The sequence below is a fragment of the Prunus avium genome, chromosome 6 (genome assembly GCF_965620075.1).
Source record: "Prunus avium chromosome 6, drPruAviu1.hap1.1, whole genome shotgun sequence".
Classification (NCBI taxonomy): domain Eukaryota; kingdom Viridiplantae; phylum Streptophyta; class Magnoliopsida; order Rosales; family Rosaceae; genus Prunus; species Prunus avium.
The window spans coordinates 23,919,810-23,991,898 of record NC_142289.1 but is presented as its reverse complement, the minus strand read 5'-3'; the positions used below and the strand labels follow the sequence as shown (position 1 = coordinate 23,991,898).

General features: G+C 36.8%; 2 protein-coding genes and 1 pseudogene across 7 annotated transcripts in view; all 3 read right to left on the bottom strand.

Annotated features, from left to right (window-relative positions):
- Positions 1–26,356: 26,356 nt before the first annotated feature.
- LOC110749915 (Transducin/WD40 repeat-like superfamily protein) lies at positions 26,357–30,962 on the bottom strand. Its single transcript, XM_088254161.1, has 8 exons — positions 30,477–30,962; positions 29,051–30,100; positions 28,858–28,948; positions 28,592–28,749; positions 28,443–28,494; positions 28,269–28,348; positions 28,045–28,138; positions 26,357–27,254 (listed from the first exon to the last, which is right to left on the bottom strand). The coding sequence occupies exons 2-8, from the start codon at positions 30,032–30,034 to the stop codon at positions 26,731–26,733; spliced, it is 1,983 nt and encodes a 660-aa protein (XP_088110287.1). The 5' UTR covers positions 30,035–30,100; positions 30,477–30,962; the 3' UTR covers positions 26,357–26,730.
- A 14,413-nt stretch (positions 30,963–45,375) lies between these two features.
- CMPG2 (CYS, MET, PRO, and GLY protein 2) lies at positions 45,376–46,866 on the bottom strand. Its single transcript, XM_088254176.1, has one exon. It carries the CDS (start codon positions 46,731–46,733, stop codon positions 45,459–45,461), a length of 1,275 nt encoding a protein of 424 aa, XP_088110302.1. The 5' UTR covers positions 46,734–46,866; the 3' UTR covers positions 45,376–45,458.
- Positions 46,867–67,389: 20,523 nt separating this feature from the next.
- LOC110747306 (pre-mRNA-splicing factor ATP-dependent RNA helicase DEAH1 pseudogene) overlaps positions 67,390–72,089 on the bottom strand; it is a 6,932-nt pseudogene continuing 2,232 nt past the window's right edge. The window contains exons 1-4 of one of the 5 annotated variants that reach the window (XR_015836541.1): positions 69,657–72,089; positions 68,103–69,546; positions 67,825–68,018; positions 67,390–67,705 (exon numbers count right to left, since the gene is read on the bottom strand). The exon at positions 69,657–72,089 is cut by the window's right edge and continues 2,232 nt beyond it. The product of XR_015836541.1 is annotated as a pre-mRNA-splicing factor ATP-dependent RNA helicase DEAH1 pseudogene, transcript variant X5 (transcript). Of the gene's footprint in view, positions 68,022–68,102; positions 69,547–69,656 lie in introns of all 5 variants that reach the window. The other 4 variants (XR_015836540.1, XR_015836538.1, XR_015836539.1 and 1 more) reach the window with 4 other exon arrangements.

The following is a 72,089-nucleotide window of genomic DNA, read 5'->3' as shown; positions in this document are numbered from 1 at the left end:
CAAGCATCCAACCAGCACATACTGAGGTCAGCATGACCAGCAACTTCAAGGGCTTACAACTTGGGCTTCTCTTAATCAAATTAGGACTTTAAGCACTCAAAATTGAAGTTCAGAATGTCTTCTTTCCAGCCATATATTATTTGGGCCAATCCAAGGTCGGAGGAGGAAGTTAAGGCCAAAACAAATTGCTAACTCATTTTGCGCGCTGATAAAATCCATCCTGAGTATGGCTCTGTGTGTGCTAGGTAACAGACTCCATATTTATCCAATGGGGCTAAATTTTGGATATGTTATAGTACACACCCATTGGAACAACTTTCATGAAGAATGCGGCCTCATCCGAGCTATGTAGGTTGCTGAAACAAAGCTTGCAATATGACCTACGGAACTGGACTGGCAGGGGGCTGTAGCCATAATGAATTTGTCTTTAAGCTCTTCATCAATTCATCCAAATTAGGCATTAACATGCTTGAATTGAATGAATTATGTTCTCCAAAGCCATCATTGTTACCTAAAGCTCAATTAACTGAAAGATAAACACAAAAAGGATTAAAAGCACAAGTTTAACTCAAAAACATAACCAAATCATAAGCTAGAAGGGTAAGAAATAATATACAATTATGAACCGATCAAATACCCCCAAACCTAGATTTTGCTAGTCCTCGAGCAAAACAACACAAAACAAAGTTAAAAACAAAACTAGAAGTTAACTAAACCACTTTCGTAGGTAACTCGATTGCATTTAGCATATGCAACAAGCCTTTAAACCTCTAGGCATCCCTAGTAGGAGGAGTTGTGTCTCCTGAGGGTTTAACAGATACGATACCCACAAACGTTTTTCTAACTCTACAAAACAAAATGGTTAGAAAACTTAAAAGATTGTTAGTCTTTAAGCAAAACCAAAACCAAAAACAAACACAAAAACACAAAGAACTTAAAACAATTTTTCCGAACATTTTCTGAAGAGAAATGACTCATGCACATGACTTAAACGTTTTAACAATAAAAGCTCAATTTTTAGACATTATTTACAAAGCGGCAAAGTTCTAAACACAATATGCTAAAAGTGTAGTAGTGTGATAGCCAAATGCAACAAATTCCCCAATCTTAGTTTTCACACAATTTCAAAAATCATACAAAGCACAAGTTCAACTTCAAATCTCACCAAAGTTGTCCTCTCACAAATGAATCACTCAGAAGAGGGCTATAATGCACACTCAGTTATAAACATGAGAATAGAGTTAAACCATAAGGGACTTAACTCGCAATAGAAATATGAAGAACTTACATTAATATGATCTCAAGAAGGATGTCAAACACTTAAAAGTAGAAAAATGAATGCAATTCAACCACATGACATTTAAGATCAATTTAGGTCTTTAACATGGGTTGTAATGGGGCCAAGGGTGTAAGGTGAGTAAGAAATGAAGGATATGGATAATACAAAGTCCAAGGAACTCGCAATGCAAGAGCATAAAATAATTGTTTACAAGACTTCGAATCATCACGATTAGATTTTTTTTCTTTTACCTGATCAAAACTCCTTATACCCTTCATTTACATTGATTCACTCCTTTCCTGAACAACCACCAATTTATTTTGAAGGCCCAAAAATGAAACCCAAAAATGAAATTTCATTCAACCACCACTTAATCACAACTTTTCTCTTTTCTTTCACCAATTGTGTGAATTTTTTTTTTTCTTCGAAATTCCCAAACTTAGTATGAAAAACACATCCCAATTAAAGCTCATGAGTTCCTTAGAAAGGTAAATATTTGTTTTTCAGGCTAAGGCGAGGAAATATAATTGGTAAATGAAAGAAAAGGTTTACATGTAGGCTAAAAATGGTTAACAATGGAAAATCATGCTTAAGCATGCATAAGGTTAGCTTGAAAGGCACAAACGATCCAAAGAAGGCCTTAATATCATTTCTTTAAATGTCATGAAGTCAAATTGCACAAGAATGAATGACTTTTAAGTGTTCAACCAAATCAATAAATAATGAGATCAAACAACAACTTTGATGACAAGAAAATAAGAGTATGTATATAACACTCATGAATTGAAGTACAAGGCTCAAAAGCTCACTTTATATGGTTATATAAGTCTAATTTGTGCTTGATACAATTCTTTGGGTCATGCAAATCCTTTAATTGGAAAATTATGAAACAAATGGCAAGTGTAAAGAAGGTTTCAAACATATCATGCTAGAACAATGCCAATTTTTTTTTTTTTTTTTAATAAAGAAAAAAAAACACTAAAATAAAATGAAATCCAATTTTTATTTAAGTCATGCAAACATTTATCACTATCTCATCATAAGTGTTCGGAAAGTGACTCAAAACAAAAACAAAACAAAACAATACTTAAAATAAAAACAAGCAAAAAAATAAATAAAATTGTTTTTTTTTTCAATTATTATTATTTTTAATTTTAAGAAAAACCAAATTTACTTGCTAAACTCCAATACCCCCAAACCTAGAAATGAACATTGTCCTCAATGTTTAAAAATTAGCCACAACCAATGTCATAACAACAAATGAAGGGTATTAAAGCAAATAAAAATCACAAAACATACAAAAATAAAATAAAACAATTACAAAATAAAAATTACAAAATAAACAATCAAATAAAATAAAATAAAATAAATAAATAAATAAAACACGAAACAGTAAAACACTCAAAAAAGTAAGCCCTAACAGATAGTCTTACACAAACTGAAACCCAAACAATTGAAAGCCCAACCCAAAATGAAATTAACCCAACAACGGTAAAACCCGACCCAACATGAAATCTGAAGCCCACACGTTTAAATTTAATTTTTTTCTTAAAAAGATAAAACGTGAATTATGAGCGCAAAGCGGGATTTCTAAAAAGAGGGAATGTGGTCCCTGATGTCGTTTCATGGATAGTCACGGGCAGAAAGCAGGAGCCACGTGTCGACGCATAGAGGCGCCGCAGATCCACAAGCGAAAATTACGGGCTCATGGAAAGGCGCGACAACTTTGCTGAACGCGTCCGTTCAGACAAAGCAAGTCGTGACAAATGTGTTGGAAACGGTTGGAAAGTGAGAAGGTTGTGGGACTCGAGGAACGCTGGATATTCAGAAAACGCTTAGACGCTGCAACGGCTAGGGTTTGTTTGTCAAAGACTACATCTATAAGAAGGAAAAAGAAGGGAAAAAAACAAAAAACAAAAAACACACAAACTCAGAAACACAAAAGAGAAAAGAAGCAAGAAAAAGAAAAAAAAAGTGAGAAATCAAATGGCTTCTTCCTACCCCTTTTCGTTAGATCTCAACCTAGCTCCACCGACTCAGACACGAGGCCAGGCAGTAGCACCAGTATGGATGCCCTACTTTGCCTCCGCACGGGGGCCTGTGACTGTCAATGACTCAATACTCCTGGACAACGATGTTGCCATTGGAGTTTGCAGAAATTTAGTGACTCCCAAAGATATACGTGTGTTCGGGACAAGGGATGACAACCGGGTCACGAGTGATGCCCTGGCACTGAGCGTGCAGAGTACAGCATGTGTCGCAAGTTTGGGTCATCGCCTACTTGCGAAGTCCCATGAGGTAGAGGTGCTTAAAGCTCAGTTGGCGGCGGAGCGAAGTATGGTTGAAGACTGTCAGAGTGCTATAAAAAGCTTGAAAAGGGAGAGGTCAAGGATTGTGGAGGTGAATCGACACCAGCTAGAAGTATTGCGAGACGAGAATAAAAATCTATCAAAGATGGTAGAGTTGTACTCTCGCGACATGAGAAAGCAACTGGAGGACCTAGACCGACCGGGTAAACGCAAGCAAGCAGATCGCGAGAGTAGTTACGCTCAAGCTAAGATTGCGATCTTTGGGAGCTCAAGTGATGAGCCCCAAGAGGCTGTGCGTGAAGCCCTGGAAGAGGACAGCCAGAGGGCCAAACTCAAAGCTCCTATGGTCGAGACACCGAGCGCCAAGAAGAAATGATTTCAGTTTTTATTTATTATTTAATTTTAAAGTGTATGTGTGTTTTTTTTTTCTTTAATTGGGAAATAAAAACGTTAGCTATCTCAAAGAAACGATTGACCCTAAATGTAAAGAACGACAATCAAACAAAAACACGAAGACCCAAACAAGATTTTTTTATTTTTTTTATTTTTTATTTTTAGTTAAGTAAATACACAAATAACTGCTTCTTCTTTTAAGAGAAAAACTTAAGGATGACCAGTTAAGGGCCTCAGAAAACACAGCCAGGGGTTCCGGGAAGGTTGGAGGGGTCACAATGGTCCCGCTTAAAACCCTAACTTCTTAGACACCGAAGGTGTCGCCTTAAAGAACTCCTAGACACTGTATAGACTGCGGTTGCTCACTGGAGTTACCAAAAATTTAGCTCCTTCAAAGAATATCCTATGAGTTTTAAATTATACTACCTAATTAAATAAAAAACAAAATAAATAAATAAATAAATAAACTGAAATAAACACGCAATTCAAACAAGAATTTAAATGAAGAGTTGGGATTCTTGCACCAGGTGTCCAAGACGCATCTTTAATTTTGTCTCTTCTTCCAACTACATTATTAAGAAACCAGTCAAACAAGAAGAAAATAATTGAAAATAAAATAAAATAAAATAAAAACTGAAAAAGCAAAAACACAAACATCAGAAAACAGGGAGGCAAAAGTAAGTGAAAGTGTAGACATGCTCCCTTTTAAAAAAAAACGTGCTCGCAATTTGCGCCAGAAATGAAGGGATCCGAGAGAAAAGAGCACAGGATAGCACCCTCGAGATCCGAAGTGCTTTCGGCTCCCTCATCTGCATAAGTCTATTTAAACTCATCTCGGTGAAGTAGAAGAGCACCCCGCATTTCTTCCTGCAAATTTAGAGAAAACATCAAAAAATCCAAAAACAAAACAATGGCATCCTCATGCACTCACCTTGATGATCTTAGCCTTGAACTGTCCCTTGCACCACCGAATGCGCAGATAAGGGCTCCTCAAAACCATGTCTTCCCAAACTCCACATATCATCACGGTACGGCCTCAAACTTTGCTGAGGTAATACCGAACTTTTCTGAGGCAATGCCGAACAGAGCAGCGCTGCTTGGAGGCATGATTGGCAGCAAGCTCACACCGACAGATCATCTGCATGTGGCACAGAGGTCTGACAAAGCAGCGGTGGAGGAGTCCAATAATTTAACTGTTCTCCATGCGGTCTCGGCTACCAATTTGGGTATGCGATTGCTGGCGAGAACACGGGAGTGTGCCGCGATGAGCGAGGAAATAGCTTCCTTGAAGGCTATGGTGGCGGACTTGCAGAAGCGGCTCTACTGTGCCAATCAGCACGTGGAAGCACTGCAGAGAAAAAATGAGGACCATGTGGAGCTGCTGCAGATTCTGCAAGTAAGAGACAATAGAGGCATGCCATGAAGATGAAGATGAAGATGAAGAAGTTGTTTTTATTTTTAATTTACTTGAATGTTTTTTTGTTTTTTGTTTTTTTTGTTTTTTTTTGTTTTACTTTTTTTTTTCTTTGTTTGTAATGCAGTGTTTGAGTGAAATAAAAATAATATGTTTTTAACACTCAGAAATAAACTAACTAACCACACCACGTAAATAAATACATAAACTAACTTAACAAAACAAAAAAAAGAAAACAAAGAAGTTCCAAATTGATTTTTTTTTAAAATTTATTATTATTTACAACTAACTGACCACACAAAGAAAAATAAATAAATAAATAAAAAAGAAGTTCCAAATTGCAATTTACAAGGATAAAAAAAATAAAAACTCAAATTTCAATTTTTTTAAATTTTTTTTTTTGTATTTTTTTTTTTTTATAAAACACACAAATATACAAGCAACTCATGGATGACCAGTTAAGGCCTCAGAAAACACAGCCAGGGGATCCGGGAAGGTTGGAGGGGTCACAAAGGTCCCACTTAAAACCCAAACTTCTTAGACACCGAAGGTGTCGCCTAAAGAACTCCTAGACACTGTATTGACGGAGACGCTCACTGGAGTTACCACGAGTCAGCTAATATAAAAAATCTTTTTAATTTTTTTTTAATAAAAGAAATAGAAAATTAAAATTACTAAAATAATAACAAAACAACTAAAGAGAAAAGATTGGAATACTCCCCCTTGAAGCGATTAGGTCGAGCATGATGCATTTGGAGGTCGCGACTTCTCCCACTACTCCACACTCCCTATCTTTATGATTGAAGTTACCATCTCTCTCCATTTTTATTAAGCTGACATTACTTGCTAAAACAAACACAGAAAACTTGAAACAGAATTAAAGGATTAGGAAATAAAAACTAAAATTGAAAGGAAAATCAACACACGTCCAATTTCATGCTTCAAAGTAACAAGTAGCAAAGTAAACAAACTAGCTTATGAAGTTCGTTCTTTCTCGAATATGATTATCCATATGGTGTGTGGTTTTAATCAAGTATTCAGAAAAAGCATTTAGCTATGGTGTTTAGTCTAAACACAAATTCCGAACCCATTAAGAACAAGAAGAACAATAGAGAACCAAGTAGAATTTAAACATGGTGTTTGTCTTCAATATCTACCCATTCATTCACTAATCAGTCCAAGAGTCATATGGTGTTTATGTAAACTTGAACAAGATATTTAATTAAGAGCAAGTGAATGAAACCATAAACTAGAAATAATCAACATGCTACTTGAACCTTTTTTTTGTGTTGTGTAAGCTGGGACTCAAACCCAGTTCTCTTGCTTGTCAGGCAATTGTCCTTGTCCGTTGGACTACAAACACAACTTATCAATTAACATCATTAACTTTAAAACATGAAACTGTCCAGTTAAGAAAAAGATAAAAATAAATAAAAAGTAGGAAAACCAAATAGAATCAAACAATGTTACCGATCCCCGGCAACGGCGCCAAAAACTTATTGCGTAGATTCAGCTGCACCAAAATGGGTTCAACTGCATCCTCAACTTGTGATACTCGCAAGTGCACGAACCGTTGATAGTTTAGCGTATGTAAGTGCGAGGTCGATTCCACAGGGATTGGTGATTGAATGATCCAATTCAGTTTTCCTACACAAAACATAAATAAAAACAAAAGAAACAAAACAAGAAGAAAGAATGTACATTACAAGAAAAATAAATTACAACTACGAAAACATTAAGGAAATTAAGAGAACTTTGAGGAAGAGAAGAAAGTGTTGAGAACTTTGAGAGGGAGAAGAAAGTATTGAGAACTTGGAGGATTTTGGAAGAACATGTGTTTGAGAGCTTTGAGGATTTTGGAAAGGTTGAGACATGTGTTTGAGAGATTTGGAGACTTTTGGAAGAGAGGAGAGATGTGTTTGAGAAAGAGAAGGGAGGAGTGTTTGGGAACATTGAGAATTTGATGAAGGAATGGGAGAAGTGTTTGGAGAGTGTTTGAGAATATGTAGGCTTTTTGGAGAAGAAAGGAAAGTGGTGTTTGGGAACTTTGTGGATTTTGGAAACTTGGAAAATTTGAGAACGTAGAGACGGGAGGAGAAAGTGTTTGAGAAGTTTGGAGAATGTTTATGAACTTGGAGAATTTGAGAACTTAGGGAAGGGAGAGAAGGGTGTTTGAGAAGTTTAGAGAATTTGATGAAGGAATGGGAGAAGTGTTTGAGAACATGGGGAATTTGGAAGAGAATGGGAATTGTGTTTGGGAACTTTGTGGATTTTGGAAGAGAGAGTGTTTGGAAAATTGGAGAACTTTGAGAACTTTGGAAGGGAAGAGACATGTGTTTGAGGAATTGGAGAATGCTTGGAAGAGAATAGAGAAGTGTTTGGGAAGTGTTTGAAGATTTAGTAAAATGATCATATTACAACAATTGAGAACTACAAAGGGAAATTAAGAGAATTTGAGGGAGATAAGGGAAGGGAGCTCTAGAGAAGTGCTTGAGAGCTCCCCCCCTTGGGGTGTTATTACAAGCTTAGAGAACTTCCCTATTTATAGGCCTAGGGGAAGTGAAAATCAGAATTCAATAAGACTAATGCATACAACACTTGAATTATAAAATCTGAAATGGTTGATGCACTTGTATTAGAAAATCTGAAATGGGTGATGCACTTGTATTAGAAAATCTTGAATTGGTTGATGCACTTCACCACTAAATCCCACCAGCAGCCCTAGCTCATCTTCATGTCACCATGACCAAGCTTCCAACCAGAAATGATAGCTCATACCTAGCTCACCATGACCAAGCATCCAACCAGCACATACTGAGGTCAGCATGACCAGCAACTTCAAGGGCTTACAACTTGGGCTTCTCTTAATCAAATTAGGACTTTAAGCACTCAAAATTGAAGTTCAGAATGTCTTCTTTCCAGCCATATATTATTTGGGCCAATCCAAGGTCGGAGGAGGAAGTTAAGGCCAAAACAAATTGCTAACTCATTTTGCGCGCTGATAAAATCCATCCTGAGTATGGCTCTGTGTTTGCTAGGTAACAGACTCCATATTTATCCAATGGGGCTAAATTTTGGATATGTTATAGTACACACCCATTGGAACAACTTTCATGAAGAATGCGGCCTCATCCGAGCTATGTAGGTTGCTGAAACAAAGCTTGCAATATGACCTACGGAACTGGACTGGCAGGGGGCTGTAGCCATAATGAATTTGTCTTTAAGCTCTTCATCAATTCATCCAAATTAGGCATTAACATGCTTGAATTGAATGAATTATGTTCTCCAAAGCCATCATTGTTACCTAAAGCTCAATTAACTGAAAGATAAACACAAAAAGGATTAAAAGCACAAGTTTAACTCAAAAACATAACCAAATCATAAGCTAGAAGGGTAAGAAATAATATACAATTATGAACCGATCAAATACCCCCAAACCTAGATTTTGCTAGTCCTCGAGCAAAACAACACAAAACAAAGTTAAAAACAAAACTAGAAGTTAACTAAACCACTTTCGTAGGTAACTCGATTGCATTTAGCATATGCAACAAGCCTTTAAACCTCTAGGCATCCCTAGTAGGAGGAGTTGTGTCTCCTGAGGGTTTAACAGATACGATACCCACAAACGTTTTTCTAACTCTACAAAACAAAATGGTTAGAAAACTTAAAAGATTGTTAGTCTTTAAGCAAAACCAAAACCAAAAACAAACACAAAAACACAAAGAACTTAAAACAATTTTTCCGAACATTTTCTGAAGAGAAATGACTCATGCACATGACTTAAACGTTTTAACAATAAAAGCTCAATTTTTAGACATTATTTACAAAGCGGCAAAGTTCTAAACACAATATGCTAAAAGTGTAGTAGTGTGATAGCCAAATGCAACAAATTCCCCAATCTTAGTTTTCACACAATTTCAAAAATCATACAAAGCACAAGTTCAACTTCAAATCTCACCAAAGTTGTCCTCTCACAAATGAATCACTCAGAAGAGGGCTATAATGCACACTCAGTTATAAACATGAGAATAGAGTTAAACCATAAGGGACTTAACTCGCAATAGAAATATGAAGAACTTACATTAATATGATCTCAAGAAGGATGTCAAACACTTAAAAGTAGAAAAATGAATGCAATTCAACCACATGACATTTAAGATCAATTTAGGTCTTTAACATGGGTTGTAATGGGGCCAAGGGTGTAAGGTGAGTAAGAAATGAAGGATATGGATAATACAAAGTCCAAGGAACTCGCAATGCAAGAGCATAAAATAATTGTTTACAAGACTTCGAATCATCACGATTAGATTTTTTTTCTTTTACCTGATCAAAACTCCTTATACCCTTCATTTACATTGATTCACTCCTTTCCTGAACAACCACCAATTTATTTTGAAGGCCCAAAAATGAAACCCAAAAATGAAATTTCATTCAACCACCACTTAATCACAACTTTTCTCTTTTCTTTCACCAATTGTGTGAATTTTTTTTTTTCTTCGAAATTCCCAAACTTAGTATGAAAAACACATCCCAATTAAAGCTCATGAGTTCCTTAGAAAGGTAAATATTTGTTTTTCAGGCTAAGGCGAGGAAATATAATTGGTAAATGAAAGAAAAGGTTTACATGTAGGCTAAAAATGGTTAACAATGGAAAATCATGCTTAAGCATGCATAAGGTTAGCTTGAAAGGCACAAACGATCCAAAGAAGGCCTTAATATCATTTCTTTAAATGTCATGAAGTCAAATTGCACAAGAATGAATGACTTTTAAGTGTTCAACCAAATCAATAAATAATGAGATCAAACAACAACTTTGATGACAAGAAAATAAGAGTATGTATATAACACTCATGAATTGAAGTACAAGGCTCAAAAGCTCACTTTATATGGTTATATAAGTCTAATTTGTGCTTGATACAATTCTTTGGGTCATGCAAATCCTTTAATTGGAAAATTATGAAACAAATGGCAAGTGTAAAGAAGGTTTCAAACATATCATGCTAGAACAATGCCAATTTTTTTTTTTTTTTTTAATAAAGAAAAAAAAACACTAAAATAAAATGAAATCCAATTTTTATTTAAGTCATGCAAACATTTATCACTATCTCATCATAAGTGTTCGGAAAGTGACTCAAAACAAAAACAAAACAAAACAATACTTAAAATAAAAACAAGCAAAAAAATAAATAAAATTGTTTTTTTTTTCAATTATTATTATTTTTAATTTTAAGAAAAACCAAATTTACTTGCTAAACTCCAATACCCCCAAACCTAGAAATGAACATTGTCCTCAATGTTTAAAAATTAGCCACAACCAATGTCATAACAACAAATGAAGGGTATTAAAGCAAATAAAAATCACAAAACATACAAAAATAAAATAAAACAATTACAAAATAAAAATTACAAAATAAACAATCAAATAAAATAAAATAAAATAAATAAATAAATAAAACACGAAACAGTAAAACACTCAAAACAGTAAGCCCTAACAGATAGTCTTACACAAACTGAAACCCAAACAATTGAAAGCCCAACCCAAAATGAAATTAACCCAACAACGGTAAAACCCGACCCAACATGAAATCTGAAGCCCACACGTTTAAATTTAATTTTTTTCTTAAAAAGATAAAACGTGAATTATGAGCGCAAAGCGGGATTTCTAAAAAGAGGGAATGTGGTCCCTGATGTCGTTTCATGGATAGTCACGGGCAGAAAGCAGGAGCCACGTGTCGACGCATAGAGGCGCCGCAGATCCACAAGCGAAAATTACGGGCTCATGGAAAGGCGCGACAACTTTGCTGAACGCGTCCGTTCAGACAAAGCAAGTCGTGACAAATGTGTTGGAAACGGTTGGAAAGTGAGAAGGTTGTGGGACTCGAGGAACGCTGGATATTCAGAAAACGCTTAGACGCTGCAACGGCTAGGGTTTGTTTGTCAAAGACTACATCTATAAGAAGGAAAAAGAAGGGAAAAAAACAAAAAACAAAAAACACACAAACTCAGAAACACAAAAGAGAAAAGAAGCAAGAAAAAGAAAAAAAAAGTGAGAAATCAAATGGCTTCTTCCTACCCCTTTTCGTTAGATCTCAACCTAGCTCCACCGACTCAGACACGAGGCCAAGCAGTAGCACCAGTATGGATGCCCTACTTTGCCTCCGCACGGGGGCCTGTGACTGTCAATGACTCAATACTCCTGGACAACGATGTTGCCATTGGAGTTTGCAGAAATTTAGTGACTCCCAAAGATATACGTGTGTTCGGGACAAGGGATGACAACCGGGTCACGAGTGATGCCCTGGCACTGAGCGTGCAGAGTACAGCATGTGTCGCAAGTTTGGGTCATCGCCTACTTGCGAAGTCCCATGAGGTAGAGGTGCTTAAAGCTCAGTTGGCGGCGGAGCGAAGTATGGTTGAAGACTGTCAGAGTGCTATAAAAAGCTTGAAAAGGGAGAGGTCAAGGATTGTGGAGGTGAATCGACACCAGCTAGAAGTATTGCGAGACGAGAATAAAAATCTATCAAAGATGGTAGAGTTGTACTCTCGCGACATGAGAAAGCAACTGGAGGACCTAGACCGACCGGGTAAACGCAAGCAAGCAGATCGCGAGAGTAGTTACGCTCAAGCTAAGATTGCGATCTTTGGGAGCTCAAGTGATGAGCCCCAAGAGGCTGTGCGTGAAGCCCTGGAAGAGGACAGCCAGAGGGCCAAACTCAAAGCTCCTATGGTCGAGACACCGAGCGCCAAGAAGAAATGATTTCAGTTTTTATTTATTATTTAATTTTAAAGTGTATGTGTGTTTTTTTTTTCTTTAATTGGGAAATAAAAACGTTAGCTATCTCAAAGAAACGATTGACCCTAAATGTAAAGAACGACAATCAAACAAAAACACGAAGACCCAAACAAGATTTTTTTATTTTTTTTATTTTTTATTTTTAGTTAAGTAAATACACAAATAACTGCTTCTTCTTTTAAGAGAAAAACTTAAGGATGACCAGTTAAGGGCCTCAGAAAACACAGCCAGGGGTTCCGGGAAGGTTGGAGGGGTCACAATGGTCCCGCTTAAAACCCTAACTTCTTAGACACCGAAGGTGTCGCCTTAAAGAACTCCTAGACACTGTATAGACTGCGGTTGCTCACTGGAGTTACCAAAAATTTAGCTCCTTCAAAGAATATCCTATGAGTTTTAAATTATACTACCTAATTAAATAAAAAACAAAATAAATAAATAAATAAATAAACTGAAATAAACACGCAATTCAAACAAGAATTTAAATGAAGAGTTGGGATTCTTGCACCAGGTGTCCAAGACGCATCTTTAATTTTGTCTCTTCTTCCAACTACATTATTAAGAAACCAGTCAAACAAGAAGAAAATAATTGAAAATAAAATAAAATAAAATAAAAACTGAAAAAGCAAAAACACAAACATCAGAAAACAGGGAGGCAAAAGTAAGTGAAAGTGTAGACATGCTCCCTTTTAAAAAAAAACGTGCTCGCAATTTGCGCCAGAAATGAAGGGATCCGAGAGAAAAGAGCACAGGATAGCACCCTCGAGATCCGAAGTGCTTTCGGCTCCCTCATCTGCATAAGTCTATTTAAACTCATCTCGGTGAAGTAGAAGAGCACCCCGCATTTCTTCCTGCAAATTTAGAGAAAACATCAAAAAATCCAAAAACAAAACAATGGCATCCTCATGCACTCACCTTGATGATCTTAGCCTTGAACTGTCCCTTGCACCACCGAATGCGCAGATAAGGGCTCCTCAAAACCATGTCTTCCCAAACTCCACATATCATCACGGTACGGCCTCAAACTTTGCTGAGGTAATACCGAACTTTTCTGAGGCAATGCCGAACAGAGCAGCGCTGCTTGGAGGCATGATTGGCAGCAAGCTCACACCGACAGATCATCTGCATGTGGCACAGAGGTCTGACAAAGCAGCGGTGGAGGAGTCCAATAATTTAACTGTTCTCCATGCGGTCTCGGCTACCAATTTGGGTATGCGATTGCTGGCGAGAACACGGGAGTGTGCCGCGATGAGCGAGGAAATAGCTTCCTTGAAGGCTATGGTGGCGGACTTGCAGAAGCGGCTCTACTGTGCCAATCAGCACGTGGAAGCACTGCAGAGAAAAAATGAGGACCATGTGGAGCTGCTGCAGATTCTGCAAGTAAGAGACAATAGAGGCATGCCATGAAGATGAAGATGAAGATGAAGAAGTTGTTTTTATTTTTAATTTACTTGAATGTTTTTTTGTTTTTTGTTTTTTTTGTTTTTTTTTGTTTTACTTTTTTTTTTCTTTGTTTGTAATGCAGTGTTTGAGTGAAATAAAAATAATATGTTTTTAACACTCAGAAATAAACTAACTAACCACACCACGTAAATAAATACATAAACTAACTTAACAAAACAAAAAAAAGAAAACAAAGAAGTTCCAAATTGATTTTTTTTTTAAATTTATTATTATTTACAACTAACTGACCACACAAAGAAAAATAAATAAATAAATAAAAAAGAAGTTCCAAATTGCAATTTACAAGGATAAAAAAAATAAAAACTCAAATTTCAATTTTTTTAAATTTTTTTTTTTGTATTTTTTTTTTTTTATAAAACACACAAATATACAAGCAACTCATGGATGACCAGTTAAGGCCTCAGAAAACACAGCCAGGGGATCCGGGAAGGTTGGAGGGGTCACAAAGGTCCCACTTAAAACCCAAACTTCTTAGACACCGAAGGTGTCGCCTAAAGAACTCCTAGACACTGTATTGACGGAGACGCTCACTGGAGTTACCACGAGTCAGCTAATATAAAAAATCTTTTTAATTTTTTTTTAATAAAAGAAATAGAAAATTAAAATTACTAAAATAATAACAAAACAACTAAAGAGAAAAGATTGGAATACTCCCCCTTGAAGCGATTAGGTCGAGCATGATGCATTTGGAGGTCGCGACTTCTCCCACTACTCCACACTCCCTATCTTTATGATTGAAGTTACCATCTCTCTCCATTTTTATTAAGCTGACATTACTTGCTAAAACAAACACAGAAAACTTGAAACAGAATTAAAGGATTAGGAAATAAAAACTAAAATTGAAAGGAAAATCAACACACGTCCAATTTCATGCTTCAAAGTAACAAGTAGCAAAGTAAACAAACTAGCTTATGAAGTTCGTTCTTTCTCGAATATGATTATCCATATGGTGTGTGGTTTTAATCAAGTATTCAGAAAAAGCATTTAGCTATGGTGTTTAGTCTAAACACAAATTCCGAACCCATTAAGAACAAGAAGAACAATAGAGAACCAAGTAGAATTTAAACATGGTGTTTGTCTTCAATATCTACCCATTCATTCACTAATCAGTCCAAGAGTCATATGGTGTTTATGTAAACTTGAACAAGATATTTAATTAAGAGCAAGTGAATGAAACCATAAACTAGAAATAATCAACATGCTACTTGAACCTTTTTTTTGTGTTGTGTAAGCTGGGACTCAAACCCAGTTCTCTTGCTTGTCAGGCAATTGTCCTTGTCCGTTGGACTACAAACACAACTTATCAATTAACATCATTAACTTTAAAACATGAAACTGTCCAGTTAAGAAAAAGATAAAAATAAATAAAAAGTAGGAAAACCAAATAGAATCAAACAATGTTACCGATCCCCGGCAACGGCGCCAAAAACTTATTGCGTAGATTCAGCTGCACCAAAATGGGTTCAACTGCATCCTCAACTTGTGATACTCGCAAGTGCACGAACCGTTGATAGTTTAGCGTATGTAAGTGCGAGGTCGATTCCACAGGGATTGGTGATTGAATGATCCAATTCAGTTTTCCTACACAAAACATAAATAAAAACAAAAGAAACAAAACAAGAAGAAAGAATGTACATTACAAGAAAAATAAATTACAACTACGAAAACATTAAGGAAATTAAGAGAACTTTGAGGAAGAGAAGAAAGTGTTGAGAACTTTGAGAGGGAGAAGAAAGTATTGAGAACTTGGAGGATTTTGGAAGAACATGTGTTTGAGAGCTTTGAGGATTTTGGAAAGGTTGAGACATGTGTTTGAGAGATTTGGAGACTTTTGGAAGAGAGGAGAGATGTGTTTGAGAAAGAGAAGGGAGGAGTGTTTGGGAACATTGAGAATTTGATGAAGGAATGGGAGAAGTGTTTGGAGAGTGTTTGAGAATATGTAGGCTTTTTGGAGAAGAAAGGAAAGTGGTGTTTGGGAACTTTGTGGATTTTGGAAACTTGGAAAATTTGAGAACGTAGAGACGGGAGGAGAAAGTGTTTGAGAAGTTTGGAGAATGTTTATGAACTTGGAGAATTTGAGAACTTAGGGAAGGGAGAGAAGGGTGTTTGAGAAGTTTAGAGAATTTGATGAAGGAATGGGAGAAGTGTTTGAGAACATGGGGAATTTGGAAGAGAATGGGAATTGTGTTTGGGAACTTTGTGGATTTTGGAAGAGAGAGTGTTTGGAAAATTGGAGAACTTTGAGAACTTTGGAAGGGAAGAGACATGTGTTTGAGGAATTGGAGAATGCTTGGAAGAGAATAGAGAAGTGTTTGGGAAGTGTTTGAAGATTTAGTAAAAGGATCATATTACAACAATTGAGAACTACAAAGGGAAATTAAGAGAATTTGAGGGAGATAAGGGAAGGGAGCTCTAGAGAAGTGCTTGAGAGCTCCCCCCCTTGGGGTGTTATTACAAGCTTAGAGAACTTCCCTATTTATAGGCCTAGGGGAAGTGAAAATCAGAATTCAATAAGACTAATGCATACAACACTTGAATTATAAAATCTGAAATGGTTGATGCACTTGTATTAGAAAATCTGAAATGGGTGATGCACTTGTATTAGAAAATCTTGAATTGGTTGATGCACTTCACCACTAAATCCCACCAGCAGCCCTAGCTCATCTTCATGTCACCATGACCAAGCTTCCAACCAGAAATGATAGCTCATACCTAGCTCACCATGACCAAGCATCCAACCAGCACATACTGAGGTCAGCATGACCAGAAACTTCAAGGGCTTACAACTTGGGCTTCTCTTAATCAAATTAGGACTTTAAGCACTCAAAATTGAAGTTCAGAATGTCTTCTTTCCAGCCATATATTATTTGGGCCAATCCAAGGTCGGAGGAGGAAGTTAAGGCCAAAACAAATTGCTAACTCATTTTGCGCGCTGATAAAATCCATCCTGAGTATGGCTCTGTGTTTGCTAGGTAACAGACTCCATATTTATCCAATGGGGCTGAATTCTGGATATGTTATAGTACACACCCATTGGAACAACTTTCATGAAGAATGTGGCCTCATCCGAGCTATGTAGGTTGCTGAAACAAAGCTTGCAATATGACCTACGGAACTGGACTGGCAGGGGGCTGTAGCCATAATGAATTTGTCTTTAAGCTCTTCATCAATTCATCCAAATTAGGCCTTAACATGCTTGAATTGAATGAATTATGTTCTCCAAAGCCATCATTGTTACCTAAAGCTCAATTAACTGAAAGATAAACACAAAAAGGATTAAAAGCACAAGTTTAACTCAAAAACATAACCAAATCATAAGCTAGAAGGGTAAGAAATAATATACAATTATGAACCGATCATACCTCCCCTTGGATACTAATACTTGGAAACAGTGGACATGGATATTTTGTTACATGGAAATGGATACTTGGATATGATAAGAACCCGTGCACCCTTGATGGGGCATTTCGTAGACCCTTAGCAGGGTAGTCTGCGCACGTAGGACTTTTCACAGGCGCACGACTATTGAGGATTCTGTTGTGCATGCTGGTCAGCCCAGTCCCCCGGTTGGACGGCTCGTCCCTGGCCACATGGTTATTAAGGATTCCTCCATGTGGTCTAGTCAAATGATCCCCGAATTGGATTGTTTTCCCCTGGTACATGATGATGGTGTGAGGTGTGCGTATATATATATATATATATATATATATATATATATTACAATAGAATTTCTACAGGACAAACAAGCAGAGCCATGTCAAGCAAAGAAAAAGAAAAGAAAAATAAAGGAATAATGCAGTATAGTCAGACAAGCCAACCAATCGAGTCATCCAGTTTGCTGATAAGTTTCCAGACCAAATTCTAGAAAAAAGTCAACTTCAAAGGTTTCTAGGTTCTTTAAATTATATTTCTGATTTTTATCAAAATTTGAGAAAATTATGCAAGCCTCTATTTGATCGTCTCCAGAGCAATCCTCCTGCATGGACTCCAAGTCATACAGAAATAGTTAAGCAAATTAAGCTTCATGTCAAGTCTCTTCCATGCTTAGGTATTCCTTCAGTCAATTCTTTTAAAATTGTTGAAATAGATGCCTCTGATATAGGTTATGGTGGTATTCTTAAGCAAAGAATTAATCCTAATTCCCCTGAGCAAATTGTCTGTTTTCATTCCGGTGTCTGGAATCAAGCTCAGAATAATTATAGTACTATTAAAAAAGAAATTTTATCTATTGTTTTATGCATAAGCAAATTTCAAGATGATTTATTAAACCAAAAGTTTTTAGTTCGTGTTGATTGTAAGTCTGCAAAACATGTTTTAGAAAAAGATGTTAAAAATATAGCTAGTAAACAAATTTTTGCAAGATGGCAAGCAATTCTGAGTGTTTTTTATTTTGAGTTAGAATATTTGAGAGGTAGTGAAAATAGTATTCCAGATTTTCTTACAAGAGAATTTCTACAGGACAAACAAGCAGAGCCATGTCAAGCAAAGAAAAAGAAAAGAAAAATAAAGGAATAATGCAGTATAGTCAGACAAGCCAACCAAGCCCAGGCCAGAGTCAACCCAGAGTCCTTCCAGCTACCTTGATGCCTACGCCAGTCAAACAAGAAGCCAATGCCCAACTTGTGCCTTTTCCAGGTTATATGCCAATTCCAGTTAGGAATAGTTTTAGCCCTTTAAGCCAGCCTTCTCTACGCCCTAATTATCAGTCAGCTTTAGTTTCCCAGTATGATCCTTTTATTGTTCATGCCCCTATGCCTTCCCAGTGTCAAAAGCCAAGTCAAAGCCAAGCCCAAAGGTCTAAATATCATCCAAAAAGCAATTCTCATATTTTTATTGTTGAACCTTATCTAGAAGATTTGAATGACCCAGTTAAAATAGCTAAGAAGTTCTTTCCTCCCAACATGCATTATTTTCCAAGTCATCCTTCCAAGTCTTTGAAGTTTTATAGGGACATTCTTTATGAAACCCAATCAGCAGACATTAAGCCCATCAAGGACAAACAAACAGAAGCCACTATTTTCCATTCCATTTATATACGTCAAGTCATTAAGCCAGAACACTGGAGTAAAAATGCCTATGATCAAAAGCCACTTCAATCAGGCCTTACTTATAATTATGGAGACTACATTGATGCCTGGTATACAATTTTCTTTCATCAATTTGAAGACTTCAGTCATTCATGGTTCATGAACTTCGATGCCAAATTCAAGCCCTATTTTCCTTACTGGTTTCTCCAATGGTGGAACATTAATGGTTCCTGTTGGGAAATCCTTCCAGAAGGTCTACGCCCCACATTTAATTATTTTTGTCAGAAGCACCAACTAACTAAGCAGGAGAAATTCTTCCCTATGCTTCTTCATTTCTTTGCCAAATATAAGATTCCATGGATTCTAAAATGGAGCTATCAGATTAATTGGGACACCAGATTTCTATGCCGTCATTACGTAGTCAAATGGTGGGACAAAGTCATTCTAAATAATATTATTAATGAAGTCCATGCAAGTTATCCACCTATCCAGATGCCAGTCGCTCAAGCCAAAGAAGCCTCTCCAAGCAGTTCAAATGCCTCCCTCAAAGGGAAATCTAAGAAAGAATTAACAGAATTAGCAGAGCAACTCCTTGCTCAAGTTTCTCAAATGAAGGATGAAGATGAAGACGATGCCAGTCCAAAGTCTGAATCTTCTTCAAGCCAGATGCCCAGTCAACAATTTAGTCAGAAGCCTAAGCCTAGATGGTCCGATTATGTGCCCGACAGTCAAGATCCATATGATCTCTCTGAAGATTGAAGCCTTCCAAGTCAAAGATGCCTCTGCCAAAGTTAAAGTAGCCGAAAGCAGAGTTAAAGTCCTTTCACCCATGTGAAAGTAGATGCCTTTCTGTTTCTCCAGAGTTAAAGCAAAGATGCCCATGCCTTTCAATTCAAAGATGTGCCCTTCAATTCAAAGATGCCCTGACAAGTTAAAGATTTTTCAAAGATGCCCATGCCTTTCAATTCAAAGATGCCCATGCCCTTCAATTCAAAGTAGCCAATTCAGAGAATGCCTTTCAATTCAAAGATGCCCCGACAAAGTTTAAGTTAAATGTTTTTTCACTTAAGTTAAAGTCAAAATTAGTTCAAAAGTTATTTTGTCTTCTCTTGTAAGCCAAGGCTATAAGTTAGAAGTTTTCATTTCAGTTTTTGGCAAGCTTTGTTTAGGAAGCATTGTAAGTTTCTTTCAGTTTTCAAAGTTCTCTCAGAGTTTGTAGACCTGAAGCAACTACAATAGTTGTAAGTGAGAGTGGAGTGTGAGTGTCCTGCGTGGCATTGCTTGCTTTCATTGAACTAAGATTTCTGTAAGTTCTTACTTTGTTTTCAAAGCTTCCACAGTTAATAATATTTTCAATTAATATTATTTCCTGTGTTTATTTCATAGTCCTTCAAATTCTAATTTATGTTAATTCAATTATTTTCATTAATTTATATTCTCATTTTAATTAAATTCAGTGCTCTCATAATTTTTTATTTGTATAACTTATTCACCTATGTTAATTTTCTTTTGAGTTTATGATTAATTTATTAGTTTCAATTTGCATCCATTCAATAATTTATTTTATTCATTATTTCTCTATTTTTTATTTGTTAGTTGCCCAAGTCATCTACCAAGTCAATTATTTAGTCATCCTCTCTATCATCTTCCGTAACTAACTAGTTCCCTTCTTCTTCCAAGTCTTCACTCCATTAAATACACATACAAAGTTTTCATACACATGCAAAGTTTTCATACACATGCAAAGTCTTCAAGTCATTAAATACACATAAGCCAAATCCAACTCTAAGTCTTCCGTCTATTACTAGTTAAAAATCCTTTTTAATCTAGTTCTTCTAGATTATAGGTTCTAGTCCCCTTCTGGTATCAGAGCCGTAAGAGTTGAAAGAGTTGAGTCTAAGTCTGCTACTCATATCGCCCAAGTGGCTGATTTAAGTTTTCTGAGTTAGCAAGTCTCCCAAGTTTCTTTTAACTTAGTTAGCCTCCAAAGTTTCTTCCAAGTCTACTCCAAGTTATCTAATTCCTTAGGTTCCCCTCTCTCAAAAGTCCGTAAGGTGAGACCTTTTTACCAAACAGTAAGTCCCAAGTAGAGGCATGAGCGGTTAGGCACGAGAAGGTGAGAGAGAGAGTAGCCCATAGGTTCTTAGGTACCTTAGAGTCAGTCTTAGGAGTTACCCAAGAGTCTTTCTATTTTGGAAGTCATGTAAGAGTCTTTCTAATTTAGTTTATTTAAATTTTTCACGTAAGCAAAATGAGTCGTTTATTTAGAACCAATTCAATTAATTCTTCTAGTTCTAGAACCAGTTTAAGCCCAGTTCCAGATATAGTTAATGAAGAAGTTTTAGAATTTGAGTCGTCTAGTTCAGAATTAAATTGTAATGATTGGAATATACCTAAAGTCCCTAATAAGGAAATTTATAAGCAAAAATGGTCAATTAATGCATTTAAGCAAACTACGCATATTAAGACAGTAGAACAAGTCTATGCCTTAGGAAAAGAACATGAAACATGTCAATTACTTAATCTTGATGCAATTAAGAAACATAGGCAAGAAGGCAATAATTTTCTACATATAGGATTAGTTCAAGTCGCTGTTAAGCCCTTAACTAAATTAGGACTTAAGTCTGCAATTTTATTAAGTTTAAGAGATGCTAGATTTAAAGATTTTGAAGAAGGAGTTTTAGGAATAATTGAGTCAAGTCTATGTCATGGTCCAGTACATTTTGATTGTTATCCAGATTTTACTGTAAGCCTTAGTGATCCGCATATTTTGAAAGTTTTAACTTTAACTATTAAAACACACGGTTATAATGTTTTACCAGGTACCCAACCTTTAGCTTTAATTTATAGAATTTATTACAAAGTCACAGGCACCAATATCAATTTCCAAGCTCTAAGCAAAAGCCCAAAAAATCAAACGCTTTTAATTCAGAGTCATACCCAAAATGCTAATATTATTGTCCCTAAAATGATTAGGTGGTCAGATGTCAATTTACCTAAAGAATGGTTTTTAACCACTGAATGCCCCCCTAAGCCAGTCCAACGTAGTTTAAATGATTTAGATTATATTCAGCCTTATTTAGATGGTACGGTTAAAATTAGTTTTGATAGGCCAATTAAGTCAACAGTTCAATTAGAACAGTTACCTACGCCTAGTCAATCTTTTAAGTTTCCTGCTAGAAATTCATCCGCAGAGTCATCTTCAATTACAGAAAGAGATTTAGAAGCCGACAAAGCTTTAATAGATTTTAAAATTAATGAAGTAATTCAACCAAGCAAGTAAGTAATTCAACCAAGCTACAAAGCCCCTACTGCACCTCCTGAGCCTTTACAACCAGAGTCACCCACTAGATCAGATATGCAAGATTCTACTTTTGAAGCTTATAATTGTGATGCCCAATTAAGAGTCCTTAATAAGCCATTTAAAATTCATTGGTCAAAATTAGATGCCCATTTCCAAGCCCCTGAAAATGCCGAAAGAAAAGCCAAGTATCATGATTCTTTCCCCCAAGCTCAAAAAAAAGAAATTTTCAATGAGTGGAAAGAATATCTCAAAGCCACTAGGTCCGAGTCACCTTATTTAGATTTCGTAGAAGCCAAATATCTAAGTCAAAAGTTAGTTACTTTAACCCAGGAAAAATGGGAAAAAGCCGATAATACTAAAGTATATATATATGTGTGTGTGTGGATTCGTTTTCGAGTTGAGATTCTTGAACTTGTGTTTTGTGAGTACTATGCTCAGGTATGAACATCTGATTTATAGTTTGGAAAGTGTTGTTCGGCAACATACACCTTTGATAGGGTATGGTTGCAGGAAAGAACTGATAAAAGGAAAGGAACTTATAAAGTGTGCAGTGGTTGCCTTGTCAAACTTGATGTTGAAATTGAATCTAAATAATCATTGGCATTACTTTAAATAATCGTATATTATCTTAATTGTGATTGTTGATTTAAGAACTACGTGTGGCTTGATCCCTCGTAAAGGGATACGTAGGTAACCTGGGGTTTAACCTAGGTGCAACCGCAAAATAAACTGTTTGAACTGTGCTTGTATTGTACTAAGGTCTTCTCCGATTATTGTTACGTTAAGTGTTACGGGTGTATGGATTTACAAATGAGTTCAAAAGCTAGAACATTTTAGAAAATGTTTGGTTATGAGGCCGGAGGCCTGTTTGTTTGTTGTGTGTAACGTACTTTGTGCATGCTGAAGTTTGGAGATTATTAAATAGCATTTTTGACAGGTTGAAAAATTTGGTAAAGTCCATATTTCAGGGGAGACTCTGCCAAAATTTCGGTAAAAGTCTCGGCCCTCTTTTCCTTTGTTTTAGAGGAAAAGGATGTTTGAAACTAGTAAGTGGGCCCGGCATCAGTAGGATGTCGGAAAAACCACAGGATCTGTCACGGATTCCGAGGAATTCGAGGCAGGTCCTGTCACTTGTGTCTGGTTTTATGAAATTTTTTTTCCAAACTTTGCACATGTGTTTGACGTATCCAAATTCAATGAAACCAATTGTGTTTTATTTCTTGCCAAGTCTAGTTTAAAACCCAACAAATAGCTTCCTCAAACTCTCAAGGGATTGGGAGAAAAAGAGAGCCAAAGTGAGGCTCGAGAACTGCAAATTTCCAAAAAATGCAATTTTTCAGAATTGGTTCTAAGTCGTTTTCAACCATTCTATCATTCCCAAGTTGTTCGTAAGGCTTCTAAAACTCTTTTAAAGTTCATACCTATCGTTAGAACTCATCAAAATGGAACCAAAATCATAAACACCCACACTTGAAAATTGCTCTATCCACCCCACCCGAAAATGGAAGTTCAAACTCTTCCAATTCAATTTCCCTATCACTCAAGTGACTCAAAATACTCTTTAAGGGACTAGAATCACACAAACACAAAGTTAAAAATCAAAAATTCAAAATTTGACTCACCTTAGAGATTTTTTTTTCCACTCATCCTCCTATTCTACGTTCTCTTTCTCATACAACTTCCACCTCCTTCATCCTACAATATTATCTTAGCTTAAGCAATTATTACACTTAGCCTATACTAGGTGATTCATCTCTAATTAGTGAATAACTCTCCCTTTTTCCCAACCCATCGCACCCATATCTGAAACCATCCCTACACCTAGCCTCCTCCCTCGGAAACCCTAACCACTCGAAACCTAAAGCGTCGCCAAAGAAGCCATGCCTCCAAAGTTCGACCCATCTCAACTGGTCAATGTCTACGTCCGAGTCATCGAAGGCAAGGTTGGTGCGGCGAGTTCATTTGTGCCCAAGATCAGTCCTTTGGGTCTCTCCCCAAAGAAGATCAAATAAGACATTGCTAAAGAGATGGCCAAGAACTGGAACAGAACCATGAAGCTCACCATTCAACAAGCGCAAATGGTAACATTGCGGTGAAGGAGATTCTGGGCACTTGCGTTTTTGGGAATTCTAGGGGTTTAGTAGCGACTATTGTGGCTAGGGTGGGGGTGGGGCTAGCTAATTTATGCAAGAGGGAGAAAGAGAAGGAGAGGGAGGAAGAGAGGGCGGGTTGGGGAAGTGAAGTTGAAGGGTGGTGATGCCGAGTTTGGGTGTTGGGAACAGAGGTGGGGATAGTGGAAGAGAAGGAGGAAGAAGAAGGATGAGGGGTGGAGATGCTGAGTTTGGAGTTGGTTGATGATGGTTGGGGGGTTTGGTGGGAGTGTTAGGTTTTTTAATTATGTTTTTTTTTGTTTTAAATAATTGATTTTAATATATTTAATTAACTTAAAAAATAAAGATTTTTTAAATATTATTTGTTACATATTTTATTACACCTAAGCTAAAAAGGTGGACCCCGCATTTGCCACATCATCACTTTACAGAAGACCAAACGGTCAAATTGACGGAACATGTAAATTGGTCGAATTTTAAAACGTTAGGGTGTAAATTGACAAAATTAAACTACATGACCCTTTTCAAGAATGACCCTAAATCTTGAGATGGTAAGATGATGTCAGCCCATTTTTTAAAGAGTAATGCTATTTGGACACACAACATTGACACACTTAGTGACACCCGCTGATGTGTTAATGTATCATTTGCTCTTCTTTTCTCCTCGTTTTTTATTCAATGATACATTGACACATCAGTGGGTGTCACTAAGTGTGTCAATGTTGTGTGTCCAAATATCATTACTCTTTTTTAAAGGACCTTTCCTATTGAGAGGTGCATACACTAAACTCACGCACAAAACACGGATGCTAGAACTCGAACACAAGACCTTGTGTGGGGGAACAATTACTCCAAACTACTACAGTAATGGGTCCTTTGCATTTATGCTTTCTTTCTACGTGGAAACTATTGCTATCCTATTAGAATAATACATGTGTATCTCACTTATCAAAGAAATAAATGAGTTTTTGTTGTGAATAGAATTTCCATTTTACCAACGATAGCCATGGAAAACCCAACAACCATTTCATTTTTCTCTCTATCTATAAATCTCCTTTTTTTTAAAAAAAAAAAAAAAAAAATTATTATGGGTGACTTGGTCCCCCTTGTACTATTTGATTTTGCTTAGTTGTCTTACTTTGCTTGTACTTAGGGGTGGGCATCGAGACCGGAAAACCGGAACACCAAGTCGCACCAGAAAGAAAAAATCGTTTTAACTAAAAAGTCAACAAACCGGCACCAAATCGATTCAAACCGATTTCAGTGCCTGTTTCACACCTTACAAAATCAGACCGGACCAGACTAACTGTGTATTTTTTATTTTTTTTTAAATTATTTAAGTCTAATGCTAAATTTCTAATCCCATAACTAATATTTTCCCAAGCCCAACTTCAAAGCACCTCTCTTGGTTTCATAAATATTTTTCACCAAAATTAAACCGAACTGCACCAGTTGAATAGTACTGGTTTCGGTGTGAGGTGGAAATCGAATCGAACCGCGCCCACCCCTACTCGTACTTGTGGCTGCTGCCCCATGTTTCAGTGAAGTTTCATCATTTTAACCCAAAACAAAATCTCTTATATTGTCTTCGAGACACAGAAACAACACCTTATAAATCTCTATTTCTTAATGGCCATAACCCATAAATCTGATATCGTTTCCAACATCTCTTGAAATAATTAATTAATAAGTAATTTTGGTGGATGAGACATGTGAAAGTGAACATAGATGTATGTTGGGTTATTCTGAAATATTCTTTATTTTCATATCGAGGTGTGACGTGTGTCAAGTGCTTTTCGAACTTGCTAATATATAGGCTTCTTGGTGTTTGAACTTGCACGCTCAATGAAGGGATGGATGAGTCTGTTGTCAGTCCTTCTTTTGCAGGTGAGCTGGTAAACTCGAGTCCCTTAGTGAGAACTGGCTCCAACATGGTTCTTTTCCGACAAGTTTTTTCAGTAGGGTTTCAACGCTCAAATTGCATTTAATGCAGTTGCTCAGTTCTTAGTTTACCGCCTGAAATCCTCCCCAGTAGTCAAAGTTAAACGAAGTCTTTTTGGGTAAAGTGTATTTACCCGTGTAAACCTATTTAGGATGTGGGTTATTAGCTCTTGGTCCAAACCCAAGTCCCATTCTTCCCTTGATCTAGACATTTGGCCCAAAACTTTATGAAAGACCCCAATAGTCCTTAATGGGCCTTTTCAATTTCTGGTCCAAACAGTTATGCATGCAACTGAGACGAAAAAATCTTGATGTATCCTAGGTTGAAACTCGTTAAACTTCATTGTAGTAAAATGAAAACTACTCCTCACTTGGAGGACTGTAGTCTGCAGGAGAACTATGTATGAGCGGGAATTGACCCAATTATCCAATTGTGTTTCTTACCTACGTAATCACTAAATCCATTATTATTCACATAAAATGTACAGACTAATAAATCCTTCAAAAGATTTCCTATTCTACTAAAATCTTTATCCTACTAAAAAGAGCAGGACGCAGGCTCTCCACTGCTGATTCTTCTTGCCTATTTAATGAGCCAAGGATTCATTGCAAGATGTCCCAGAAATGAAAGGCATCATCTTACAACATAGACTTCAACTCTGATGAGCCAGTGCAGGGTGATCGAAATGAACTTAGAGTTAGAGCCTGACGGGCAATCCATAGTTATGGAATGTCCTGATTGTTCCATCACATCCAGCAGTTACAATGACAAGCCCCCATGTATCTGGTCTGGCAGGGTGATTGTGGTGGTGGTGCTGATGATCTTGATGTTGCAGAGCCCATGGAGGAAGTTCCTCCTCAGGCCAAGTTGCAGAGCCCCTGCACGGACCATTTGAGAATAACCAACTTCCAAGGGAAAAACGCTCTGCGTCTCTGCTTCCATAAGCAGGCTCTAGATGGCCTTGTCTTTGTGAGCAATATCGCCCACTAGCAGTTTCTAGGCTCCTTTGTTCAGGTCTCATGCCTGACCAAGGTACTGCAACAGACACACCTTCACAGAAGAAATGCTCACAGGATTTAACAGATCTTATTTGTTTGGAGGATGAGACACAAAAGCCATCATAGTCCCATAAATAAACATGTGAGTCCTCTCCAACTGAGATTATATGTTTCCCATTCGATGTGAAAGAAGTTGACATCTGACATCCTGACTTTGGAAGACCTGTTATATTCAGGAGGATCCAGTTATTGAATGAACGCTTTTATTAATTGCAAACAAATCCATCCAAGGTATAAGCTAAGACAAATATTAACTTATTCAAATGATTTGAGATTCATTGTATGTCTAAAATGCATATCATTATTATTGTCATAATGCCAGAATAAATGCTAACAATGAATGAAAATCTGTGCATACAGATAGATGCTAACAATGTCCAAGGTAATATTACAGCTGTAAAGACTGATACAAAGCAACATCATAACACCAAAAATTTATGATTAAGTATTTCAGATACAATGAATGAGTAAGATGCATCTGAGCATATGTTGCTGAGAATGGACAATCATCCACACAAAATCAAGATATCATAATACTCAAACTACGCCAAAATGGGCAAACAAGGTGGTTGGTACCTACATGCTTATGAAGTCCACAAAATTAGTAGCAGTGTGAACTATGAATGTTTGAGGGTCAATCTAAGTAATTACTCATGCAACTACAAACTTATCTAGTTGTAGCATGGATGTGACTTTACTGATTCCAGAAGTTAGAGGACAAAAACAATGGAGGACGTTATGATCTTGTTTGAAAAGCATAATTAGCATTTGGTTTGAACATTTAATCACAGAGGCTATCATCAATACAACACAAACATCTGACCACCGACCCTATCACCTAGTCAACATCATGCCGTTTAAATTGAGGGTTATCAAATTGCATGTTAATCAATTTGATTGGAAGAATACAACAATCAACAGTAATAGTCTCTCATGGTCATAAGGTTCTTTACCTTTGTATTTCTTTATAAGTTCTACTCCCTCAAATATACGGATTTTCGAGTCTTCTGATGTTATCATAACTCTTTGCAACTTTTCCTGGGAAAACTGGGAGAAAATGAATCTTAATATTAATGAATGATTTAGAAACATAGCATCTTATGGAAGCTTAGCAGAGAGAGAGAGAGAGAGAGAGAGAGAGGGAGAAATGAAGTAGAAAGGTTTTCAAGCGCAATACCTGGATGCCAGTGATTTGGTTGCCAGAGGTTTTAGTTCTACCATGAATATGCATTTGCACAACCAGCTGAAGATATTCCCCTGTCCATCCACAAAATCAGTTTAGGAACTCCCCAGGTGAGAAAAATGTAACACTTCAAATTCAACAATAAGATAACATCCAACGTTTATGTACCTGATACTTCATAGAACTGGCAAGTGCCTGTAATGGAACCAACTACAAACCCCTGCTTGTACAGAAGAAATTGATATGGTTAACATCATGAAGGAGATTTTCGTAGCAGTGTAATAAAATCATGGCTAATCAAGTACTAAGAGTCGTACTTTCCCATCTGGTTGATAACATATAGCAGTTATAACATCTCGCACATCAGCCCAATCAACAACTCGCTTCTCAAAAAGGCCCCAAACTCGAACTTTTCCATCAATTGATCCACTTATGAAGTAATTGTCATTGAGAGGGTTGAACTGAATGCATGTCACTTGTACCATTTAAAAAGTTGCAGAATTAAATTTCAGAATATTACATCACATTAAAATTTGAGGGAGTACTAATATATATGTATGTATGTTCTGATTTGAATCTTTACCGTAATCATTGTGATGGAAAACATTTAGGCACTGACTGCAACCAACTTCCCACAGACGGACAGTTTTATCCATTGAAGAAGAAATAAGACACTGCAATGGAGCATAGATATTGAATCAATCACAAACTAAACTAAAGAGTTGTAAATATGATTAAATACGAGTCGACTAAATAAGTAATGTTTCAGCACTCACATTTGAATTTGACCAAGCAAGATCTAACACATCACTCGAATGGCCATGGAACTCTTGCAGCGGTGACTCTTCAATTTGAAAACCCTTATCAGGAAAGATCACTCGATAACCGGACTTGATCTTTTTAAGTTTGCTATCAAAGCTGCCTTCAGCTGGTAAGTAATTACAAGAGGCATCTGTCAATGTAACACACCAAATGCATACAACCCCATCTTCACCACCAGTTGCAAGATATTGGCCATCAGGACTAAACTTCATAGCCCTTATAAACCCCTTGTGCGCATGAATTTCTTGCCCATTGCATAATGCAGCAAACTCCATGCACCTCTTGCTGTTCTGCTGGACCTTCATCCTATTTTGTTTGAGTATTTCAGTATCTGGTTTTGATCCCTCAAATACAACTTTCCCACCTCTTCTCTTCTTGTTTATAAACTGTTTCCACCAACTTTCCTTCTTCTTTCTACCCTCATGTGAATTCCCACATTCTTCTACTGGAGCCTCAACTTCTCTCTGGGAAGAATCTGTAGCAGAAGGTGAAATAATACGAACAGCCTCCTGGATGGAGACTAAATTCAACTTATCTTGTAGGTTTCTATCTAATTCGTTCTGCATAAGATTTGCTTGATTGTCCCCTTCCCTTCTACAACAACCCAAATTTTCTTCAATATAACTAGAAGAAGAGATGCAAGAGCTTGAGGCAGCTCCACTGCATTCCAAAAGTCTTTGCAATCCCATCATCTTTGATGAGGCACCAGATTCCATTTCCATCTCCACAGAACCAGACTTTGCAGAATCAAACTCAGCTAAACCCATCTTTCGTAGAAAACTCTCCCGTCTTTCCTTAACACTTGGTGGCTCATTCATCCAAATTTCATACTCCAACTTACTACACCCCGGTTCCTCTTTTGCTACAATTGACTCTTGAGATGATAAGTCCACCGAGTCGAAGAACACATCATTTTCTCCATCATCAGAGCTCAGCATGTCTCTCACTTAAGACCAATATTCCACATATAAAAAAAACACACTATATTCTAACACTCCCTCCAGCTGCAGGCAAATGAAACAAACAACTTAGAACCCCTTTAAAACCCACCAAAGTCCTCAATTCACGGACCGAGTTTTTCTCCTTAACTATGCAAACACAATGAGGCATCCACAGCAAGTAATTCAACTGAATATTAAATAAACAAGCATGGATAAGTACGAGGAACCAACTCCAAAATAGGAACCACCATAGCCAACCGATTTTTGGCATGTTCTAAAACACCAATAATATATAAATACATATATACAATTACCCAAATACTAAAAGCAATAGAATATAAAAAAAAAATGAAAATGTCATGCAAAAAATCCGGAAATGGCACAAATATTCAAATGCAGAAAACAGACCAAAGCTGAATTCAAGGTTCGAAGACTATACCTCGGTTTGAATGCAAAGCAAGAGTGATATTGTTGAATATAGCCGACCCTCCTGTGATTGTGTTGGGCAATGCAATATATTTGAAAAGGCCAGCTTTCACACCTTTGAGCGCATACAAAACAAACCCAAAATCTCCTCACTCAAGTGCTTTGTATTGAACCCAATAGCCAAATGCTATGAGGGTTTGGTCTACCAGAGAAAATGGCGGAGGAAAGAAAGGCTGCTCTCGAGATCTCAACTCTCAAGTCAAGTGAAGGGTTTCAAGGCGCAGAAGGAGCAAAGCAATAAATACGAGCGGCGTGGCCCGGGAAACAAGAACCTCTGCTTGTGCTTGTGCTTGTGCTGCAGCCACTCTACTTTTTGGTTTGTTCTTTTAGGCTAAAAACTACCCAACAATCTCTGCAAAAGTACCAACAACTGTAGACTGTAAAATCTCACGGAGATTAAGAGAGACAGGCAAGGCAATTAAGACTGTTTTTGTTTTTGTTTTTGTTTTTTTGTAAATTTTTGTAGTTTATGATGCCCAGGTCAATCTGAAAACTCAACTGTAAATTATAGATTAATGGAGAATTAATGCAGAGCATTCAGTATGATGAAATTAGTCAATCTAAACTACCCAATTAACGGTAAATTCAAAACCCAATTGAGAAAGAAGAAAAAAGAGGTCAAATTTGAGTGCATGTAATACAAGCAGTGACTCTATAAAGTTATAACAGAAGTGTAAGAAGTCAAACAATATAAAAATATAAACAGTACAATTGGGATCGGGTTGTCTAATGTTTGTAAATTCTACTTTATATTTTGAGACTTACTTGCCAAAAGCAATAACTTAGTGCCAAAATTAAATTACAAACAGCATTACCCAAAGCCTTAATAAATTGTTTGATTGTCGTGTTCTTTCTATCTCTCTTCGTCATTGATAAGTGACACGAGAAGAAAGATAGGAAAAATGGACCAATGTAACCCCATTTCATTGCATTTTCTTATTTTCTCACCTTCTTTGATGAGTGACACGAAAAATGAGATAGAAATAATGGAGCAAGGAAATCGAGATAAGGAAGTTTTCCCCGATGAGAAAGGCTTCACATGCAAACCACAACTAGTGCTAGTAGCCACACTCTATAAAGACAAGACGAGTGCTGGTGGCTAAAAGATAAAGATGGCTCTATAGCTCCTCAGCTCAGCTAGTGCCCTCCCTAATAAGTCCCTAGAGAAAGAAAGCGATCTGAGAGCCTATTACTGACAGGCGTCTACTACCTACCTCACCTTAGGTTTCCACATTACAACAACAACAAACAAACAAACAACTCTATCACTTTCTCTGAGACCAATTTATATCCATTTATAGTTTGCTCATATGTATGTAGACCTACCTATGGAATGTTGCACGAAAGTGGAACTAATGGTGTTGGCGTGCGTGAATTAGGTTTAATTAGGAGATTTGTTTGTATAGGTTCTTGTGTTATTAGGATTAATTCAAAAAGAAACTAAGTTAACACTTCCACAAGCCATGTTGGGGCGTCAAATTCCCGTAAAAATACACTCTCAGTTGATCTTTATTGATTTTTTTTTTCTAACAAACAAAATACATACTGTATTCATTAATCACGCAGACGCTGCAAGAGTAATACAAATACAATAACCACAAAATCAAGACAACTACTCACAAAAAATTACAAATCAATACAAAGGAATTTAGACATGAAACTAATGAAATTAATGCATACTAAAATATTTCCCAAATACCAATCTTTTGACAAAATTATGACAAATGTTTCTTTGTTGTCTAGTGCTTTTATCTAGGCTTTTTTTTTTTTTTTTTTTTTTTTCTTGTTTTGGTTTTTCTAAGTTTGTTTGTAAATGGCTTTTGACCTCTTTGGTTAACATATTATTTATCCAGAAAAAAAAAAAAAAAAAAACTATGACACGTGGACAAATTTATACTATACACGTCCACAATGTCCATTTGTCTTACTCTAACAGTACATTAAATATTAACTGTACCATCTTAAGCTTAGTGCCAGGAAACTTGGAGAGCAATTTGAATTCCTAATTCCTATGCTCTTTTATGTACATTCTACTATTCTAGTTGCTACTCTAAGTTCTAGGAATCAAAGAAGCAAATACACTTACTGAAAACGAAGAAAATACAACTTGAAATAGGAGTTGATCTTGATATACCAATTTATTTTTCCATTCTTTTTGTTTGAATGAGACCGTTCAAAATGTTAGAGAAAACATATTATGTAACATATAGTATGCCACTTCATAATAAGAATGGCATCGATTGTATGGGCGGGTTCCATCTCGATTAGAAGTATGTAGTGCATAAATGTGATATCCCTAACTTTACTCAATAATTGCAAGTGCGTCTATAGTAGACTTTGCAATTTCTTGTACCAACTGCGATCAATTTACATATATGGTGCTTGATATCTTTACTAATGTAGGTTAATTTTTCTCAAAACTAGTATATTTTCTTCTTCTTTCGCTTTGTTCTTCTCAGCATATATAAGATAAACAGAGAGATTAATACAATTTAATTCTTCTCAGCATTGTTGTTTTAATGTACTTATATGATGCTAAGAATTCTCATAAAATCAGTCTGCAGACAATATCCCATGACAATACAATTTACAAACAAACATGAAAATTAATTATCGTAAACTTGCAGATGCATATATATATATGTGGCTTAAAGGGTTAGGAATTTCAGACTCACTGAGGAAATTCAAATGAAGAATTAATGTTGAAATTAAACTGACCTCATCTAACCATCGATAGCACTTCTATACCTGTTTCTTCTTCAGTCGACAATCTATGGCTGAAGTATATATATCTCTGTAAACTGAGCTATATATCACAAGATATATGAATATATATATAGAACCAACAAAATCAACACCATTATTATGCTTCATAAATATATTCATATACGCATGAGAGAGAGAGAGAGAGAGAGAGAGAGAGAAGAGTAGCTAGTATTGAAGCAAAGCCGTGTGCATGGTTGGTGTTTGGCAATCAAGTTGTAGCTTTAATTTGAATATGATATTTGTGTTTTTAAAAAGAATTGAATATGTTTATAAATATAAACTTTTTGAGGCACCTATGATTTGGTCCCTAGTTGCTAGCGCGGCATATCTCCGCTCTATCTTCCCTCGATTTCCTCTCATTTAAAGCCAAAAGGTGCATTCCCAATATTTTAATACTCACATTTGCTTGCTTTACTCTTTTTCACTAAAAAAATTTAGATGTAAGAGGGGAATAGCACTGTTTGTTACAATGACATATCGAAAAGTTATTTTACGTGTCATTGCATTAATGATTAAAAATAACAAAAAGTGATATGCCTGAGAATTTCTCTCTACAACAACAATAATGTTGATCACTTAACTGAAATTATTACACATTTTCAATTCAATCCTTAATTTTCGGCCATTTCTAATAGATTATGGCATGCTCCCCTAAAAATTTATCTCGATTTTTCATTGAATGGATTTCTTCCTTCCACGTGCATCAAAATTCATTATCGTACTTATCTTGTTGCTTGTTTTTATTTCAATATGAATATTAATAGTTACTCAATAGACCAAAATCATTACATAATTAAACTTTGTGTTTTTGGCCTCCCAAATATATTGAATCATGGCTCCACTCCTGATTTCAACCAATACGACCCCGTGCCTAGTCACAAAGAAAGCACTATCTGCGCAGCTCTATTCTCATCGTATTGTGCAACCGTTCTTATTGAGAGGGACAATAGCTTACTAAACTCATACACACTATACAGATGCTATGACACAACTCTAGGACCTTTTTTAAAGGGAGCATTTGCTCAAAACCACTACACTACTAGTGGATCGTTTGCTTCATATTGATACTTGATTTAGAGAATGACATGATACTATCTCAGATGTACTGCTTGAGACTTATGATTTTATTAAATAATCAATAATGTATCGATTCGTTTTTAAAAAAATAATGGAAAAGCCCAAAAACAACTGGACGTGGAGAGGGACACGAAGGCAAAGCTATATGCTAATGTTTATTCTAATGTAAAAATTAAGCATGCACCTTGCTTAACAAATCTAGGACTTTGTATGATTTTTATACAGAAAAACACAGATGTAGACCTCAACCACATGCACATGCGCCCTTATTTTTCATAAGGACTCACCTTTTTATATTCATATCTTTAAAATTGTATTGCTCCACTGGCATTCAGGCTCTTGGTGGTGGAGATTTCCCTGCTCCATTTATAACTTATCTATGATTCAATTCTAATTAGTTTATAATTAGAGAGATATGATCCTCGAGATCATAAAGATCGACCCCTTTAATTTAATTAACACTAAATCGTGAAATTCCCCCTCAGTTTGTACCCATACTTTATTTACCCAATGAACTTTTTTTCATTTTTTTTTCTGGGAAAATTGGAACATGAACTATTAAAAATAGCATTTAATTAATTATCGTTAAGAGATTACAGTGACTATGATTGAGAGCATGTGATCATATATTTTGCTTACCTAATGGATGATTATCCTTCTTCTTTTTTAATGAAGTTTTGACATACTATGTCTTAATTCCAAAATCATACTAAGGGCTATGCGACTTGATGGCAGTTCTATTGCCTTGCCTGCATGTGAGATTTATTTTTAATTTTAAATACAAGCGATGTTGGGGAAGTGGGGTTCGAACACATGACCTTGGAAGTTAGGGATGGCAATGAGATGGTCTAGGACTGGGGATGGCAACAGACTAGTCCAGAACTAGGGATGGCAAAAGGCGGGTCCATGACTGGGGATGGAAATGGGCCGGTTCAAGGCCGAGTTTGGCCATACCATCCCCGCCCCTGCTTCCCTTCCATGATCTTGTCCCCGCCACAGTTCTCGGAAAAATTCTTATACCCGTACCCGTCGAGGGGCTGTCTCTCAAACCTGCCTTGAATCCATGAATTTTTTTATCCTACATTATAACACTAATTTCACTTTAAACTATCAATCAACTCAATTACATTTCATTGAACTATAAAATTCAACTCAACTACTCATAATCATCTTAATTCAATTTGACAAAACTAAATATATATTATATTATATTATATATTTATTGTTTATATTATAACATGTAACACTCAGGAAAAAAAAAGATAATAATAAAATATATTTATTTAACCTTAATTATGAGTTTTAAATTTTTTATTTTTATTTTTTTTAAAAGAAGAAGATGAAGGCAGCGTGTAAGCCAAACCTTCATTCTTTCCTTCATATTCTTTCCCCCTTCTCTTATACAATCTCTTCAAAAATCTAATTTTGATCTCAAATTAGAATGAATTGTTCATCTATTAGAGGTAAGTCACCTAGTCTAGGCTAAGGATATTAATTGCATAAACTAAGAGAAGATTGGGGATGAAGGAAATGAAATTTTGGGTGAGGAAGAGAAGGGAGAATAGGAATGTAGGGGCTTTTTCGTTCCGGCAGCTACAAATGGACTGGGCTGCCGTAAGGAGCAAATAGGTGAAATTACCCCCTGTGTCTAAGTTCAAGAATCAAACCCCAAGAATGCTTCGAAAGGTTAACAAAGCCTTACGAAGCACCCTGGTTATCTTCACCAACAAAAACAACAGTCACTTAAAGATAAATTCTTAGCTTTGCATGAGAAGCTTGTGGCATGTAAGCAAAGCAATCATGAGTTTAGCATTAAAGAGAGAGAGGGTTGTGAGTTCCTATGAGAAACAGGGGTTCTAAGGAAAGGGGGAAGGGATTCTAAGAAGGTTTATTGAAGAGAGAGAGAGAGAGATGAGGGGTATAATGGGTGTGTTGAGTAGTTTCCGACAGCTTGACGAAAACTCTATCAAGCTCTGGAACGATTTACTAGAAGAGAAAATGGGAAGAGATGGAGAATGGGGCTCAAAATTGCAGAGGTTTCAGGGATGAGAGATAATTATTGCTCTCTGGATGTGTGTTGTTGGTTGATGGGTAGGAAATGCCTTTTTTTATAGGCGCTGGAAGCCCCTTCTTCCCAAGAAACCCTAATGGGTTCTCTCCAATTTTGCCAAGTCTTCCCTTTCATTTCTCTTCTCTCCCTTCGATTCATCCTATTTTGTGAAATCATCCTCTGTCCAAACACACAAGGATAAGATTTTTAGGAGCTCTAAGGCCTTCCTGCAGTTGTTTCAGTGGTAAGCTCCTATCTTTGGCTACCATCTCTCCTTCTTTCCTCCATTATTTCATGGCAAGAGCTGGTAGGAGAAATGAGTGGGTAATGCCGCTGGTCTGAAGGGTGTTTAGCTCAAGTATCCTTTGGTTTTTTGGATGGCTTGTGTTGGGATTTGTCTTTGGCCATGTGCTGGAGGCTCCCAGCAGCTTACATACATGGACATTTTGGCTTTTATCGTGGCCTTTGTTTCCAGCTAGGTGCTGGAGATTTACATATATTTTCTTTGGTTGCTTGGGCCTTCCTAAAGTGATGGATTAACCCATTAAGGGAATGGGCTAATTTGATAGGCTATTTTATTGAGATGATAAGCTAATTTTTCCTAAAGTATTGGGCTATCTCTTCTAGAGTATTGGGCTTTTTTCTCTCCTTTATGTTTACCCACATATTTGGGCTCAAGAAATGGGCTTGAGTTTCGGGGCTCCCAAGCAACCTAAAACTTCCATTTCTCGGCTCATCAATGGGCCTCATGAAAACTCGTAACCATCCACACCACAACCTACTCAGCAAGCCCCGGGCATTCGCATGGCTTAAGCCCACTTAAGCTTGTAGCGTGACGTGTTGCTTATTTGCTTGGCGTGGCACTGTGCAAGCGTATATGACGAACTGTTGCGTACCCAAGTTGGGTTTCTTTCCAAGTTAGGTGTCGTACTGGGCTAGAAATATATTTGGGCCCAGCCTTGGATTTTTTGGGCCTCAACAAGGAGGAAAAGAAGAAAAAATCTCTAAGGTGAGTCAATTTCAAATTTTGGTTTTAACTTTGTGGTTGTGTGATTTTAGTCCCTTAAAGAGTAATTTGAGTCACTTGAGTGTTAGGGAAATTGAATTTGAAGAGTTTGAACTTCCATTTTCGGGTTGGGTGAATAGAGCAATTTTTCAAGTGTGGGTGTTTATGATTTTGGTTCCATTTTGAGTTTTTGATGAGTTCTAATGATAGGTATGAACTTTAGAAGTGTTTCAGAAGCCTTAGGAACAACTTGGAAGTGATAGAATGGTTTAAAACGACTTAGAACCAAATATGGAAATTTGCAGTCCGCGAGCCTCACTTTGGCTCTCTTTTTCTCCCAATACTTTGAGTGTTTGAGGAAGCCATTTGTTAGGTTTTAAACTAGACTTGGCAAGGAACAAAACACAATTGGTTTCGTCGTATTTGGTTGAGTTTTGATACGTCAAACACATGTGAAAAGTTTAGAAAAAAAAATCTGTTTTCTGCAGAAAAACTAGCCATGAGTCCAACTTTGGAGCTAGTTTTCTCCTTCGTTTTAGCTATGTTTTCAGTTTGGATTGTTGGGTTAGAAACTAGAGGTATTAAGCTTCAAAATCACTTTAAGTTTGCCCATTTTCGTTGATGTTTGGTTGGTCAAAATATCTCACAAAATCTAATATTTAATTTGAAAAACAGGGGAAGTTGCAGGATTTTTGGGGAAGACGATGAATAGTAATCGAAAACAAGCCCACTCACGGCTCTAGCGAGTGGCAGCTGTTCTGGCAGCCTCCGATGCCATATTTTTAGGCCATTCGACTCGATTTCTCAATCCGAGTCCGATGGTATATGTTTTGAGTCAATCCGAGGTTGTGCAAAGTATCGATTGTTGTGGGGCCCACAGGACCCAAATGGTAACTTTTGGATAACGGGTGTCGTTGGCCTTGTTTCGGTGTTGACAGGGTATAGGACAAAGTTTTAGATTATGTTGGACGAGATTTAGCCGCTTTAGACCCCGGGTTGGTCCTAGGGGCATTTTCATCATTTTCAAGCAAAATCTTTGAAATGCATAAAGTTGAGGTCGGTCTTAGGTGAAATAAAGTGAAGACAGCTCAATAATAATTTGGATTTGAATTTGTTCAGGAATTGGATCAAAAGTGTAGATTCGATAACTCCGAGAACTTCCGAAGGGTAAATTTGGTACTTTAGCTAGCTGGACTTGAGGTATGGTTTCCTGATTTCCTGATGATTGGGCTATGTCACTTTTAATCTTAGTGCTTATATATAGTACTATAAATATGAATATTATTGTGAATTTGCTCGGTGAATATTATTTAATGTTATGTGAATATTATTATTGATGTTTCTTCGTGGATATTATTTGACGTTGGGTGAATATTATTATTCATGTGATTAAATCTGAAATATTATTGTTATTATCTGTGTTATTATTCTGCAGAGATAAATGATGTTTGCGCTGCATTACATATGCATCATAAATACAGTGGTGTTTGGGGTATGTGTGTCGTTTGAGGTATAATATAAGGGGTGGGAGAAGGCCTTAGATATAACTGAGTAAAAAAATGTGGAATATATTCAGGTGACGGGATTAGGACTTGAATATATTGAGGTGATGGGAGCAAGGCCTCTAATAAAAAGTGAAAGTTGAGAAATTCGTAAATAAAAGAAAAATGGGTTAAGGGACGGATGGCCGCTAGTTCATATTTTAGGGTATTCAGAGCCACAGTGGTAAAACGCATGGTATGAGACATGCAGGCTTGTTGCCATAAGGTATGAATTAGTGGGATTAGAAGGGAGTGAGTTCATGACATCACCGCATATGCAAATTTATTTATTTGGTCTGATTGCATAACTTATATATCTTGTGTTGTTTGATGCATGACACTTTAATTAACTGTGATAGTTGACCTTGAAGGGTTTGATGGTACTCTACTGGGCATTAGAATGCTCATACCCTAATAGATTGTGCAGGATTCAAGGCGAAGTTTAAGGAAGCGGGTTTCAACCATGCTATTAGGCTTTGTTGTTGATTTTTGTAATTAATATTTGTAAGTAGTCAATCGTTTGATAAAAATCTTAGTATGTATTTAACTACGAGCTACTGCGACTCTGATTTTGTATTGTTAAGTAAATTTGTAATATTTGTGACTCTATTTCTCATCATATCATGGTTGTAAGATTTTATTCTTATGACTATGGTATGACACACCATGATTCAAGAATATTCCTTATTTTCGAATTGGGTCGTGATATAACAATACATAGTTATATTATATTTTATATTATTTAAAAAATAAATAAATCACTTATCAGGTAGGGTTCGGGAACGAGAATAAGAATAACATCCTCATTTGCCCTACCCTGATTTTCAAAATTCGGGGATCCCCGTACTAATTCTTGGTTTTCCCGTGAAATCTCTCCCCCTCATGCTAGGGACCCAACCCGACAGAGATTTGTGCCATCCCTATCAAGAGCATGAGTAACTATACTTAACCTTTAAAGCTACAAATCCCTTGCTAAGTCAATTTAAATCAATGACACGCTTAGTTTGGAGCCTATTAGCTAAGTAAACTATTCAAAGGAATGGGAGCTTTGAGATTAAATATTAAGTTTCATAGTCTTTTTATTTTAAATATTAAATTTCCTAGTGTAACCTTAATTAATTAATTATTAATTAACACCAATCACGGTAATATAATAGGAACTACTTCTATTAATCTAACCAATAGAATTTTCTGAAATAATATTTACTAAACCATTTTAATAGCAAATAATTCCAGTAACATATATGCCATATCATGTGGGCCACATAGAATATTATAAAAATATTCTTACATTCTCCCACTTGACCCATATGATAAATTTGATTTATAGTTCAATAAATGAACATTAAACGCGCAATTCATTCGGAATTACCCTTACTTTCATATGGTCAACATTAAGATTTGTAGCTATGTAGCTTCTCACGATTTCTGACTGGTCTCTGTGAGTGATTTCCAGCTCAAGGGTGTTCTCCATGTTTTAGTTGGCTCAGTTCAATCTGCTCTTATCCCATGCATTCTATAGAGCTTGTAGAATTTATATGCCATAGAGAGAACGATTGAGTGTGAAGGGGAGAAGAATGCTCGTTTGGTAATTGTGTTTTGTTCTTTTATTTTTTTTTCTCATGAAAGTTAACATTTGTGTTCAGTTAAGTGAGAGGAGTCGAGGACACTCTTATAAAGGCTATGTAAACCCATTAAATTTCCAATTGGGGACAATGGAACAATGCACATTTCAACTAAAAGCCCAACAATTTCCACATATTCAGTCATCTATGTCTTATAAAGTGAATGTGCCAACTTGCCAATGAAAAAGGGCCTTAATTTGCAGATCAGTGGTCTTAAGTTCGAACCCTCATGACATCATGGTAGCGTGTGTGTGAGAAATCCCATTCCCCTTATAGTTCTCACTATCAATAGTATTTAAAAAAATGTTAATGCGTGTATCTGGTATGAAGTTTGGATTCATCCAACCCAAAACAAGTTATCAATAATAACTTGGCACGTAGAAATTCACCCAAACCAATTGAAGCTTCCAGTTCATCTTGTGGCCGAAGGATAGTCTGTTCAAATCAAGGAGATTTAACTAACCTATCGGCCCATTCTAAAGATAGTAATGATTATTGATACCCAGGCCCTACGTTATCAAACCTTACCAAAACTAGTGGACTCTAAACTCGTCTGGCCCATCACTCTAACGAGAGAAAGACTAATGGCACCGAAAAGGGTTTTTTGACCGAAATGGTCCCCCAATTATTGCTCGAGTTTTATTTTGATCCACAAACTAAATTTTTCATTTCAATAGTTCTCCAACTCTTCATTTAGTATCAAAACAATTCTACCGTCAAAATCTATCAATTGTTTTGTGAAATGAAGGGGCAAACCTATCTTTTTCGGGCAAAACCATCTAAAGAAAGAAAGAAACTAAAAGAAACTAAAGAAAAAAAAATAAAAAGAAACTACACCCAGATATCACCCCCTCCCTCCCCCTCTCTCTACCTATCTATTCTCTATAATTCCTTTCCTCTCATTTAAAATAAAATAAAAAGTTTTATTGTGGGAATGAGATTTGGTGTTGGGGTGGGGTCTGTGCAGCCCATGTCTTTGTCCCCTCTTTCTTCATCTTCTTGGAGTTAGTTATGGAAGATCAATCCTAGTAATCCTAGCAATCCCAGTAATCCGAAGCTTTGGGGTACCTAGGACTAGAAGAGAGATTTTATATGAGGCAAGGCCATTAAAACCAGAATGGATACCAAAATCAAATATATGGATCCTTGTTGCTTTCTCAGCTACATTCATTACTGTCTCATTTGAGAAGAAATTTGATAGCTTCTTAAATGGACATGTGGCAAGATAAAGATGGTTACCCTTTTCTCATTTTCAAAATCAAGATTTGCAGCCATGGGAGGTGGCTCTGGGAGGGAATAGAGAGCAGAGAGAAGAGAGAGGGAGAGAGAGAGATAGATAGATTGTTTTGCCCCTCGATTTCACGAAACAATTGACAGACTATGACGGTTGGCCCGTTTTGATGAGAGTTGAAGGACTATTGAAATGAAAAAAGTTGGTCGACCAAAATGAAATTTGAGCAATAATTAAGGGACTATTTCAGTCAATAACCCAATAAAAAAAAAGTAATAATTTATTTACTCATCTCTTTTGGATTTTTCTTCTTTTGCTTTTTTAACAAAGAAGAATAAAAATTACAAACAGTATGAGTCAGGATGCAGAAAAGTGACCCAATAAAACCTTACCATAAAACATTAAGAAAAATTTGATCAATAAAAAAGAGTAGTAAACATCGATAAAATGAAAGTAAATAAAAACAACTAATAATCCCCCACCATTGCAAAAATACCAAGAAGGAGCCTCACCACTGCAGAAATATTGGGCACCTAGCATCATCCATTCCCTTGTCTAGGGCGAAAACCCACTTCACCAGCATACAATTGTGTCAACATATATCGGTTAGCTTATCCTTTCCGTAATTTAGATTAGATTAAAGTATATAAAAAAAAACATGCAACTGTGCCATAAAATATGGTTGGAGATGCCTCATGTAATAAATATAGATTAAATATTAATTCAATTTTTTTAATCACAAATGGTTCTTGAGGTTTGTGAAATTATCATATCACACATCAATTTGGTCATGCTCTTAGGTTTCATCCAAATTTCTTTTAAATTGATGATGTGGCATGGATACCCTACATATTCAATGAGATAATGTCACGTGGATCTAAATAAAAATTATGTTTTTTTAAAATAGTTTCACATTTAAAACCTTTAATTATTATTATTTTTTTTTAAAGTTGCAAGTCCCTCTGCAACTTCCCATTCTCTCTCTCTCTCTCTCTCTCTCCACCAAAATCCATCTCAATAAAATTAAAAACCCCACATACCCCCTCATCCTCTCCTGAAGTAGTTTGTAATCCAACAAACTACTCCCATACCCCAAGAACTCTCTAAGGCCCCATTCCACACTCCTCCTCTGTCTCTCTCTCTGCCAAAACAAAATTCACTATCAATGGCAACCAAACCAAAGCTTGCGTGCCCGAAACCATTGAAACAATCGCAACCCAAATGAAATTTAAATACAAAAATTAAAACCCATCGAAAAACTTTATATTTTCTATAAAATTTTGACACTGCTAGAAGCAGTCCACAGAGAAAAAAAGAGAGAGAGGGTAGGGCTGGGCGTAGGTTGCGGGTGAAGATGGGGCCGATCGGGTTGTGGACAAGAAAAATACAGAGGGACAAGGAGAGCAGAGGGGTAGAGAGAACAGAGGGGGTAGCAGAGGAGAGAAAGGGGGCAGAGGGGAAGAGAGACGAAGCAGCGCTGCAACTTAAAAAACCAGTTTTAAATGTGAAACTATTTTTAAAAAATAATTTTTTGTATTTAAATCCACATGGCATTATCTTATTGGATGTGTGGACACCATATACATGCCCCATCATCAAATTTAACAGAAATTTTGACATAATTTAATGGCATGGATCAAATTGATGTGTGAGATTTAAAATAATGTCAGAAAAAAACATAAATGATCAAAAATGATAATTTCGCAAACCTCAAAAACTATTTGCGATAAAAAAAACCCATATTAATTAATAATGCAAGAAAAGATGGATAAGAACAAAAACATAAGAAAAGTAGAGGGCCTCCTCCTCCCAAGTGCTTGGGGAAACCATCAACCCAACTTTTGATTTTGCATGTCTTTGACCAATCCCAACCCACTTGCAAACCCACAAGTCCAATACAAAACAAAACACCTTTAATATGTTTATTTAGTTGTACTAATGCATGGTTTGAGAGTGAACACCCCTCTTTTCAAATTTCAACACCCCACTTTTCTTTTCTTTTGGGGTGGTGCATTCTCAAGGGCCTATCTTTCTAGTTCCCCATTAGAAAATATAAATGTCATAGGGATTGGAGTGGTCAAAGTTTGTATATCTTTCTCTCCTTTAGCACATTTCTTTATGGATTTGGATTCCAATCTCTTTCAACCAAATTTTAATTGAAAGGGAAAGCTTGTTAGGTTACAGTCAGCAACCATTTCAGCAATTGCGGCACTTTGTCTCTCTTCTCTGTCTTACTCTCTAAACTCTGATAATTTATTTATTAATTTCCTTGCTTTAATTTATCTCTAATTCATTGCAGCCGAGTCGGTGGGTTGCCTTCAATTCTTTATAGTCTCCGAGCATCCGACTGCCCAATCCCCCGGCATCTCGCTTACTTTTTATTGCTAAACAATACACCACCTGCCACCCTGCACCACTCGTATTTTATTCAATGCATCAGAAACCTAGATCATAGGTTTCGCCCCACACCCACCATACCATAGGATGATTATTTTCTCCCGGTTTTTTTTTCGTATGGAAAGAGATATTGAGGGAGAGGGATTTGATTCGAACGAACACAGTATCCCGTTAGCTTAGTACGGTCTTTTTAATATTGAAAAGAGAAGTATTACGAAAAACCAGTACCGATCGGTTGGTTAGTTCTCTCTAATGTGTTAGAATGGGTCTTTCTTTAAGTTGAAATTATTATAATAAAAAAGATAAATGGCTGTGAGACAAGTACCAGCATTTCTCTTGTTTCTTGTTAAGCACTTCAAGGGTGTTGATTGAACATCTTTTATTGAATGATGGTCAAACAAAACAAAAACCATTTTTCTCTTGCACGAAACAAAGACAAATGATGGGTTATTTTAACATATTTTTGGTGCCATACGTAATTCAATACAATGATGTAAACATTTGTTTTTCTATGATTTTTTATATATTAAAATATATATATATAGATACAAATTTCCAAACAATCACAACAAAAATTCAGGATGATTGAAAATGCAGCCTCACCATCCAAAGTGGAATCACTATTACCATCTAATAAAAATCAGAATGATTGCTGCTGCATAATTAATTACTTAATAGCAAGTTGCTTCGCCAGATAATGCCTGGGTTATAATAATAAATAAACCCTCAACCTAAACGCACACCACCACCTTCCCAAAACAATCCCAACAATCACCCACTAAACATCAATCACCACTATCGGAATCGAACTTAGGATATCGGATAATCGCTTGAATTACAAGTTCTTTATCAATCAACACCATAAAAACACCATTACCATTATCTCAACGGTGCGGAATCAAACTTGAGACATCGAGTAACCGCTTAAACTACAAGTCTTTTACCAATCAATACCCTAAAAACATCATCACTATTATCTCCACAGTGTGAAATCGAACTTAAGACATCGAGTAACCGCTTGAACTGCAAGTCTTTTATCAATCAACACCATAAAAAACATCACATTTTTATGGTTGAGGCTACTGTTCGTACTGAACTGCAAATTTCGAACGAAACCATAAATAAATTTAAAATAAAAACAAAAATACCCAACAAAAAAAAAATGAATTTCTCCTTTTGTATTCACTAACAAAATTTGTGTCATTTACAATCGTTTGTTTCTTCTGTTTTTTTTTCTCTTTCTCAAAAGGGCATGATATGAGTGGTCTTGGTATCATAACAAGAAATAACCGATTTGGAATTGACCCGAAAAATCTTGAGCAAATCGGCCGACATTTGACGAACAGCCGGCGAGCAATTGCTCTGCATCAACAGCAAGATCTTGGTTAACCCGTTCGCCTTGGCCACCGCCTCCTGCGCGGCCCGCTCCTTGAACAAATAGCACACGCTCCACAGTATCGTCACCGCGTGCTCCGTCGCCGTACCCGATACTTTCAGTAGCCTCTGCACGATTCCCGCCACGCACTTCCCGTCCTCACATATCTTCGCCCTCCCTTCCTTCACCGATGACGCCATTTCGAGCACCTTGAGAACCTTCTCGATCGTCGACGTCGCCGAGTTCGGGTCCCCCAGCAGCTTCGACAGCCACTTCACGGCTCCCAAATGGACCAGTCTCACCTTCACCTTCTTCGGTGTCGACACCGCGATTAGGCACGAAAGACCCGCCTCGATCAGGGTCAGGTCCTTTTCCGGACCAGTCAATTTCAGCAATTCGGATAGCAGGCCGTCTTTCTCGGCGATTAGGAACTTGGCTTCCGCGTTGACCGCGATTGACTCCAAAACCCTAGCCGATGCGATTCGAGCGTCCGCACTTCCTTGTTGGAGGACAACGAGTAGCGACGCCAGGCAGTCGCGGCCGGTCTTCTTCAACATCCATCTCATCAGCTCCTCGCGCCTTTGGATTTCGTCGTCCAGCAACAAATGGATGAGCCTCACTGCTTGCTCCAGGACGCCGATTTGAGCGCCGTCCACGGCATTGTCACCGCCACCGATAAAGTCGACGAGCAGCGACATGAACCCGTCGCAGCTCGCGAGAAATTTCTGGTTCTCGTCGGACTCTCGCGCGAAGCGAGCGATCGTCGACAGCGAGTCAAGCGAAGAGGCGGAGGAGGGCTCGGTGTCCATGCGCTGGATTAGGTCGCTAACCTGGTCCCTGGCCGGTAACTCGGAAGGGGAAGAAGGCGAGTCGCTGTCGACTGAGTCGACCCGGCGGAGGCGGAGTGAGTCGGACCAGATCTGGATGAGGCGGTGCAAGGTGCGATTGGGGACGAAGTCTTTGGTGTGGAGAACTTGCATGGTGGCGGGACACGTGTTGTTGCCGTCGTCGAGCCAGCGCTGGATGCTGGTGCGATCGTAGGTGACGCCGGTGCAGAGGCTGACAGGGGATTTCATGACGTCCAGCGAAATTGGGCACCGGAAGAAACTAGGCACCGCGATGTACAGGTCGTCCCTCACCATCTTCTCTGTGTCTGTGAATTCGGGTGGAGGGAGAGAATGGAAAAAGGGAAGAGAGATATAGAGAGAGATAAATCGGAGAAAGAATGGAGAAGACAAAGAGGAGCTGTGCGTTTAAAGAAGACAAAACAGAGAAAGGAGAAAAAAGAGAGTAAAAAGAGTCAAAGGTACGCTGACGTCACGATTTTACTTTTTTCTCTGATTTTATATTTAATTAATTATAAAAAATATTCTCTCTCCCCCTCTTTGGTCTTTGGTCAAATGAGGGGCCATTATTTTATTGAGAGTTCAGTTTGCGGGGGTGTTTGTCTGTATGGCAGTGTGTTTAAGTAATGGAATATCAACCCTTGGATGATGGGGTGGAGTGAATGAAGGGCTGGGATTAAATGGAGTACACGTGGGATGGAGTGGATTCTAACTTTTGAATGGAAAAAAGCGTATAATGGGGAGGAGAACGTGGGGTGGGGATGTGGGGACCACGCAGCAATGAGCATTGAGGTGGTGGTGGCCCACAGAGGGGTTCCCTTGGTCGGTTTTAATGGATATTACATCATTTGTACGTTGAGAAATGACTTTGGATTTGCATTTATTTCTTGAGATTTACGGCGTAGGGTAGCATTACTTATTACAACTTAACAAGGAAACACGGAGCAACTAGGCTGACCCCTTATTCCTTCTTTTTGCTTTGCTTTTTGATCCTTCCACTCCAATATTCGTCTTCTTTTAATCATTTTTATTTCTCCTAATAAAATTCTATGCGGATCTTATGTCCAAAGAAACAACCGCTAATCCATATTATACAACTTACAAGGATTCGTCACCATGTTTCTTCTCGAAAGTTATGTTGTAAATAGAGTTTTGGAATTTGCTGAACAAAGGAAAGGATGATTCACAACTTCTACTTCAATTTGTCCTTGAACCCTAATTTATTTGTTTCAATTGTTTCATTTTTTTTTTTTAATTCCTTTTGTTTTCAATTAATGAGAACACTTGTGTGAAATATTGCATTTGCGGCAATATTGCGTGTATCTGTATTTTTTTTTTATTACTTCAACTACTAAAATCACATGCATATGGGGTGACACCACGTTGGAAAAGTGAACCAAACTCTTTTCTCTCTCATAAAGTGCTCCCGGATTAATTTATATAGGAGATAATATTGAGGCAACCCAATATATTAATCCCCCTCCCTTCTCAAGCGAATGACAGAAAAAAGAAGAGAAAACTACTAAAACCACATAGCATGTTTGGTTATGTTATAAAGGCAGAATGTTGATTAAATTGGAATAAAATAGTACATTCACAATTTCATTAAATTAAAATAAATAAATAAAGAAAATACAAAAAACATGTACTGCAATTGTCCATGAAAATAGAAGTTGTCATTTGGCAATAAAGACGGGAGACAACTACCTTTAAAACTCACCATTTGAATGTTGAAAAAAAATACACCTAAAGTCAAAAGACCTTTTAAAGGTTTGGGGTCATTCTCAATATAGTCCCACGAGTTGTAATTTCATCAATTTGATGAATTTAAACCCTATGTTAAGTTGAAAATAATGGGATGTAAATTGGTGAAACTGAAACTCAAAGGCTCATATTGAAAATGACCCCAAACCTTTAGGGGGTCTTTTTGACGTTAGCCCAAAAAAAAATTTATAAAACTCAGTAAAATAATATATAAAAAACCCAATTGGCACTTATATAAAATGCGAGTAAACATGGTGATGAGAAGTCCTTTTATTTTTTATTTTTTATTTTTTATAGAATAAGCAATGACTATTATTATTGATGAACAAACAAAAGTATAAAGCATCTATGTGATGAATATAAGTAAATCTTTTTCATTGACCAAATGCAACAACATGTTAAATTGAGCTTGAGAGAATTGCGTACAACTCAAAAATTAGTAAAATCCCCGATTCAGCAACCAAATGCACAATATCCGCCACGCAATAGCAAAAACAACAAATCTTTATTGAAAGCTGAAAGCTAAAAATAAATAAAATATCCAAAATAGAAAACAAAACATAGCAAACTCCAAAAGAGTTCCTGAAAATTATTATACTAAAACAAACTAGGAAGCAAGATCACCGCTCCACATTCTCCTAGGAAACCCAAAGAGAGCCATAAGCGTTGTACAGGTTAAACCCAAAATGCTACACCGGAACCCAATGCAAGCCGAGATCTTCTCCTCTTTGCAACTCCAAACTATTTCGAAGGCTGACATTAGAGCCAAATCCTTGTGTACGTGGGCCAAACTATTTCAAAGGCTGACATTAGAGGCAAATCCTTGTGTACGTGGGCCAAAAGACGGTGTATATCATGACAACGACATCGTTACATAGATGCTGCTTCCACATCACAGAAAAAACACTAACAAATAAGGATATTTAGGAAAAATGGAGGGAAGGAGAGGAGAGGGGAGAGGGGGTACGGAAGGAGGCCACCAACCCCAAAAGAGAGGGACGACTGGGACTTTTTTTTCTTAGGGTTTTCTCAGAGAGCTCTTCCACATCACCTATAATTGGGTCATGTTATATTTACTAATTCATGTGTTACATGATGAGAATTCTATTGCAGTGTAGGTCTTGTTAGTAGGGATAGCTTTGGATTGAACTAATATAGACCCTAAATTAAACCTTAATTTAAAATCTTAATTAAAGCCCAAGCTAGCCCTAAATTAAATCCTAAGTTACAACTTAAAAGAAACAAACAAAAATATGAATAACAGATTATCAAATATATATTTTTTAAAATAAAAGAGAAAAAGAAGCGAGACACACGAGAATAAGGATGAAGGGGAAGAGCGAAAGAACAAAAAGCACCAGAAAAGTTTGAAAAGGTTGGACTAAAGGAATGTTAACCAAAAGAGTGATGATAATTTTTGAAAGATTTGATGGATTTTTGTGACATAAAGCATTTGTTACCTTTCATTCATAGCTATAGATTCATGGCTTATCATGATATAACCATCAAATCATAGCATTTTAGATCATAATCTAAGGGAATCATGTTGAGCAAGGTTCATAATTGTAGACATGTACACATTATTATACTGTGTGAATGTACACATTTTCTAAAACCGAGTAAGTATTATTAGAGATTATTGAGGGAGCTGGGCAGAAGGTATGTATGCAGTGCAGCTGCTTCCTAGGTCCGACGAATGATTATCTGTTGAAGAAAGCGATAATAATCATAATAATAAGCATGATGGCACCGAAAGCATCACTACTCAGTAACACAGTTTCTCGTAAAACACTTTCACTCGGCATTTGCATAGATAATGGCAAAACTTTCATCATCTCCATCCACTAACTGGTTTGATTTACGGTATAAAAAAAGAAGTAAAATGGATTTTCCTATCTCCATTTCTCTTCTTTTGAGAGACTACAGTAATATCATACACTGCTAGCATAATAAGTTGTGAGACTGCTGATATCTGTTTGAGAGTACTTCTGAAAATGTTAAAAGCGGTTTCTAATGATAAAAATTGCTTTTGATAGCGTTGGAGGCGCTTCTTTAAAAACCATTTCCAAGTACTCTATGAAGAAACACTTCTATATTTATAAATTTTTTTTTTTTTTTTAAAAGGCTTATGAACCCAAGTGTTTCCTACATAGATATTCCCAGTTGAACTAATTTTCTTGTAATAAAATAGAATAAAACTTTTTGTTATCTCTTCAGGAAAAAAAAAAAAATTCATTTGTGGTAAGAATAAAGTGGTGTAAGCGAAAATTAAGTTGAAAAAAGAAGAAGAAGAAAGTGGATAAAAGGATATGACTATAGGGTTTTGTAGTCAATAGTCAAAGTACGTAGATTTGCATGAGAAAGACGTGCGTGGGATTGCAACCAAATATTGCATAGGCGTAAGCAATTGACTAACACACACACATATATATACCTAACAAACAAACACTTTGTGGCTGTCGGAAGTCCAATTTGGTGTATCTGCATCTGTACCGCACGGCATTGCTTACCATTTCAAAGTCAAATTTAGGAAACAGTCGATGACTTCTCAACCTCCAATTCCAAGACTTGGACTCAAGCGCACATATATGGAATATGGTGGTTATGGTTTCAAAATTTGCTTCCTTTGGAAGTAAAGTACACCCTAACAATTCCATTAGGCAGCTTTTTTTTTGGAAATATTTTTTCTCACCACTTTAATCTAAGATGCATCATCACCACTTTTCTCAACGCTTGACACGTGTTCATTGGCATAACCATAGTTAATTCTATGCTTTGTATTTATAGAATCTTAGTTATGTTAATGGACACGTGTCAAGTGTTGAGAATGGTAATGAGGGTATACATTGGGTTAAAATGGTGAGCAAAAATGCTCCCCTTCTTTTTCGTGTGCTTCAATTAATTCATTAATTCTTTCTATTTTCTATCTTTTTTGTTTTCGAAATGGGATTTTACAGTTGGAAATATTTTTGCTCACCACTTTAACCCAAGGTGTATGTTCACCACTCTTCTTAATACATGACACGTGTCTATAGGCCTAACCATGGTTAACTTTTTACTTTGATTTATGCAACTATAGTTATGCTTATGGACACGTGTCAAGTGTTGAGAAGGATAGTGAACATACACCTTGAATTAAAGTGGTGAGTAAAAATACTCCCTTTTGCAATTAGGTCTCTAATCTAACCACAATCTCTTTTACACCTTATATATTTTTTTCTTTCTTTTTTCCTTTTTCCCTTTTATCTTCTTTTGCAATAACTTCGATCAACATAGCATAAAAGAAAAACCTCGATTCAAGTTATCCTACAATTCAAAGAGATGATATTAACTTTTTGACAAAAAAGAAAAGAAAAAAAGAGATGATATTAACTATGCTATTTAATATATGTAATCCATACTCTGAAAATTTGTCCGATTATGGAGAAAAATTACATCCGTTTTGATGGAATGCATATGATTCCCTTTGAATTGATTCCATATAAACATTTTACTTTTCAAAGTCTCTATCCTTCGTGTTGAAACTTTTTAGAGACTTAGAGTTAGGCTTTGGCTTTTTCATTTTAATTTTTTATTATTATTTATAAATACAAGTTATAGTCTAAACTACAAAGGGATATGGATTTCTCACACACACTACCAAGACAATGGCTATAGAGTATGAGGCGCAAGGTTTTCACAAAGGAGAAGACCTTACCTAATCTCTTTTGCTAGAGCGACACCATTCTCTTTCTCTGATGTCTTTTAATGAAACTCATCGTTTCATTTAAGTTGAAGTTCTCCAAAAGCAAGAGGTGCGTTTTGGTTGTAAAGCCCAAAAAGATGAGCCCTCAATAACTTAAACATATGCGTAAGTTTTTGTTTGGTCTAGACGAAAGATTATGAAATTCCCATATTAATAAAGCTAGGGAGACCACATTTTATATACCCACTTAAGAACATATCTTTTTTTGTTGTTGTTGAAAACTTAATAACATATCTAATATACTTATTAGTAAATTTAGCTTAACTCCTTCAAAGTCATTTTTCTTCAACTACAACCCATCTTTTTATTTTTGTTTGAATAAAATCCTGTTTTTTCTAAATAAAATCCTATAACTAGGATCCAACTTGGCAAGTTACCTAATCAAGTGCAAAATCGAATTTATTGTACTTTATCGATTCCTAAAATCCCCCAACTAAGCATTATTGTATTTTGTATATTAATGTAGGAACAAACATAGAAACAAATTTTAATTGGATTGTACCTAATGACACACGTTGAATTTGGAAAGATCTCCAAATAGATGTGGGAATTAATTTGGAAACTTTTTAAAAATTTAACAAAAAATTCAGATTTAACATACCTAATAATTTTATTTAATATATATTTTTTAAATTTACTTATGAATATAATAGCATACATTCAATTTTATGTTGAAAAAATAACGTACCTATTACTTCTTTTACGAAAAATAATGTACACATATTAATTTACTTATTATTCAAATAATATACCCAACTTTTATTATGCAATAATATAACTTGTAATTTACCTATTATATGTATATTGTAGGTATATTAAAGCCAACACATTTATAGGTATATTGTGAAAATAATTTATTTAGCCGTATTGGATATATACTGTTGATGCGAGTCTCCTAATTAATCAAGGATATTTATTTCCTTGATTAATTGAGGGATTTACTTTCCTATTCTATATAGTTGACAAATCATTGTATAATTAGGAGATACTATCCTAATTGATTATTGTATCTATTTCCTTGTAAAGTACTCATGTAAACTCCTATATATACTATCCTACGGATCACATGACATTTGATCCTGGCCAACTTATTAATCGCAAATCATCCACTCCGTCGGTGGTGTCTAATGCTAATGGTACCCCCTCCCCTGGGGTTGGAGATGGCTCTCTATCTCTCTCTACTTCCCTACATCTGGATTCTGTATTACTTGTTCCATCTTTGGACCATAACTTGTTATCTGTTGCACAACTTACTACTATTTTGGGGTGTACTGTAACATTTTGGCCGAATCATTGTGTTTTTCAGGACATCCTCACAAGAAAGACGATTGGTTGTGGTACTCGGCGAGGCAAACTCTACTATTTGGACTGGGCACCGAATAGTGAGATTAAGGTTGGTCAAGCTTTCACAACCAGTGGAACTCGTTCTGAGGGGAAGAGAGACAAAATTTGGTGATGGCATAAATGTCTTGGGCATGCTTCGTTCGGTTATCTTAAGAAGTTGTTTCCATCATTATTTTCCAATCTTAATGTTTCCAGCTTCCAGTGTGATACGTGTGAATTCGCTAAGAGTCCTCATGTTCTGTTCCCATTAAGTTCAAATAAGAGTTTGGTTCCGTTTTCTCTTGTTCATTCTAATGTTCATTCTGGCAGGGGCTCAATGGTTTGTCACGTTTATAGATGATTGCACACGCATGACTTGGGTTTCCTTTCTCCAAACTAAAGGGGAAGTCAGTTCCAAGTTTCAATAGTTTTATCAAATGGTGGAGACTCAGTTTCATGCCAAAATTCAGGTTCTTCATTCTGACAATGGCAGAGAATTTCTCAATCATGATCTTAACCAGTTCTTACAAGATCATGGCCTCATACATCAACGCTCATGTCTGTACACTCCCCAACAGAATAGGGTGGTTGAAAGAAAGAACAGACACTTATTGGAAGTCGTTCGTGCTTCTCTCTTTGGTTCCAATATGCCACGATCTTTTTGGGGTGAAGCCGTCGTCTCTACAACATACCTTATCAATCAGATTCCCTCTAGTATCCTAAATTTCCAAACACCACTTCAAACACTTCATCACCATATCCAAACACCTCCCACCCCAAACCAAGAACCCTAGATTTTCGGTTGTGTTGTATTTGTCCACTTACATGATCACCAACGAAGCAAATTAGATCCTTGAGTCGAAAAGTGTGTTTTCATTGGCTATGCACCTCATTAGAAAGGATACCAATGTTATCATCCTCCTAGTCAGAAGGTCTTTACCTCCATAGATGTTGTGTTTCGGGAACATGACTTATATTTTTCAACAGCCCAGGAGGAGAATCAAGAATCCACCACTGCTCAAATTCTCGATTTTTTTCATCAGAACATCACTTTGCATCAAAACAACCGGTCGACAGTGTAAGGCAATCGGTCGCCCCCCTTTAGTTCTTCAAATACAGAGAACCTGCTTCAAAACGACTGGTCGCCAACAGACAACGACCGATCACTAGAGGAAAACGATCAGCTGTCTCCACGCTGTCAAAATCAGGAAGAGGAAATTGAACTGTTTTATGAGATTTTACCCACTTCAGCTCCAGTACCACACCAATCACCTTCTGAGGAAGTTATTCAGGTAACATCTTTTCTTGAAACTGATAACACTAATGAAAAATTCCATGATGATTTGATTTCAGAAGGCACATAGCCTACATATCAGCTTCCAGAAAAGAAGAACCGTGGAAAACCTCGAGTACAATATGAAGCAGATCTTAAAGTCAAAGGGAAATACCCCATCAATTATTATATATCTCTCAGCAGATTATCAGAGTCACGTGTGCACTATGTGAAGCAGTTGGCTAACATATCTGTCCCCAACGGTGTAACTGAAGCACTAGAAGACCCTCATGGAAAGAAGACAGTAGGATGTAGGTGGATTTATGCTGTGAAATTCAAAGCAGATGGATCCGTTGAAAGATATAAAGCTAGATTGGTGGCGAAGGGGTACACACAGAGATATGGGATAGACTACGAGGAGACCTTTGCCCTAGTAGCCAAGATTAACACTATTAGAGTCTTATTGTCTCTAGCAGCAAATCTCGATTGGCCACTACATCAGTTTGATGTCAAAAATGCATTCTTACATGGAGGCTTGGAAGAAGAAGTATATATGGACTTACCCTTAGGATGTAATTCAGCTCATGACAAGAAAAATCAAGTTTGCAAGCTCAGAAAGTCATTATATGGGTTAAAGTAATCTCCCAGGGCATGGTTTGGCAGATTTATTAAATCTATGAAGAATTTTAGGTATACACAGAGTAATTCAGATCACAACCTGTTCTTGAAGTGTGATTGAAGGAAAGCTTATTGTATTGATTGTTTATGTAGATGACATAATTGTAACTGGAAACGATGCAGAAGAGCAACTGAAGTTGCAAAATATTTATCTCAGGAATTTGAGATGAAGGATTTAGGTGATCTGAAGTATTTTATCGGAATCGAAGTAGCAAGGTCAAAAACTGGTACATTTTTATCTGAAAGGAAGTATGTAATGGATCTACTCACTGAAACAGGAATGCTTGGATGTAAGCCTGCTGACACAACATGATCGAACCAAACGTGTTGAGGTGGATAGACATTTTATCAAAGAAAAAATTGAGAAGAAGATCATCAGCCTACCATTTGTAAAATCAAAAGATCAACTCGCAGATATCTTAACAAAAGCTGTTTGTGGCAGAGTATTTCATGACTCACTTACCAAGTTGGGCATTGGTGACATATATGCACCAACTTGAGGAGGAGTGTTGACGTGAGTCTCCTAATTAATCAAGAAGATTTATTTCCTTGATTAATTAAGGGATTTACTTTCCTATTCTATATAGTTGACAAATCATTGTATAATTAGGTGATACTATCCTAATTGATTACTGTATCTATTTCCTTGTACAACACTCATGTAAACTCCTATATATACCTCTTTATGGAGAAGAATAAAGAATAACCCAAAGTATTCAAACCATATTCATATTTTAGCATATACAAGATATATAGGTAAATTTGTAGGTATATGATATTGTATTGATAATAATTTGCCTATTATATTGTATTGGATATATACATATTGTAGGTATATTAAAGCCATCACATTAATAGGTATATTGTGAAAATAATTTACCAACTTGTATTGGATATATACAAGACAGGTAAATTTGTAGGTATTGAGATAAAATTTGAGGAATTTTTTATTGGTCGAAAATTTAAGGAATTTTTTTATTGGTCGAAATTTTAGAGAGTAAAAGGAATGCCAAAAAAAAACCTGAGTAATTGATATGCTACAAATGAGGAAGCATTAATTGGAAATGAGGGACTTAATGACATGCTTGAAAACCGTCAGGCTGACTTATTTGAAGTATGATGGCAAACAATGTAAATATGTAGGAGTACTATAACCTTTTATATATTTTAGTTTGAATTCGGGTTTTATAAATTGATTTCAAAATTAATGGGTTGATATCTAGAAAATAGAAATTGTAGGGACCTATATTAGACCAGCCCAATACTTATTAATAGGCCATCTCTAGTTTTTTTCTTTCTTTTTAATCGTTATGTCATCTCCATGTTGTAGTGTTAAATGCATGAGTAAGCAAAGGACCCACTAGTGTAGTGGTTTAGAGTAATTGTTCCCCCATACAAAGTCTTGGGTTCGAGTTCTAGCATCCATTTAGTGTGTGTAAGTTTAATATATTATTGCCCCTTTCAAAAGGAAAGGTTCTCAAAAAAAAACTATGGCAAAAAAAAGAAAAAAAGAGTAACATATATTTTTATATATTATTTTTAAGAATAATTCAGGTTCAAAAGGCTTTCATCTCAACGTCTCAAGGCTCATGCCTCGCCTTAAGGGACAAAAACGCCTACCTTCTACGCCTTGCCTTTCAAAACATTGTTGCTTTTTTGACTAAGGAAACACCCAAATAGAGCCAAAAATAAAACCAAGTTGATGAGATCACTTTAGATATTTGAGAATAGGAGATTTTCTCTCCCATTTTAGATGTTAAAAGCAAGTTTATAGGAGATTTGTTTGTAATGGTATTTTCTTTCCATGAGTTATGAATGACATTAGTATTTGTTTGTAATGGTATTATCTAAGGGTATTTGATTGTCAACAAATTTGTTTTTTGGATCTTGCCCCTCCCCTGAAAAATTCATAATTCCGCCACTATCGAAAAATCAAAGCCCTTTAAAAATGACATAATATGACAAAATCTGTGTGTTACTCTTTACTAATATAGTCAGTTGAATTATTCAAATTTGCAGTCAAGACTTCAACATAAAATCAGTATCGATTCTAAATGTTATTATTGATCACATAGTACATTCTCAACCATGTTAAATGTTTGTTATCATTTTGCATGCACCTAGTAAACTGTTACGTCAATTACAAATAACTGTCCAAATTATAAGAGTATTGTTTACCCTGAAAAATGCAACAAAGCCCTAGAACAAATTTTGGTAAAATGTGAGTTGCGAGTATGCCACTAGTAGTAATTAACTAATTCTAATAGATGGAAATATAAATAACTATAAATAAATAAAAGACTTGTTGTAACACCCTGACCCAATTTAAGTATTTTATTTAATTTTTTTTTTAATTGTGAAATTTCATTTTTGCCCTTTGGGATAGGGGCACTTTAGTCACTTTTTATTCCGGAATGATTTTGGGGAAATGAGCAGCACCATTGCGTAGAGCTCATTGATATAAGTTCATAGACAGGCGGCAAGCTCAATTCGGAGTTAAATCAAAGAAGTTATGATCTATGGAAGTGCAGTGGCACAACCGTAATTTTTGCGAAGTTGAAATTTAAATACCAAATTAGATTATATCCTTGCATTTCTCTCTCATCTCGTGATTCTCCCTCATTTCTTTCTCTTTACGCAAAACCAAGCCAGCCACACTTGGCCAGCGATCTCTTTGCTCCCACCACGTTAGGCTGCGCCATCGGTCAAGAAAGGATGGCAAGGAGCCGGTGACCATGACCAGCCCCATCTCCGATGAGCTTAACCAGCTTAGTGTCGTCGCTAGCTTCGGGAAGCTTCGAGGGTTTCGAAGCTTTTCGTCGCTGTTAATGACTGTTTTTGTCAATTGAGGTATGATTTTTCATCCTCTCCTCGTTCTCTTACTGTTTCTGTGGTTATTTTAGTTCAAGACACCCTAAACCCTTGGAGGCTGACGTTTTTGGTTGTTTTTCACCCATTTCCGGCCATTTTTTGGCCGGGGTTTGAGAACAAAAAATGTTCCCCTTGTTAGTATGATTATGTTGGTATAGGGCTTGACTGGAGTTGTTGAGATTTTTTGTCACTGAAAATTACTCACGCCACCCATAGTTGTTGGTGGCGGGTGGCGGCCCATTGTGTTCTAAAATGTTCCCCATGTCGTCCCGAGCACGAGAGTATGCTCATATTTAAAGTTGGTTACCGTTTGACTATTGAATGAATATTAAACCTATTATGCGATATCTGGGTTCGATAGGTTTGGACAGTTTGATCGATTCCAATTTCAATTCTATTGTTCCATGTACCTCTACGATCGTGTAGGAACTTGCGGATTGAGAATCAGAGTCCCAGATACTTCGAGTAAAGGATTCTAGGGTTAGGTGAACCGATCGCCCTTCGATCATGCGATTGGCTTTGATCCAACCTCTCGATCGAAACTAAACTCTTGGAACATGTTTAGTAGATTGTGTTGGACCTATAGAAACTTTCGGATTGGAAATTAGAGGTCGTGGGCTCTACTGGCCCGGTTGACCTGAAAGGTAGGCCTCATTGACTCGGTTGACCAAATGTCTTTAGTGATCATTTTCGGCATTGAGAACAAGTGAAACTACTCTTGAACCTACTGCTTAGACTTCACACACACTTAGAGTTCCGAGAAGAAGTTAGGATTGTATGTTAAAGTCTTATTTTGGTTTTTAGTTTGTTCTAACGCTAGTATCTCTTAAATTAGGTTCTCAGGTGCAATGTGTTGCTTAGGATGAACTCGCTCAGGGTTGAGTTAGCTTAAGACTTTTTGTGAGTGGAATTTGTTTGGAAATGAGCATTACTTTCATTAACACTCCCTTCAATTGGGCTCCACGCTTTATAGCCTCAAAACTATTGGGATGATTTTTTTTCCTCAAGCCTTATATGTTAGAGCTCCAAAGTGATTGAGCCCACTTTAGAGCCCACTTCAGTCACTCCATCCGTCTGATAAACAGCCTAGCATTGGAAAGAGATCAGTTAATGTACTTCCCATCCAAAGCCAGGTGTCGCCTTACCCTTTGATCCTCGAAGAACAGTCGGGTGATGGAGATGGATCATTTAATGTACCTCCCATCCAAAGCCATGTGTTGATCCTTGTCAGACAACGTGGTGACCAGAACAGGTCATTTAATGTACTCAAGTCCCACCAGAGGGACGGGAGATAAATATCTCCTACTCAAATATTTTTGTCTCTCCTTCTCCCCCTATAAATACCCTTCACCTACATCAGGACAAATGTAAGACCCGTGTCTTGGGGAAACAAGAACGGTGAGCAATCCCATATCGCTCGGGGAGGGAAAGGTGAAGTGCTTTAAATGTGTGGGCACTTCTCTTCCTAGCACGAGGCCTTTTGGGAGCTCACTGGCTTCGGATTCTTAGGAACTCCGAAGTTAAGCGAGTTGGGGGCCAGAGCAATCCCAGGATGGGTGACCCACTGGGAAGTTGCTCGTGAGCTCCCAGAAACAAAACCGTAAAGGCAGAGAGGGGGGTCCAAAGCGGACAATATCGTGCTAGGGGAGTCGGGTCGTGACAGAATGGTATCAGAGCCGGACCCCGACCGGAAGTGTGCCAGCGAGGACGCTGGGCCCCAAGGGGGGTGGATTGTAAGACCCGTGTCTTGGGGAAACAAGAACGGTGAGCAATCCCACATCGCTCGGGGAGGGAAAGGTGAAGTGCTTTAAATGTGTGGGCACTTCTCTTCCTAGCACGAGGCCTTTTGGGAGCTCACTGGCTTCGGATTCTTAGGAACTCCGAAATTAAGCGAGTTGGGGGCCAGAGCAATCCCAGGATAGGTGACCCACTGTGAAGTTGCTCGTGAGCTCCCAGAAACAAAACCATGAGGGCAGAGAGGGGGGCCCAAAGCGGACAATATCGTGCTAGGGGAGTCGGGTCGTGACAACAAATGTATTAAATATTTTCACCTTGCAAACCCTACATCCATTTTCTCCACCTTTAAACCACTTCTGACTTAACCATCGGAGGGGGTTTCGCTTTTATTCTGATAACTGTTCGAAGTGTGCAGGTCTCCTCCAAAAGGTATCTCAACTAGGGGATCAGGTGCAGGCCCTAACCTTAATCCAGGTTTAGGCTCATTCACTATACGAGAAGGATACACGGTTTACATAAACAAATTATTAAAAATAACAAAGCAAAGTTATAATTCAAACTCAATCACAGACTCTATAATCACCAGGTTTATCACATACTTGTACATACCTGTACCCTTATTTAATTATAATGTTTTGAACACACACACTTTTATTGAATCAGTAAATAAAATAAGTAATGAAATTCGGCATGAAATAGAGCCCGCTCTGGGAATGCTCTCAACAAGACCTATCCATTTTTTCCAAAGTCAATATTCATTAACAAGAATCATAGACTATTGGGCCTGAGGAGGTAACTCCAGCACCTTCCAGCATTATTCTCCATTTTTCCACACCTACATTATTTTCAAAGATAGTACAGTGTGTGCTATACTTTTATCGTTCGCCATTATTCAACAGCTACAGAGTTTTCTAAGGGACCTTAGGATTCAATATTGAACCTCAAAAGGCTTCAGATACGTAGTCGGACAGAGCAGTAGGGGTTCCACACTAGACTCTGACACTTGCATTTATTTCACTCTGCAATTCAACTTGGTCGTTGACACAGTATATGCACAGACATGTTGTAGAGAAAAACGGGTGCCATCTTCGTTTACAAATTATTATTTTTTCCATATGTTGACCTCCATATATGTTAAGATTTAGGAAACTGGGATCATAATAATTCCAATATCAGATTTCGTACCTAAAAAAAATTTTAGTTAAGGAAAGAGAACGCTCGTTTATTTCTGTAGAACTAATGAAGGAAGGATCATCTAATATCTTTCCATCAAATTGAAAGATACTAGTAATCATAAAGTAACATGTATAGGTAACTGATATCAGAACCTTAAGCGAACTCTCAATGTATGGTCAAAAGAAAAAAGAAAAGAAATACTCCCTCAACTTTTGATACATCAAATATATCAGTATATTATTATATGCTTCTGCTGCGAATTTGATGTGAAAAGATGACTTCTAATTGTTCTCTCTCTAGTTCTGCACCATTTGCTTCTGCTGCTCTTGCCCATGTCTCTAGTCATTGCGCTTTAATTTTCACTACAAACATGCATGTATAGCTAAGAATTGTTCTCTTCCCATATACCTAAAGTATGAACTTAAGTCATTAGATATGTTGATTATTTTTGTATGAATTTGTGGTTCATATTTGTAGTCTGGAAACACAAATAATCGGACTCTAAATCTAATTACATGAACACGTGTAGTGCACAAGACTTCAAATCTCAAATTTATAATTGCGTGTAGAGTCAGATAGTCCGACAAGAGAATAGTCGTGGAAACAAATTAGAAAAGCATTAATGTTGGATTGTGGAAATGATGAGACGAGGTCGATGGAGATGGAGCCCTTTCCCTCGAATCCCATGCCCCTCAATACTCATCCCCCCAAGGTAGCTATATCTATAAGCCCTATATATATATAAATACATGGTGATGTATGCCATGCCATATAGTACACTGAAAAGTGAATAAACGTAAAACGCACAGTCTGAAACAGTGGGAGGGAAGGAGGGAGTGATGGAGATACATTGAGGCCAGTTGTCCGTACGTACCTGCTTTCCCACTTATATCAAGATTTGTTTACCTACTGTTTCTGCACAATGCAAACAATGACGCATACAATACGCTACCAAGCCCAAGCTACTCTCCTCCTTAATTAGGGGAATGGCTACCAAGTACTTGACACACAACACGTGTACACAGAGAGAGAGAGAGAGAGACAGATAGCATCAAAATAAAGCCTACAAAAGTGGGTGAGGTAAAGGGACAAGATTTCCTGTTATAGGGGTCTAAAGACTAAAACAACAGTACCAGCTGCTTAGTCGGTAGGACCAAACACTCACCTAACCATTTCAAAAGGATGACATAACATAATCCCTAACCCTCTCCTTCCCCCCTTTTCTTCTTTTTTTTCCTTTTACTTTCTTTTTCTTTTTCTTTCTTTCTTTCTCTTTCTTTCTTGCCTCGACTCAACTCAACTTCTGCTTAATATCCCTTTTTTTAAGGGAGTTTATAAGGTTTTCTTGGCATTTGATTTGACAATTTGAGATAGCAGCAAGCAAGCGCTATATAACTCTATTTCATTTCTTTTTTTCATGGTCCACTTCTTTTTCTAACCCTTTTAATAATCACCTCCAACCCTAAAGCCAGAAGACCATTTGAAATTGACAAGCTTTTTCTCTGCTCAGAACTTTTCAACTTTCTTCTATTGGCTTCCAACATTGCTTTTACTTGTAGAAGCATCTGATTGTTTTTTAAAGTCCTCTCTCTCTCTCTCTCTCTCTCTCTCTCTCTCTTTCTCCACCACATTTCTCAGAACAAACACACACACACACACACAATTGTGCATTGAATTGCCCATGTTCCCTGCTCTCACCACCTTTTGCTCATCAATACCCTCAAAACCAAAGTAGTACCCCATCTTCACCAAACCCTCTTTAATATCACTAATATCTGATCTCTCTCCATTCTAGCTAGTTTCATTTCCAGCAAGCTAGCATGGCTTCAAGTAGACGACCTGTAATTCTACTCGTGTGCCTTTTCTTGACGTTCATCTTCACTAATCTTGGCAACTGCCATGCCTCAAGAACAGCCCAAGTCTTCAAGCTCAGGCCAAAGTACCAGCATTCAGGCCACTATTTGGGGTTCTTGCCAAGAAGGATACCTATTCCGGCTTCTGGACCCTCAAGGAAGCACAATGATATCGGCTTAAGAAGTTGGAGATCACCCTGATCAATATTGCCACACCAGTTTAATTTTTGACAAAAGGTGATCACCTGGGTTTTTCTTTGTTTCATCTTAATTAATTTTTTCTTTCTTTAATTTTCTTCACAACAAACATGAAGATTTGGTCGACAATGTACATGGAATTGTCAAAGGGTAATTAATATTTTTGGGCTGTTTTGATATGACAATGTTTTTAATTAGTTTGTTCAGGTTTGGTTTCTGAGATCTCCTATAAAATGTATACTAGGAGAAAGACTGTTTGGTTTTATCTTCTTCTTCTCTTTTTATTTTTGGGTGTGCTTGAGCAGTAGACAATCAACAGCTTCACAGGAGCTCTAATTACTGATATGATATATTTTTAATGTCTTTTTCTGTATATTATACTCAAAAGATACATAGTTTCTACATGGAGAAGCTTCATATGTCTTTTCAAATATAATTTGTTTTTTTTCTTTTTTCCCACCCTATTTACAATCCCTTTGGTGAAATAATGAAAGTAATTGGTAGGTAATTATGCAGATTTCAATGGTGGAGTAATGGAGTGGAATTGTCACCGCCCATTTGTACTATAATTGCAAATTTGATAGAGTAGTTGTATATCCAACAGAATCACGTAATTTAAATTATGATGAGATTTTAACTATAATGAAAGGTATGTTGTATGATTAAAGAAGAAACAACTACCCTATCAGAGGGGTTATTTAAGCTTTTTTGAGAAAAGAAAGAATTTGAAGTACTAGTCTCACTCACTCAGCATGGCGTTGGCGACAAATAAAAGTGAAATGACCCCTAAAACTAAAGAAGACACGGCATCATGTCGTACCTCTATTTAATTTTTCTTTATCTTCCATATAGGGTAATGCACAGGGTCCTAAGTAAAGCTAGAGGCATCAAACTATGAAACATTGAAAAAGTTTAAAAGTACCCTAGGCATGTTTATCAATCCATAATGGGAATCAAAATAAGGAGTTCAATTTCGATTATGAATTACTCCTTTATTACCTCTAATAGCGGAATGAAAAGGTAAGCGGGGGCCATACAAATCCGGAATTTAACTCCTGATTTTAGAGGAATTTGACTCTGTTTTGGGTGGTAGGTGGTATTCAAAATCAGGAATCCATCTTTTTTATTCATTATATCCTCACACAAATTTTAAAATTCCAAATTTATCATCCGTTTGAACCTTATAATTTATCTATAACAAGTGCATTTTAGTAATCAAACTAGTTTTAATTCCGATTCATGAGAATTTAGTAAACAATTTCTAAGGAATCAATACAATTCCTACCCAAATTCGACGACTCCTCGTAACCCGATTACGGATTAGTAAACATGTTGAGAAACAATAATTTAGAATCATGAGTTAAAAGGATAATAAACTTATAATTTAAATATAAAATTTAAAACAAAAAAAACTTATCATTTAAATAGTAAACTTATCATGTTTTTCTCTTTTCTCCCATCAATAGCTGCCTCACATGCATGACATCTTCAAATTTCTAGTATTTCTTATTTAATACAAAACGAGATAAAAACATTATACACATTTTTCAGTGGAAATCAAGATTCTTTTTCTTTTAATAATGAGAGAAATACCACTGCCCTATAAGGTTCAAAATTATGTGCTGAATAATATGCAACAAAAGATAAGCTTATAATGTTATTTTTCTTCATGGGTGTATTGACAGATTGTTCAATAATGTTTTGGAATAATCCATAATCGTCTACTTTGTAACCAGAGGCATGCGCATGTATTGATGAACAATTTCGAATTATAACCAATTTAATTCACATATAATGAGGAAATACGAGGAATAGGTATCATCTTTCTGCTGATGGTGTGCAATCATTTAAAGGATAAGAAAATGAATTTTCGTAATGGATAGCAAATTATAACAAGTGCAAGAGCAAAAGAGATACTCGAAAAAAAGGAAAAGAAGGCTAATCAATGTTAGCACCATAATATATCTGTGGGTGTGTTGATGGATTTAGAGTTGTGTTATAATTTGTGGCTTCATTGGATTCTATTGAAAAATCTGGAATTCATGAGGGATTTGATGATTTTTTTTTTGTTTGGCCATGCATGTGTATACATTGATATGTATTATTATGATTTTGATGATTTCTATTTGTATACCATGTTTTGTGGTGTATTAATTCATCATTGTCCTCCTCATTTCAAGTTATGTTATCGGCTCATTGCTTCTTCAACAATGAAAAATAATTACCATGGATGTACATAATGTATTACCTAATTTATAAAGTGCCAAGTATAACTCTATTGGTTGAACTCGTCGACCTACACTCATATGGGCAGAGGTTCGAAATCCCTAAATTGTATGAGGAAAATTATATTAAAAATCATAAATCGAATTACAAGGTGGGTATAAAACACTCAACACTATCCTTAAAAAAGGTGTCCTAAACAAGGATTAGCATGGACCCCTTACTAAAATCTCTGGCTCTATCTATCATCCTGCCTCATACTAAAATTAATAAGAAAGAAAGAAAAAAAAAATTCCTTTTGGAAACTCATTTGACTGTACTAAAATAGTAGCTGCAGTCTGTTCCCTGTTTCATGCCAAAAAGTAACCTAAAAAGCCGAAAGCTTCAAAAAATAACTTTTTTTTCCCCCTTGTGACTGAAAAAGTTACTCAATGACTTTACAGGGCATAACAATAATTAGGCAAACACTAAAAATGTGGGGGCCAAAATTTACTGTAAAAAATCGAGATGAGATTAGAACAATCCAAGAAATTATGCATCATATAAAAATGTCACTAATCTCTAATCATGAGCCTCCAAACTCAAGACGCTTTGCTTTTACCACGTTTGTCGTTTAAAGAAGGTGAATAATGAACCCATTTGATTGCAAATTTAAGGTTTAAAATTAGCTTGATCTATTTTAAACAACTTTAGGAGGTGATGTAATGCCAATACATAACACTATGCTTTGCACAATTCAAGGGGAGGCCCATGATTTGACACAAAAAATACTGTTATTCCCTTGATATGATCAAGTGAGTCTTTAGTGGCCATTGATAACAACAAAGTAGGGTAGAGTGTGTTGAAGGTCCCACAGCTAATTATAAATGGCTACAATTGCAGTGGATTCTTTTTGGGTTTTGTTTTTGTCTAATTGGTTTTAGAAATTTCTTAACGCACTAATAGTTTTGGATTTTTCCCTCCAAATAGACCATATAACTCAATTGTATAATATGTCATACTAAAATGAGAAAAGTCCTATATTTTTCGCAAGTGCTCTAGATGGGGCTTTATGTTTGGTTTTGGGCATTAATTGTATTTGGAGTGGGCCTCTGGGCTATGTGCTCTTGATTTGGATGTTTCTTCTGTTTTACCTTTTTTTTTTTCTTCGAGTTTAGTAGTTTCATCCTCCTTCGTGCAAGAATTCTATAGTGAGGGCATTATATATGGCCTTTAGGTGAGATTCTATCTCTTAACCGTTGAATCAAATTAGTTAGTCATTGAATCAAATTGGTAAGTCTGATTCAACAATTAAGAGACAGAACCTCACCCAAAAGCTATATATAAGGTAATACGGATTGTTTATAGGTTCAGGGTATAGCTATTGCATCTAGTGAGAATAATTGATTTTTGTTTTCTATAGAATGACTCCTGCATGTTTTTGTTTTCTAGTGTTGTATCTTGCTTAGGCTGTACCATGTTGTTCCCTTTATGGGTTTAATGAAGTGCTTCATTTCGAACAACAAAAAAAGGTAATACGGATTGTTTATAGGTTCAGGGTATAGCTATTGCATCTAGAGAGAATAATTGAATTTTTTTTTTTTCGAAATGCTTTTTGTGAGTAATTATCAATTCATATTGAGGTGAAATGAACAATTCAAAATCAAAATAACTGTTGGGTCCCAAAAGTAAATTGATGAATCCTAAAAGAATTTTCCTTTCTCAAAGTTATAATCAAAGGCGACACCTAATATTGTTTCTAACACAATTCATCTATCTGTGCAGTTGTGTGAAATCTAAATTTGGTGATTTCCTTAAAACGGAGGGCTAATGGAGTTCACATAGTAAGAATTTTATCAGTTGTTCATATTGATGATTGTGCTGTACAAGCCTAATTTTTTTTAATGACAAAGGAGCTGAAATCCTATAAGCCCCATTTTTCATGTATCCTCGGTCCCGTGGATAATATTTTGACATCTATCCCTCTAATTTAACTTTGTTGTGAGGCGCCATGCTCAGTTGGTTGAGCTCTTTCACCTCCACTCATGTGGGCAAAGGTTTGAGACCCCTAGGCACCTATTGCTTGTACTAAAAAAATAAAAAATAAAAAACCTTTGTTCTGAGGCATAAAAAGAAGAAACCCATTTAGGCTTTTGCTTGCATCATCAAAATATTTTCTAGTAAGTTATGAGTTAAACAAAAAAGAACCAAGAAAAACAAAGAAAGCAAGAAACAAACCAGGCCCTGCTGCTTTGGCAAAACTGTTTGTGATTTCCCTTGGATGACGATATTGTAGCAGCAAAGCAAGAAAATTAATCCTTTCTGCAGCAGGGTTTCACACAACATTTCATTCCCTCTAAGAACAAATGGATTGTCTGGTCCTTGATATGCTTCCGAGCTGAACCATATCTTGATCTTGACCATGCAGAATACAATACCTCTGCACTTTCTGTGAAAAACCATTACTGCTAAGGTCAAGAAATCGCAAATTATTTGCTATACCAATGGCAGTTGAAAGCAAATAAACTGGAACTCAGCAGACAAGGATTTTCTTTGACATATGCTTACGCAGTTGTCATCAACACCAGATGCAGCAGCTTCAACTCTAACTTCCTCATCTTCACTATCACCAAGTTCAAGCCGAGTTGCTGAACCCTGTTGAGCAGGATTAACTTCCTTGGATACCGATACCGCCGGAGAAGATTCAGATATCCTAAGATTGGCATTATCAGCAAGATTGAGCCACTCAAGAAAATTATTACCTGCTTAAAAAATCAAACCAACAATTCATAAGTTCATTTCTAAGGACTAGTATATTGAGTACTAAATTGGCCTAGTGTGTGAACCTGATTCGAAGAACTCCAGCAACTCCAAGCTCACACCTCTGAAGGACTAAAACTTTCAGACAACAATGTGAATTTGAAAGCATTGACAATAACACATTGCTAGCCTGTGTTCATAGTTGAGGGGCTTCAGTCAGACTAGTATAGCAAAATCCTCAACTAAAACTAAGTACAAAGCACAGACTCTTGGTTGGGTAGGATTTCAGCAAGAAACTCCCACATAACAGAAGGCTCTTTCTCAAGTCAAAATAGCAAAAAGACAAAATGGCAACGACAACATTCTATTGAGAGCAGGGAACATAGCATAGTAATCAGGCTTTTTAACAGCCAGTTCAAGTTTATCGTTGAATATTTATATATTCGATGCATAGCCTTTACATTCGGGTTCGCTCCTTCATGCAGAATTTACTTGTGGTATTAGAAGGCAAAGGTAGACAACTAGAGGCTTCAAGAACAAGCAAGGGCAGATTTTCACAAGAGGCAAGTATGCATATGTGAACATGTCTGTTCTAAATAGTGGCCTGGCTTGCAATTGAAGTCACATTTGCTCTCTTGCTTTGTCTTATTGACCCGTCTGTTGTATTTCTGGCTCTTTAAGGCTTTCCAATCCTTGTCCTTTAAGGATTCCAATAGGAATCGGTACGCCTTGAGCACTTCAAAGGAAAGATATGCCTCTCTTATTGGCTATATTTACCAAAGATTTCTCTCTTCTTTTGTTTTTTTTTTCTGGCTTTTTTCGGTGCTTTCAGTGTATTTGATATGTGGGTCTGAGAAAGTGCAACAAACATAATGCATAATGGATGGCTACGAGAGAGGGGAATGGACTAAGAATCTGATGTAGCATCAATTAAACAACCTCAAGAATATCAGGGCAACACGTCTAAATGTAATTTTGAATTCCATTAACTAGATCAGCTATTGATTGAGACAACTTAAATGCATCTGTATGCAGACTAAATTCACAGGCATTGGAGCTATAAAACAAACACATCGACTATTTTTTATGTTCAACTCCCATACTTATCATATGATTCCCATTTTCAGACACATCGTCATTGGCAACCTGAACATATTATGTAAAACAATGTCTGGTAGAAGGTGGTATGACCACAAATTATGAAACCACGTTATCTTTTGTAAAAAAAAAAAAAATCACAATTATTTGCTTTCTCCAGCAATATACAGAGCTGCAAGCAAGTCGCAAGAGAAACCAGCAACACTACAAACACAACAGGTATAAGAATTAGCAAAATACCAAGACAATAGAACAAACCTCTTGCATAATAGGATTTCCTGAAAGGTTCAGCTCAAGAAGGCCACAAATCATAGATGAATCAGTGCTTAGTTTGAGAACATAAATAAATGTCACTCCACAATAAGATAAGTCAAGTTTTACAAGATCTTCAGTTCCATTGAACAGTGACTCAGTTAATATTAATGCCCCATCCTGCAAAAGAATAAATAGATGAACAAAATTAAATAAAAGCAGCTGGAGAAATACGCCGAGTGGCTTTCAAATTCCAAAAGTAAGTTCTAAAAATGATAGAGTTCACTCACAACTCCAATACCAGTTTCCCCAAGCATCAATACTAATAAGGACAAGGTTTTAGCAATGTGGCAAAGGCTATCAACTGCAATCTAGCTTCAAACCGTTCAGATTTAAATTTGAAAATCTACAATAAGCGACTGCAATATAATATAGTTACACCAGTTTAAATATAATATAGTCACACCCAAATAAAAGGTTTACTCAAGTATAAACCTTTTCGGAGAACCAGGCTTGAGAAGTAAATTAGCAATGACACTTCCAGAAATTGGGTTATATCATGTGAAAGAAGAATAATTTTTATTTATTTATTGAGAACTCAAATAAAATTCAAAAAAACATAGGAACGTCGATTCTTGTACAGATTTGTCAGATACAGAATACACCTTAGTTGCCTAACTCCAAGTTGTTAGTGTGTCAACTAAACTTGTAACGTAACGGTAAGAAAAGAATACCCTCAGATTCTCCTGTAATTACTGCAAAAAGATTCAGTCTATAAGCCCCAAGTTGTTAGTGTGTCAACTAGTTGAAAATGCAGTTTTGTTCTGGTACACAAAATTGTATTTATAGGCTTCTTTTGCTCTACCATCCCCAACAAACCACCAGTGATAGTGATATATACAACTATCTTCAAGTTCTCAATCCTGTTGTGGGCGCCCTTCTCCCCGGGGCATTTTCTTTGACATCGAATCTTCAACATCCTTCAGCTGGTAATAATGCGGAGCTATTTCCACTAACCACTCCGGCTTTAATTCTGTTACCTGTCTCATATATTCCTTGGTTGTAAGTACCAATTCATGGTATATAACCCATCTCGGAAGCACCTGTGACAGCCCTGAGCTGGGATGTATATGGACAGTCTGTGGATGTTTGACTGTTCTATAAGATCCATTCTTTTGAAGCTTTGCGGAATGAGGGAAGAAGCCAGATGTAATGGCCTTCTTTATGGTCTCGTAATCACTGAGATTTGAGACCAGCTCAATCTCAACCCTCTCCAAGAGTCCCTCAAGCTGGTCTCTAATATCTCTAGCACGCTTCATGCTCCTCACCTGTATATAGTTTTCATAACACCACTGGGTTGAGAAGTTGGTCTCTTTCCATGAGTTATAGACCTTGAGCAATGCAATGTGATCTCCCACATTCCCGGTGTGAAAATTCAAACGTGCATTGTCAGCATGGACTTGTTTGTCCTTGGGACGGTAAAAGATGGAATTACCAATGGAAAGCATGGCAGCAATGGAAATGACTTCATCTGAACACTTGTACTTATCAGAAGCAACTATCATCTTAGATAGCATGGGATCAAGAGGAAACTCTGCCATCCTTCTACCGACTTTAGTCAACTCACCCACTTTATTTAATGCACTCAGTGCAAATAACAGTTCCAGGGCTTTTAGTAATGCTTCAGATGGTGGAGGGTCCATAAAATCAAAATGCAATAAGTCATGAATACCAAGGCTCTTCAGCGTAAGCACAACATTTGCAAGATTAGTTCTTTGTACTTCTGGTACTGTGTTATCATCTAAATCATTGTAATAATTGTAGGCAGTATATAACCGGAAGCACTTTCCAGGACCCGTTCGACCAGATCGACCTGCCCTCTGCATAGCTGATGCCTTTGAGACGGGAGTAACTAGCAATGACTCCATTCCAGTCCTTGGGTTATATGACTTCATCTTGCAAAACCCTGGGTCAATAACATATTTGATCCCATCAATGGTCAACGAAGTTTCAGCTATATTTGTGGCAAGGACAACCTTCCTTGCCCCATCAGGTGTGGCTTCAAAAATTTTTGCTTGCAGCTCAGTAGGTAGGTTTGCATATATGGGGCAAATAATCAGCTCAGCAATTTTTGTCCCTAGGCCCCTTGTTCTGTGCTTCAATATTTCTTCCGCTGTTTCAATCTCTTCCTGACCAGTGAGGAATACCAATATATCTCCAGGTGGTTGCGTCACATGGATTTGAAGTGCAGTGACAATTGCCGCATCTAAGTAATCAGCTTCTGGTGCTTTCGTGTAATGGATATCAACAGGATACCGCCTCCCTGGAATTTTGAAAATTGGAGCAGAATCAAAATAATCACTGAACTTCTCAGCATCAAGCGTTGCACTTGAGATAAGCAGTTTGAGATCCGGTCTAAATCGAGCAATATCCTTCACTAGTCCAAATAGAATATCAGTCGAGAGTGTTCGTTCATGGGCCTCGTCCACCATCACCACACTGTAACTCGCCAGATCTGGTTCACCAAGGAATTCTCTCAACAACATTCCATCTGTCATGTATTTCAAAACAGTCTTTTCAGATGTGCAATCCTCAAAACGAATAGAATAACCAACCTCGTGCCCAAGTTTGACTCCCATTTCTTGAGAAACCCTTGCAGCAACACTCATAGCAGCAACTCGCCGTGGCTGTGTGCACCCAATCTTTCCACGCTTTGTGTATCC

Bases quoted from the DNA above. Each gene is read 5' to 3' on its own strand.
- LOC110749915 (XM_088254161.1), bottom strand. From the start codon at position 30,034: ATGCTGAGCTCTGATGATGGAGAAAATGATGTGTTCTTCGACTCGGTG. The intron at 28,750-28,857 runs GTAAAGATTCAA...AAATGGTACAAG, and splicing joins TTTCCATCACAATGATTACG to TGACATGCATTCAGTTCAAC. The intron at 28,495-28,591 runs GTACGACTCTTA...CTGTACAAGCAG, and splicing joins GTTATCAACCAGATGGGAAA to GGGTTTGTAGTTGGTTCCAT.
- CMPG2 (XM_088254176.1), bottom strand. From the start codon at position 46,733: ATGGTGAGGGACGACCTGTACATCGCGGTGCCTAGTTTCTTCCGGTGC.